At 44.5% G+C, this 58,267-nt stretch overlaps 2 protein-coding genes across 2 annotated transcripts; both read left to right on the forward strand.

Moving 5' to 3' along the window:
- Positions 1–13,095: 13,095 nt before the first annotated feature.
- dusp5 (dual specificity phosphatase 5) lies at positions 13,096–18,161 on the forward strand. Its single transcript, XM_048249098.1, has 4 exons — positions 13,096–13,580; positions 14,394–14,536; positions 15,052–15,271; positions 17,165–18,161. The coding sequence occupies exons 1-4, from the start codon at positions 13,223–13,225 to the stop codon at positions 17,749–17,751; spliced, it is 1,308 nt and encodes a 435-aa protein (XP_048105055.1). The 5' UTR covers positions 13,096–13,222; the 3' UTR covers positions 17,752–18,161.
- Positions 18,162–20,207: 2,046 nt separating this feature from the next.
- smc3 (structural maintenance of chromosomes 3) lies at positions 20,208–48,635 on the forward strand. The gene is made up of 29 exons (XM_048248281.1): positions 20,208–20,396; positions 21,543–21,618; positions 21,711–21,749; positions 21,906–21,973; positions 22,369–22,440; positions 22,536–22,615; positions 22,800–22,878; positions 23,009–23,126; positions 23,348–23,523; positions 23,876–23,956; positions 24,205–24,369; positions 26,351–26,472; positions 28,560–28,773; positions 29,077–29,180; positions 30,653–30,752; positions 31,003–31,163; positions 31,754–31,895; positions 32,503–32,653; positions 32,951–33,103; positions 35,704–35,855; positions 36,565–36,723; positions 39,351–39,458; positions 39,573–39,681; positions 39,857–40,104; positions 41,843–42,055; positions 43,240–43,431; positions 44,050–44,227; positions 44,578–44,684; positions 47,491–48,635. Exons 1-29 carry the CDS (start codon positions 20,382–20,384, stop codon positions 47,560–47,562), a joined length of 3,654 nt encoding a protein of 1,217 aa, XP_048104238.1. The 5' UTR covers positions 20,208–20,381; the 3' UTR covers positions 47,563–48,635.
- The last annotated feature ends 9,632 nt before the right edge of the window (positions 48,636–58,267 follow it).

Consider the following 58,267-nt stretch of genomic DNA (forward strand, 5'->3'; position numbering starts at 1 on the left):
AAGCTAATTCTACCTAACATTACGGAACTCGACCTAACCTAACTCTAACCTAACCTAACTCTACCTAACATTATGGAACTCGACCTAACCTAACTCTAACCTAACCTAACTCTACCTAACATTACGGAACTCGACCTAACCTAACTCTAACCTAACCTAACTCTACCTAACATTATGGAACTCGACCTAACCTAACCTAACTCTACCTAACATTACGGAATTCGACCTAACCTAACTCTAACCTAACCTAACTCTACCTAACATTATGGAACTCGACCTAACCTAACCTAACTCTACCTAACATTATGGAACTCGACCTAACCTAACCTAACTCTACCTAACATTACGGAGCTCGACCTAACCTAACTCTACCTAACATTACAGAGCTCGACCTAACCTAACCTAACTCTAATTAACATTACGGGGCTCGACCTAACGTAACCTAACTCTACCTAACATTACAGAACTCGACCTAACCTAACCTAACTCTACCTAACATTACAGAACTCGACCTTTGTTCCAAGGTTCAACTGTCCAGTCATCTGCTGCTCTGAGGGAGTTGTTTGGGCCTTGGTGGTGTGTTACTAAAATTAATTCCCACGGTGCCATCTGACATGGTCTTGACATCAGTGTACTCAAGTGCACCACTTTCTTCCTCTTTTAAAATTGTGGGTGTAGGTTGGGTCTGTTGAGGGGAAATGATGGTTGCTAGTTGCTAAGGTGTGTCATGTGTGTGTGTGTGTGTGTGTGTGTGTGTGTGTGTGTGTGTGAGTGTGTGTGTGTGTGTGTGTGTGTGTGTGTGTCCTCAGCAGGTGCTCACGACGAGAGGCAACAAGCGCTGGCTCGCTGGCATTTCCTCAAGTAGTCACTCACAAATGCTCACAACAACACACTCACAACCACACAAACACACACACACACACACACACACACACACACACACGGGTAGTTCCACTACGCACGCATTTACATGCTCTGCTTGCAATGTGAGATGATTTGCTCCCTCTCTCTCTCTCTCTCTCTCTCTCTACCACTCAAAGACATGCCTTTCCATGCGCATACCTCCCACACCACCACACCTTGCAGCAAGAATGTATCTCTGGGCTCTAGTATCATTGCGTCGTGACTGCTCGTTTCACTCTCGTGCTGGTTTGTCTTATTCCTGAAAAAGGTGTGACCAGGCATTCACAGATTAATGACCCATATTACAGTAACAGCCTCCAAGCCCACAAACACTGCAGAGGGCTGTCTTAATGATAGTGCACACAGTTGATTGGAGCCTCTGGAGGGTTTTCTGCTGTAAACTTTATGATTTGCAGATTGCGTGCCACCAAAAAATTCTCTATGCAAGGAACTGTTGTGTGACCTAAAATAACATTTACTTCAACTTCATTTTTGGAAGTTCTCCAAAACATACTTTTAGTCTAAAGAAAGAGAAATACAACAGTTCAGCATGAACAATGCGTTATATATTACATTAATAAACACTAGTGTTAGTTAAGTTCATGTTGTGTGAAGGTTCACATAAATGTCTCGTATAAGATTCCCAATCTACTATTCCTAAAGTGTTTTGTACATTGAAGACTGCAGATGTGTGGTATGTAGCGGTGAGCATTGTCTGGCGGTCCGTGGAGCGGAGAGGAAAATGCACTGACCAGCACTTTGCCCAGAGGCCCCCGCCGCACTCCGGTGTCTTCAGACTCAGCATCCTGCCCGGCCGAGCTGCTCCCGTTTCCTGTCCGACAGGAAGTCACCAGTTGCCAGTTGCGGCAGGAAACCCGGCGGGGTGGATGGGGTTGGGGGTTGGGGCATGTGACGGGAAGCTGTTCTCCAGATGAGAACACGCAGTCCAGGGGAACAGAACCGCCATCTCGTTTAGCCTTGCGCTTCACCTGGAGATTGTGTCTGCACTCATTAAGTGTCATTTGGTGATCTTCAGGGTCTCAATTAGTGAGAAGAACATTGTGAGAAGAAGGGGGTCGGGACAAAAATAAAAATGAGTATTTTTATATAATTTCACTGATCACACACAGTTGAAAATTGAAAATGTGTTTCCTGCTCAAATCTGTGGGTTCATATAGCACCAGTAATAACATGCTGCAGATGTAGCTATGAAGTGACCGAACAGTGAAGCCAAATCATGTCCCATGATAGAGTTCAAAGGATTTAAATGTTGAACTGTACAAGTGCAACAGTGCAAATATTGTGTTAATAAACTGTCAATACCAATGTCAGTACTTTACAATACAATTTACCAGTTACTTGCATTTCTTTATAAAAGAAAAGGACATTGATTCGGTACATTTGGTGGTCGATCTCTTTGTTCCTGCACCTTAACACAAGAGGTATTTGCGATATGGCCAGTCTTGTGCCAAGCCTCAAATGCTGACAGGACTTGAACACAACTGCTGCATGGGTAGTACTGCTGCTCCTGTTCTTAAGTGTGTCTGTTTGTGCTCATGTGTATCTTAGTGCGTGGGTTTTTCTGTGTGTATGTGTGAGTGTGTGTGTATGTGTCTTTCTGTGTGTGTGTCCTCTCTCTCTCTGCTTGTGCATGTGTGTGTGTGTGTGTGACTGTATATGTAGAGCTGAGGTCAGCACAACTGTCTTCCTGGTCCGACAGCTGATAACTGTCGACGAGGAACTGACTGTCTGAGATGTCCTGTGAGTCATTACAGCCATGGCAACTCAACGTTAATGTGATGTGATATGTGTATGTTTGTGTGTGTGTGTGTGTGTGTGTGCGTGTGTGTGCATGAGAGAGAGAGACAGGGTAAGGTGCCCTCTTCTTTATATGTACTGTATGTTAGTGGGATCACAGAGAAATATCACGAAAAGAACTGGAGCAGACATCCAATAACAGATAGCAATGGCATCCTGTTGGGTTTTCTGGTGATTTCCCAGGACACAACATACGCACACAACACATTTGCTAAACTTTAATCTATGTATGTGTACTGTATATGCGTGGTGTGTTTGTGTGTGTGTGTATGTGTATGTGTGTGTATGTGTGCACACATGTGTAAGCATGCATGAGTGTTTCCATGTGTGTGTGAGTGTGTGTGTGTCCATGTTTGAGATGTCAGAAGCCCTCCCACCCTAACAAAAGGTATTACCACACTTCCATTGAAAGCCTTGGACTCTCCAGTGAAAAGCACAGTGAATCAATCACCCAAGAGAACAACATGGAGATGGACTGAAAGGAGGTGGTGGGAAAATGGAGCCGTTATCATTCACACTGAATCATGCCGCCACTCGGCTGCGCTACGGGGGCACAAGTCGTGGAGTCGTGGACATCAGAGCCTCTCTGAAATTAGCAAATATTTATCTGTTTCAAGTGACTCGGTTTTGGTATTTGCTTTTAAGCGTCTGCCTGACTCACCAGGTTCAGTTTGCACAAAGCTCTGGATAGTCAATGTCTGTGCGTATGGGCTTCATAGTGGTGTCTCTGGATAGTCGATGTCTGTGTGGGCTACTTAGTAGTGTCTCGGCACATTACCACACAGCATTACCATGAGCCTTTCACCTTCACATTTATGTAACTTGTTATGATAAAACAGCACTACTGCTATGCGTAAGGATTCAATTTATTGTCATATTTGAAAAAGGCACAGAGTAGCAAGTACAATGAAATTCTTTGGGTCTTCTATGTGAATTAAAATAACTGTGAATAGAGGTGACTGATGCGCTGGCCTTATGTAAGATTGGACTGAGTTTGTGAATAGAGGCGACTGATGCTCTGGCCTTATGTAAGATTGGACTGAGTTTGTCAGTGGAACGCTGACTGCTCTGGCCTACATGTGTATGGACTCTGGACTGTGTTCTGATGCTGCTGATTTATCTTCCCCATCTCCCTCCCTCCCTCCTTTTCTCTCTCTCTCTGTCTATCTCTCTCCCTGCAGATGATTCTGGGTAGGATGAGTCACACTTATAGGACCTCTTATGTCTAGGGCCACAGGGAATTGGAGACAAGTTGCAAGTTGCCCCTGACACAAACACACACACACACACACACACACACACACACACACACACACACACACACACACACACACACACACACACACACACACACACACACACACACACATATCTCTCCCCAAATGTCTATTATGTATTATTTTTGTCTTTCCTTTAGTAGCTGTGAAAAGCTGTGATGACTCCACACTCTACACACGCTGTAAGATGTTATGAAATCTACCGTCGGATGGACCAGCTCACCCACAATGCAGTGTCTGAACTGGACCACGACTTCCTCAGCTAGCGCAGCGTCAGCCCCTAATGGAACCACCTCACCCCACCTCACCTCCACCCTGCTGCGGCGTTGTCATGTCGTGGGTGAGCCTTCTGTCCCAGAAACTGAACTGAAATGGAGGCAGTGGGCCAGTGCCTCACCAGTGTCACCACAAGAGGAGGAGGAGGAGGAGGAGGGAGGGGTGGAGAAAACCTCCAGCCACAGGATGTGCCTCCTCTGCTACAGTAGCTTTTACATCTCTAATACCTGGTAGGGAAAAGGGAAGTCATAAACCCACAGGATGAGACCCCCAAACCCCCAAACCCCCTGCGTCTGAAAAAAAAGCAGGCGAGAGATAAAGAATACCGACACATGAGTCATTCTCCTCGGATCACTGCTCTCTCTCTCTCTGCCTCTCTTTCTTTCTCTCTCTCTTTCTCACTGCTTAGCATTCTCTCTCTCTCTTTCTCACTGCTTAGCATTCTCTCTCTCTCTCTGTCTCTCTTTCTCACTGCTTAGAATTCTCTCTCTCTGCTTCTCTCTCTCTCTCTCTTTCTCACTGCTTAGCATTCTCTCTCTCTCTGCTTCTCTTTCTTTCTCACTGCTTAGCATTCTCTCTCTCTCTCGGTCTCTCTTTCTCACTGCTTCTCTCTCTCTCTCTGTCTCTCTTTCTCACTGCTTAGCATTCTCTCTCTCTCTGTCTCTCTTTCTCACTGCTTCTCTCTCTCTCTTTCTCACTGCTTAGCATTCTCTCTCTCTCTGCTTCTCTTTCTGCTTTTTTTGTCTCTTTTCTTCGTTCTCTCATGAGCTCATTAAGACTGCCATGCAGTGAAATGTCAGAAGCTCATCACTCACTACACCAACACGCTCAAATGGAAACCCTCTCATTTCCAACGCCCACAATGGCAGCTAAATTTAATTGTTTGTATTGTGTGTCTGTGTGTCTCTCCCTCTGCGTGCACAATGAAAACCTGACAAGCTGGCTATACTGTAATTACTGTATATGGTGTCAGTGTGTCATCTCCATGGCTGTGATCATATACAGGTATTAGTTAGGTCATTTCAAAAGCATGCAGAAGTACAGTATGTTGTAAATTGAGAGGAGGAGACAACATGTTATGTGGACTTTTTGGTCAGGTTTTTGGGCCTGTAGAAAAACATTACAATCATTGCAAGGAACCAAACGGACATAATCTTTCGCATTGTAAGCTTGTGGAAGTCAAATGTGATAATCTGCAAATCCCATAAGCCTATATTTAGTTTCAAAAGAAACATAGAAAACATATCAAATGTTAAAACAGACAAGTTGTACTATGTTATAAAAAAATGTACGCTCCATTTGAATTTGATGACATCAACACATCATAAAAAGTGTTGGGATGGGGGAACAGAAGGCTGGGAAAGTTGTGTAATGCACAATTAATTAGATCAACTGGAATTATGATTTGGTATAAAACAAACATCATAACAAACATGCCTCTGTTCCAACTTTTTTGAAATATGCTGACATCAAATGTGCTGCTCCATTGGTAAATGAATGTGTTGTAAGGCAAAGCATTTTGTTTTTATCTATATTTTACACAGTTTTCCACTTTTGGAAACGAGGTTGTAGGTAAATATATTTTGGCCAAAATAATATCAGTTCTACTTTGTCGAGGGTAACAAGAATTCCATACTGCAGTCCAGAAATGACTGTATGGCTGTTACCCTTCAGCTGATATGTCACATCGAATGTCAGCCCAACAGTTAAACTCCAAAACGACAACTTCCTCTTTTGTGCATTATAAAACAAACAAGGCCGTTTCCACTGTGTGTTGCATGTGTACTCAGCCAGAGCTATGGAGTCTTGTCATTCTGAGATGTGCCTTGCAGAATTCCCCAAGAGAAATAAATGTAATGCCACTGCTCATGTATAGCAAGTGTTTGTGACGCAGCGTTTGAAAACAAAATGTCATGTGATGCAGTTTAGCGGCTGTAAACAGACCCACTACAGGGGCAATGGTCAGTGGCAGCCCAAGGCCGTGGTGGACAAATCCAGGTGAGCGGATTTGTCTCCTCATCGGTAAGGTGAGCAGAGATTCTGGCTCGCAGGCGTGCTTGGCTTCATGATTATATGGGGTGATAACAGGTGACTCTAAGAAGATGACGACCACTTGTCTGTCTTAACATCAAGGGAAGGAGCTTAGCTCTCCCCTTCGCTGACGTCTCCTGGCCAAGCCTACATTCTTCACAGGCGTCTGTTGTTATGCCGTGGCCACTGCTGGGACAATGCTGGGATTGCGACAGCGAATAGCAATGTGTGGATTATCCGACCATAACAATACCAGTGTGTGGTGGCTGCGTTGGCCGTGGCTAAGGCTATTCGTGACAGCCCTTAGGAAGTCTGTTATCTAGGACTTTTCTGACTCATCCAGGCCATTAGTCTGAGGTAACAATGGCAAGAAAAACCTCAAGGTTCTTTTGCCCGAGGAAGGGAGTCGCTAATTACCTTTCACACAGAACAACAAACATGCGTCTCCCCACTGAGGTTCTGACCAGTAGTCTTCAAATCAGGGTGAAGTTGAACAGCAGCTGGGGCAGCTGGAGGTCATGCCAGCATTTCCAAACAAAAGGTTGAGATAAGGTTGAGAGCAAGTAGCTGCAATAAATGATTAGCTCTTCTTCTGGTCTAATCCACTTTTACAGCAAGCTCATTCTTTAGAGATGAGATGCGGTTTGACTCTAAACAAAAGGGACCAAACAACCCCCAACGAAGTGACCACAGAGGGGAAGTCCTCCACCTAAAGGATCTCTGGTATTTCCTGTTCGCCTGGGACAAATCCTGCATCTAAAGAACGGAAACTTCCTGTTTGAGAACTTCCTGCTTGGCGTCCATTTCCACATCCCTCTTATGTGTCTCTGGTATGTGTGTGTGGTGGCAATGGTATGTGGCTGTCTCTTTACCCACGGTCAAACACAAAGGCCAAAGGGCAGAAACTCATGGTGTGCCTTGCCCCTTATTAATGATGCTTTGTCAACACACTGAGCCTTATGAAAGGTTACTGGTGCAAAGTGGTCAGTTGTTTGCAGCTCATTGCACCAAGTACCGCTGAGCCAAGTGTGGACCACTCAGGTCCAGGCTGTCTGGGATTTATAATGGGCCTGCAGCTCTAAGTGCAGTCACATGACATTCAGTGGGACATTTTCCTGTGCATTGCAAAAAGATGTCCAAGCTGCACTGAGAATGCTGATGTGAGAAATATACTTAGAAATTGTTAGAAATGTATGAAATGTCATTTAGATGCCCCAAAAGGAAAATGAATAGATAATACACCAGAAAAGCCCAATTAAGAGTAAAGACCATGAGTAAAGACCAACAGTAAAGACCATCAGTAAAGACCATGAGTAAAGACCATGAGTAAAGACCACAAGACCATGAGTAAAGAGTAAAGACCATGTTATGTAAGCTAAATGGCTCCTTTTATATAATTACACCTGTTTGTGATGTAAGCTTTGTAATTACAGCCCATGAAGCTGCCGTAGTTTTCACCTTAGACATTTGTTCCGTAATTGTACTTAACCATATAAACATTACGGTTAACATTGTGCCTACGTACATTACTACGTACTATTGTGGTGTACAGTTTTTAAAGTCCAAATCAGAGCCTGTTCTGCAGCACAGGTGGATGTCTGAATCATAAACACACCCTGTTGTTTTGAAAGGGAGGGAAATCCCCCACCATGACATGTTTTCCTGGTTAAATATTTAAATCATTTCATAGTTACAGTCATCATTGTCCTATATCTGGGGGTGTTAGGTCAGCCCTAGGGCACACATGAACATGCAAACACACACATACACACACACACCATCTTCATGTTTTAAGAATGCTGCCTGTGCGCTTTTAAGAAGAGAGAGCACTTCCTTGACAAACAGAGTGTGTCCGTGGCGACACTCAGGAAGTGCTTGACTGAAATAGGCTTTAAATGAAGTTTCCTCTTGTTGTACAAGCTTCCTACACCCCAACCCCCACCCAACTGCACACCTCACCTGCAAGGCCATTAGTGAAGGAATCAAAACCCAGCAACCATTTGACCTGTGCTAGTGTTTAAACAGTCAACGAATAAGCTCTCTATCTGAGCACGTATCAGCTACAGAGGGTTTGCTCATTTCAGTCTTGCAGATAAGATGGCACAGGATTTTTTAATAGTGTGCTTCTCCTGCGTAACAGTTGCCACATCATGAGCGTACGTCATGAGCCATGGACTACAACTAACGGAGGAGATCAGAGTGCTTGGTGCAGGCAAAACATGGCAGCATCCTTGCAGTTAAGAATAGATTTATGATCCCCATCCCTGGAGTACTGCGTCCTCTATGCACACTTAATGTATCCTCATCCCTCCCTGATGGGCTATAATCTGCAATGCTATGAATCGTCACCAACAGCGAGCGCACATCCGCTCTGTCGCACTAGTTTAGTGCACGTCTGGGGAAAAGAAGCATGGACTCCACAGTAAGATGGCGATCTTACAGTAAGCCTGTGGCGAAGAGGATGATGGTGAAGAGGGTGATCGTCCTGCCAGCTGAGTCACAGTGAAGGGGCTTGGCCATCATATTTGTTTATGTGCTGCTCTATGCGGCCTGTTAAGCTGGGAAAATGTGGGGAAGAACAAATCGCTTTAGTGCTGATGCACACAGTGTCATGTTTGTGTGAGTGTGTGTGTGTGTGTGTGTGTGTGTGTGAGAGAGAGAGAGAGAGAGAAAGGAAGAGAAACAGAGGGAGAAAGACAGCATCTGCATATGTGTATGTGTGCATGCATGGGTATGCCTACATCCTTGTGAAGATTTCTGTGGGTGCCCTGTTACACATTGTTAACCAGTTTCACCCAATCGAGAGGGACTTCAGTTGGCCAGATGACTTCTGCTCAAAGCCGTGGTGGTGACACTGGCGCATGTGATCGTTACTCACTGTGACCTTCTACCGACAGAGAGGCAACACTTCCTCCCCGAGTTTCCTTTTGACTAAATACAGAACCACAGAGGACTAAATGAGCACCTGGAACTCATACACACACAAACACACATTCACACACACACACACATGCACACACACACACATAGAGAGAGATATTTTAGCGTGACTAGATATCATCTCCTCCTGCGTAAACCACCTCCAGTAGTGAGAACTGGTACTCCCCGTTCCCCTTTCTAGACAATGGAGAGAAGGGAAACACCCAGGTGTTTCTGCTGATAGACCACAGGCTTCTGTTTTGCACCGCTAAATCTGTCCGCCATTTAAATGGTAAGGGAGCTTATAAACAACTTATGCATATGTAGCACATGAGGTCTTTGTAGGCCATGCTGAAGGCAGAAGACAGATAGTAAGGTAAGGTAAGGCTATAAGATAAATATGTACACATGTACCTCCCTACAGAGAGAGAGAGAAAGAGAGATTGAGAGAGAGAGAGAGATAGAGAGAATAAGAGATGGAGGGAGGGAGAGAGAGAATGTACAAACATACAACAATCACACTCTAAGGAGAGACTGGTGGCACCTAAAAAAAAATATTATATGTATATTAAGTAGCACAGAAACCTGCAGGCTAAAAATAGCTCCCCGTGGTCTCCTTCATCATGCAGTGCTCCAGACAGACAGGTAGAGCAGGCTCGGCTCAGGGTTTAGGAGTCAGCCACCACCTGGGGCCTTTATGCTATTTATACAGCAGCAGCAGCAGCAGCAGCAACGGCAGGCTGACTGCTTTGTTCTCAAGCCCTCCAGCTGCAGAGGACTTGCGTGTGCTACTTTCTCTCTCCTTCCCTTTCTCTCTCTCTCTCTCTCTCTCTCTCTCTCTTCCTCCTTCAGTTTCTCTCTCTGGTCCTCCATCATTCACACTACTTCTCTCTGCGCTCCATACCTTGACTGTGTGCTTTGCCCTGCGGTGTTGTGACACCGGGATGAGCAAGGTGTGGAGTCAGCTACAGTGGGTGTCATGAGTCAGATGAGAGGAGTCTGTGTGTGTGTGTGTGTGTGTGTGTGTGTGTGTGTGTGTATCTGTCTGTCAGCAATAAGCCATGGAAAGTTCTAGAAAAAGACATCTGAGACATTTCAAAAAGATGGACCAGAAAGTCAGAGTGCAGGCTGGGGGATAGAGAGAGACGAAAGAGAGAGAAAGAAAGACAGACAGAGAGAGAGAGAGAGATAGAGAGAGTGTGCGTGTGGGCCAAACTTCTCAGAAGAGTTTGGAAATCTTTTCCTGTCAGTGACACTCTACACACCGGGTGGAATGTTCTTGCCACTCCAAACAGCCACATGTTCTGTGCCTGTGTGGACCCCCTCAATTCTGAAACAGTGTGTCACCTGTGACAAGGCCCCACGGATCGTTGTTTTCATTCCAAAAACACTCAGGGGAGGTATTGGCCAACTGTAGCAGCCTCTTCTGATTAAACTAACCCCCACCACCACTACTTCAGGTTATGAAAGAGCCTCGGAGAGTGAACTTGATTCTGTTGTGGACGGTCAGCTGAGTTGACTAATCTCTGTTCATTCTGGAAGCTTGTCGAGAGCTCTGGAATCTGGTCTGGCTCGGCTGACAGGAATCCAGGAAGCACCTGCTTTAGCCTAAAGGCCCCGCACTATTCCATTCGGCTGCCATTGTGTATGTTTGTGTTGTCTCACTGAAAAAAAATGCTTGTGCTTTTGAGGCAGGAAGTCACTAGAGGTCCACAGAGCACATGGTGCCAAGTAAAGACAATGTGAGCTCCACTGTAAACACAGTAGGGGTGTGATATTCGGAGGGTAGAAAAGCCCGTACGCCAAGGAGCTAATTTTGTTACACAAATAAGCACTCCTACATGTTTGTCTACGGCAACAGAACAACAAAGCGCTGACATTAGATGTAGCACTCTGACAAAACAAAACAAAACAAAAACAAGGCCCAAACTCATATTTGTGCCAATCAATCTTCCTCTTATTCTCACTGCACAGCTCATGGCACTAACGAAAACGGAAAATGAACAGTTGGAAAAACGTTACAATTGACACCCAGCCAAATTGGCTCCAAAACCTTTCTGCACACTTGGTCATTTTTTCCCGTTTTTTCTTTTTTCTTTGCTGCCCGAGGCAGTGTGCCTCATGGTATTCCATACTGCTGGCATGGGAGATGTGACCTCAGCTTACTGCAGTGGCACGTGACTGCAGACTTATGGCTTCCTGAAAGCCGGGGATTGTGTTTGTGTGCCTCCAGGGCAAGGTGAGCGGGCTGCATCTGGACAGGTAGATGGAGAGCTTAGAGTCACAGACCTCCTAAACACATTACCACTGCAGCGGGGGAGGGCATGAATGAAGGCAGCCAATCCCATTACGCGGAATGGCAACAGAGAGACAGACAGAGATAGAGAGAGAGAGAGAGAGAGAGAGAGAGAGAGATGGAGGGGGAGGGGAATCACAGAGTCTGACATGGATACAGACACACACAAACACACACTCATACTCACTCACACACACACAGAATTCGATATGCAGACACACATACCCCTGTCACCAGCTGCACACAATTGCCTTCTAACATCCAAAGTATGATTCAAGTGTGTCATGCCAGAACTGCTTGATGGGATAAGGCCTTATGTGTCAGCATGTCAACACCCTACTCCTTACACCTGGAGTCACACATAAACACACACACACACACACACACACAGGTTACCAGAAAGACAGCCACACAATCATCTCGTTAGATTCACAAAACTGTCATGGGGGACTGGCTCTGACATCACATCATCATTCACCTTGCGAGAAGAACTGAAGTGCATGTGAGTGTGTGTCTGTGTGGGGGTGACGCAGTGGAGTGTGCTGCTTACCCTCCTGTGAGTGATGTCACTCTCCCAGATTAAGCCTGGGCCATATGGCTTGTTGCCTGCTGCTTCTAATCCACCGGCAGCAGGCTCCTCTTCCTGTAACCAGCTCACTGATGATGCTCCAGGTTCCTCTCTCTCTCTCCCCCTCTCAACAATTTCCCTAACAATCTTTTGGATGGAATCCCACCTCTCTCTCTCCTCTCCAACTGCCAGGAATGTCTTACTAATCTTCTCATAAACCCCCTATACAATTGAAGTAAAAAAATAAATAAATACATATTCCATTCAGTTTAAGAAATACATATGTAGATTGAACTGTATTTAAGGATTCAATTCACATAAAGCCTCTCATCAAAGCTGACGCAGTGTTTGTCATGAATATCATTTGACTAATGTGACGTTTAAGCTTGTTAGGATTTACAGGATTATGAAAAACGGATATAGGCCATGGTGGCTATACGCGGGACAATCGGAAGTTTATCCTGGTCCAGTCACCTTTCCTCAAACTGCGGTGTCAGACAGGTGCATCTGCTACTGTTAGGCCACCTCGGAGAGACTATTTTGTCTCTTGTGACAACAAATAGCATATACCCATTAAACGCGTTTTCCACAACACAGGGGCAAAAGAGCACTGTTGGGAATAACTAGGCTATTGTAAAACACAAATAGGCTATACAGTAGGCTACCTTTATCATTTTAGTTAACATCACCTGTCAGGACAAAAGATATTAGATATATAACTAATCTGTCCATGAAGTTAATTAATTGGAAGATACATTTGTTTAAATAGCCAAAGAGAAAGACACGGTGTTTAATAACGAAACGTTTGGACAACCATGACTAATGGCTGATTCAAAGGCGGTAATATTCATCCTCAGAGAAGGCGTGTTCAATGTAGCCTACAGGCAATATCGCTGTGGGCAGAAGAACTCTAATCATACCTCATCGGAGTCCATATATGGTTCGTGACGTCACAAGCCGGAGGTTTCATTCATATAAAACTCCTCAGACGGAATCCCCTTAGAGGCAATGTAGGCAAAGACGCACGAACGGGTGTAGCAAACTGTTGTAGCTCCTACGCCCTAGACACAAGAAGTGTAGCCTTGTCATTTCAACCCACACTAATAGAAATATTTCAACATTCAACCAGCCATCATGAGGGTTTCAAGCATAGATTGCCGCCGTTTGAAGAAAATTATCAGAAAGGAATGTGGAAGCTGTCTTATTGTGGATTGTCGACCATACTTTTCTTTTTCGAACTCTAATATTAAAGGTTCGGTCAACGTGAACCTGAATTCCGTTGTCGTCAGGAGATCCCGAGGCGGCCCGGTGCCGCTTCAGTTTGTCATTCCGGATGAGAAAGCTTTGTATCGGCTCCGGGAAGGCAGCATCTCGGCTGTCGTGGCTCTGGACGACCGGACACCTCATTTCCAAAAGCTCAGAAAGGACAGTGTCGCTCAAATAGTGATTAATACACTCTCAGCGAGTGGTGCTAACATCTACTTTCTGAAAGGTGAGAAACGTACCATTTTATTTTAAACTGTATGGCTATAATCTCACATTGTCAATATGTGCATGTCTCCATAACGAATATAGATTAATCATGGAAAGGAACATAGCCTACATTTATTTGACTAGGCTAAAATGTAAATAGGTATGTTATTAATGTTAATGTCTAATACTGGGCAACCAGTACATGAAATTAGTAATTAGAGGGAATCCATCTTTCACTTCTTGGAACTGTAGCCTTATGTCACGTATCATTCCCACTCATGGATGAAATGTAAACTCGCACTTTCATGGTTTCCGTGAAATGACTCGTTTTAAGTCTAAGTCATTTATTTGATCACTCGCTGTTGTAGCAACCAACCCCACAAGCAATGTATTTTCTGTACACTTGGAGAGATAAATTCTCAGCGTGCGTCAAAGGACTGGGATGAGTCACGGCTCGGGAAGCTTGAGAGCGCGCGGCGCAGCGCACTCCTTTCAATGATTTTTTTTCTCGCCATTCAAAATCTATTAATAATAGCCCACGTATGCTATTTTGTGTGGAGAATTGCCATTCTGATCACTTTGCTTTAGACAATGTGGCCTTCATCAAAACGGGCTACTTAAATACTGTAACCGCTTAATTAATTTATCACTGTTGGCGGATACTTTACGTGCCATGACTACACCTATATTTCACTGAGAATGATACCTTACAAAAATGAAGTGATACAGGAGGATATTTCGAGGACTGAATGGGAACAAGCCGATACACATTATTTTTATATCATCATTCTAGTGGTTAGTTGGCTAACTTGATGCATGTTGTCTTTTACAGGGGGCTATGAGAACTTCCACGCCCAATACCCTGAACTTTGCACTGAGATGAAAGCCGTCGAACCTACCGGAACCGAAACCGAGAGAATCATCGGCAGCCACTGTGAGAAACTGGGCTCCTACCTCAAGCCAGATTACGATCAGGTATGGAAGAGAGAAAACCCGCCGCTTCCCCCTCTGGCCCACTGCCACAGCAGCCGCTTCCCCTATGGTAGCTGATTATTGTCATGGTTGCCATCAGCAGGCTCTGTAGGAAAACAGATAAGGCTGACAAGAAGAACTATTTTAGTTCTTAGTCTTTTTCAGTTGAGCAGTGGCACCTTAATGGCAGCTCTGAAACAGTGAAAGAAATGTCTAAATTAAAACAGCAACGTTGGTTAAAGTGAAACAGTAATTTCTGCCAACCTGACCCTACTCACTCAGCTGAAGTCTCACATTAAATGTTAAAGGCATGGTCCAGTCAAAGCCACTGGTTATCAAAGCTATCCAGCTGACATCTGAAATAGCCAGCCCCACAGTTTATCTTTCATCCATGACCTTTCTCAAGCTTTTGATGTTTTTTTTAAAGGAAGTAGCCTTTTAAACACCCCCATCCACTAAATTCGAATGATTCTGAAAGACTTGGCACTGACGTTCTTTTCTCTTTTGTGTTGACACAGGGTCCGCCGGTGGAGCTCACCCCTTTCCTCTACCTCGGCAGTGCCTACCACGCCTCCCGACACGACTACCTGGCTGACCGCCGCATCTCAGCCTTGCTCAACGTCTCCAGGCGGGACACACACCCGGCAAAAGGCCAGTATGACTACAAGTGGATCCCAGTGGAGGACAGCCACACGGCCGACATCAGCTCCCACTTCCAGGAAGCGTTCGACTTCATCGGTGAGTGGGCACATGAATCATGTCACCTCACCCCCACTCAATAAACCTTAGCCTGTGGACTGGGCAAGACACTCCAGCGGTCCTGTTGGTAGGGAGATAGAGGAGAGGATTCAACCATGGTCATCAAAACATTCAAATGTTACCACTGGATTGGAAAGACCTGCACATTATAGTATTTTGTGTCAACCACAGGCGATGGATTTCCCTTTCTTTGTGTATATAAGTGCCTTGCAATGGCACAGGATATGGCATCGGGGTCAAAATCAAAGGCAGTGTGTTATTTTAAAGCACACGCAAGGCTATTGTCCTTACACTGCATTTGCTAATTCTGGACACAGCATGCAATCCTTCTCAAAGAGGAGAGGAAAGACACATATTTCCATCCTTTGTTAGCTCACTGCAAGCTTGCGTGGCTCTGGTTGTTTTTAAGTCTGTTTATTTTCTTCTGCGGTATTCGTAGTGACAGAGTGGGTGTTAAGGTTTCTAATAACATCCCTGCTTCCCAGATGTAGAGCTTTTCACACGACTCGTTCACACATTCCTTGGAGCTCAGGCGGTGTTACATGGCAAGGCTATAGATAGGTGCAGAACCTGTTTATTTCGGTGGCGCATCTTACAGTTTTTAAATTAAGACTTCCTCTGCTGGCAGGGTGCTGCAGAGGAACCCAGAAATAAACTAAACTCTCACGACCAATCCTACTTCTCCCCCCCTCTGACTCTGCCCTCCCCACACACACAAATCCTTGGTGATTCAAGGAATAGCCTCTGACACCTCCCCTGGCAGTTTAACAAGGTGCAGTTGTCACCGGATGTGTGCTCACTAATCTCTCCTCCGGTGTCTCATGACCGGGCGTGGCCGCTGTGCCCCGGCGTGAGGGAGCCGTTAATGACAGGCGGGGTGGGGATGCTCAGCTCGGAGGAATGTGAGCGAGGATCTCGCAGATTGGTCCGGTTCCAGGTGGCCGGGCGGCCAGGGAGGACATCAAGGGGGCAGGTATTCTTAAAGGCCATAAAACCCTCACAAAGGGAGGAGGAAAGTGCTCTGGAGGCTATTTATAGACATCCGAGACCAGGGCAGAGATCTTTGCCCGCAGGCCAAACAGAGCCAAATGTCGTCCAAGCAAATAGCCATGTGAACCGTGCGTCCAGTCAACCCCAGTAAACGGGAGTGGGGATGTTCTTTGGGATTATTTATTTATTTATAAGGGCAGGATACAGCTGCCAGGCCGGAACTCTGCTGGCGTCAGTGACTGGCTTTGGTTACGCAGGGACACGGATGTGTCAATCGCCCCCACGCCAGAAGCTGCCGCGGCATGCGGATGAGTGCGTGGCTATAACCCGCCAGCCTGCAACCGACAAACGTTGCGTCGTCGTGTGTGTTTGCGTGTGTGTGTCATTGTCCTCGTCTGAGGCTTGTGAGTGAAATCAAAGCAGTGAGGTGATGCAGAGAAGGGCCCGCTGCCACCCCAGATGGGCTGGACCGTGTGGTATGACTCAGTTGGTGTTAGAAGGAGTCAATACGCCCAGGCAGGCTGTGTGGAGTTTGGCTGCAGATGTGTAGGAGAGGAATGTTGAGGGCGATGATACAGATAATGATGATAATGATGATGATGATGATGATGACGAAGAGGATGCAGCTTTGAGACGAACAGAGAAAGTTGAGGGCGTGCAGCACCCGGAGCTGTCAAAACAACAGTCCACGCTTCACTTGCGTCTCTTCTGTCCTCCTACCACCCACTCACTTACCTATTTATGCCATTCTCCGTAGCATTTGCGTCATAAGTACTGTTTTGGTTCTCCACCTCTGCAAGATCATTTTTCTTCATTGTTATTGTTGTTGATATGAGCCTCAACAGTTTATTGACCCTCTCCCTCTCTTCCTGTCTCCCTCAGATCGTGTGAAACAGGCCGGTGGGAAAGTGCTGGTGCACTGTGAAGCTGGCATCTCTCGCTCCCCGACCATCTGCATGGCGTACCTGATGCGGAGCCGGCGGCTGCGGCTGGAGGAGGCCTTCGACATCATCCGCCAGCAGCGCGCCATCATCTCGCCCAACTTCAGCTTCATGGGCCAGCTGCTGCAGTTCGAGGCTGAGGTGCTCTCTACGCCGCCTCCTGCTTCCCCTTCCTCCTCTGTCCCAGGGGCCTCCATGGACTCTGCCACCTCGTTGGAATTCACAGGAAATGGCACCAGGCCCGTTCCTGCGCTCCGAGATCCAGCCTCCTTGCCGAGGCTGTCCATGGACTCTGCCACCCTGGCGGGAATCGCGGAAGTGTCTGGAGCTGGAACTAAGCCCCCACCCACGCCCGGACCCCGAGGGCTAGCGGCCCCCTCCCCGTTCTTCTCCGATGACTTTGAGCTGGGCAAGAGCTGGGAAGAGCCGTCTTCCGTCTTCTCGTTCCCTACCTCCTTCCTGACGCCCTTGCCCCTCCAGTCGCCGGTCCACCAGTTCAAGCTCAGCCCAATAACTGCACTGCCTTAAACAAGTGCTTGGCATTTCCTTTGTAGATTACTTGAAAAAAATAAAGCATATTATTACTAAATAATAAACCAACAGTTGAAAAGAAATAAGCCTCTTGGCAAACATTGTTAAGCAATGTAATATTAGCTAAGGTGGAGAAAGAGAAAACAGGAAAAGAATTGTCACTGGAGTACTGCCTAAAGCTCATTTTCTGTGTGTGGTTTTAGGGATATTCACTGATACTATTTGCCTTTGATTTGTGGATTTAATGAAACTCAGCACGGTATACTGCAATACATGCCTTAGCAACGTGTTTTTATGTTGTTGTATTACTGTTTTTGTCTTAAAATCTGAACAGTCTTTCTTAATTAATTTATTGTTTTTTAAACAGTGTGTGTTTTTATAAAAACAATAAATGATGATAAAGTTTCTATAGGCAAACGAGTTTTCATTTAGACTATTCAATTTAGTCTATTTCATAACAGACTGGTAAACTTCATAACCTGGTCTGGTAAATTGGTGAACTGAGAGCATATGATGAATAATACTCTTAAGCATTTCAATTTTAGATAGATTCTAGCGATTAGATAAATACTTTATTAACCCCATGAGAAATGACACAAGAAAACACTCAGAATGGTCTAGCCTATCTAATCCCACAGTGAACCATCACTGTCACAAGTGGAGTAAGTAGCTTAAATACAGTGATATGATATGACAGATGAGTAGGACTGTGTGTCAATGGAGGTGGCCTACTGGAAATGGTGATTACCATAAAATGTGAACGGTGCAAAGTAAAATAGTCTAGTGCATACTAGGCCTAGATTAGCCTAATATAAAATACAAATAATTAATTTAGGCCTACTTATATGGACAAATAGGCTAGCCTACTAAACCTTTTAAGAACTCCACTACTTCATACTAGCTCGGATGTTGTCCCGTGCACATCGACAAACTGGGTGATAGGCTGTCATAGTTAATCCTGGTTGTCACTCCCCGATGTGAGTCGCTACCGGATGTGAGTCGCGCATGCGTCACTTTGCTACTTTGCGACTACCAGTGCTGTTAGCCACAGAATAATGACATTAGCCTACACAGCAGTAATGTATTATTTAGCGTCTCATCACGGCATGATCTCTAATGTCAGTTCTAGATTAGAGGCTGAAGTAGCCTGCTAGCGAGAGACTTCTGTAATATCAATAAAAATTGACCTATAACGAAGTTCGTTCACTGCTGGCAAGTAAGTAAGCAATCAAGCACAACAAAGGGTGTCACTTGAATGGCGTTTGTTAACGTTAGCAATCAAACAATCTTAGATAGCTAAAACGTTTTTGAAACAGAAAAAGTTAATTATTTTATGGATTTCAGTCGGATCCCTTGGCGTTATGCCGTAAAACCTATCAATCTGAGCATGCGTGACTCACATCGGGTAGCGACTCACATCGGGGAGTGACACTGGTCCTATCACTGAGCAAGTAGAAGAACGTTGAGTCCGCACACCAGAAGTTGCTCTAGAGTTTTTTTTTATTTTTAGGCTATATCACCACATGTGACGTTTCGGGCACCAGCCCTTCATCAGACAAGTTCTTCTACTTGCTTGTGCCTTCCTGTCCAGCACCCAGTACTCAACTACTTGGATGTGCGTGCTGCACTCTTGAACTCTCATGCACTGGTCCTATCACTCTCATCCGTTTCGTGGTTTAGGCACAGGTCACGCGCAACTGTGCAATGGTGACCCCTACAGAGATAATGTGGGAACGTCTCAAATAAATCTAAGAGGGAGGGGACACCCAGAAGAGTCGACTCTAGGGACCCTGATCAACCAACCAAATCCAAATCAGTGCTCGAATTCAACCAAAAAAAAGTCAGCCAACGTTTCCACGAACAAGCAGAACACATGTGCTTCAATGGCACACAATTGTAAAGGCATGATGGAGTTGTTGGAGCGAACCATGTTGCCTTTCCAGTGTAAGGTTTCCATTTGATAGACATTTTGTCAGACTAAGGAATGGTTGGCGGGATAAATTGAGTATTTGGTCGTCATACCTTTCAAGTTTTGATAGATCTCACGCGCATAACCGCAAAGTCTGATGTTTTACAAAACATAAGATGCTCCTCTAAGGAGACAGACATTAAACAAATTGATACAGATTCAGATACAGTAGGCTAACTGTAACAACTTACTCACGAAGTCTCTCAAGTCAAATCTCTCTTTGGCGCTCAACTTCGCCCTCATCAGGAATATACCAATTCAAACAAATAGGGAGAGGCGTTGAAACACATCATAATTTAGAAACATTATCTCGTGAGAAAATATGTAATTATTTGGAATGATTCAAAACAATTTGTTATGTCTATATAGACATCAATTAAATCTACAAATGTATAAGTTATAAGAATATATATATATTTTTGTAACACCAACATCACCTAAAATGCACAGTGAACTCTTCTATTTGTCCCGCCCCTGTCGCCATTTTCGTTGTTATTTCTGTTTTGTCTGGATATTTCGCAAATCTCCGACGTAGCAGAATAGCAAAAAAGGCTTAAGTTACAAATAAACTTTGCCTTGCCCTTCTTCTCAGCTTTTGGAGGAGGAGGAGGGTGATTTTCGAATTTTATTCCTGAGGAAAGTCCCTGCATAGACGATCATGTACATTAAACAGGTAGGCGGAGAACTTGCATGTTGTGGAGACGTGTTTCTAGAAATAATTTGTGCTGCTTGTCAAATGCTGCAAAATCGTTTAGTAATATCACAACTGACTGAGAGCTAAATGTCAAATGCTGGTCAAAATCGTGACCAAAAGCAGGCGAATATATACTTATTAACATTTGAGGCGCAGTTATTATATTAGCAAACATGCTAATGTTCATTCAGCCGGCTAGCAGGAAAATGGCTCGAGCTAACTAGCTCGTGCGTCTGCTAAGTACAAACATGGCTGCTTCAGGCATTTGGTGACCCAATACCCGAGCAACACCTCTTGTTATTCATTTGTAGACAGCCTAGTAGGTAATTTTTGTCATATATGGAATACATAGGGTGTTATTAGCAACAACATCCATCATACATCTTTTTAAATTTCTGGCCAGTGTTTTCTTTTAACGAAGCAAGCTGATTAGTTATCTAGCTATCCTGCTGCAAATAGCTATAACGTTAGCCTTCTGAGGAGCTTGTTGCACACTAGCTAGCTACTGAGCTCACATTGTCATATCTGACAGTTCCAAAGCACACCCAGCGTTTTGATTGGATTCATCAATCATGCAATCTTAGTTATCTCAGGTCTATTCTAACTATTGTGAGTGGAGAGTTAGTAGACTTATTAAGTTAGGGTAACATTAGTGTCTCTGTTATGACATTAGCATAGCTAGCGATAGCAATGTAACTAGGTAGCTACTTTAACGTTAACATGACAGATTGATGGACGTATGATTTAACAGAGAGGGTTGAGGCAGGTCAGTAAACAAGCCTCTTTGGTTAAGATATCACTTCACCTCAAGACGTTTTTCTAACATTAGACGTCGATTTATTTGGAATGCCATTGCATAATATCTATGGTAGGAAAACAGTGACGGTACAGGTGTCCAATAACTTCTCTAGTCCTAAGAGCATGGAGACGTTACCACTCATCCCAAACAATACCACACAAGTTTGAGTTCATGTCATAGTATGTCAGACATGTAAACTCAACCCATACTTCTCCTGCCCACATTAGCACCAGTGTAATATTCTAATCCTCCTTAGTGCGGATTATGGATTATTGTTGTGGTGGTGAAGTTCCTGATTCTTGTTAAGTGGACATGTTCATCTGCAGGTCATTATCCAGGGGTTCCGAAGTTACAGGGATCAGACTGTGGTTGACCCTTTCAGCCCAAAGCATAATGTCATCGGTGAGTTGGTCTGTCATTATTTGTCTGTCCATTTGAATGAACAGTCGGGAAAGTACTGCGGATTTATGTCTAACATCTCTCTTTGTTAACAGTTGGCAGAAATGGATCTGGCAAAAGTAACTTCTTCTATGGTAAGTCTATCAGCATCTTGTGGTGTTTTGTATGATGTTTGTGTGGTGTGTTGATGGCACTGTGTGTGTTGTGTTCTATGCCTACTAGGTGTAGGTGTGTGTATATAGTCCTGTATACATAGTCATTAATGTGTATTATGCTTATCTTCCTCACAGCCATTCAGTTTGTGCTCAGTGATGAGTTCAGCCATCTCCGTCCCGAGCAGCGTCTGGCCCTGCTACACGTAAGAAACTCTCTCTTCTTCCCCTTACGATACGGCCCCTCAGCCTGACCATACACTGAGCTCTGTAAAAAGCCATTTCTGATATAAACCTGATTACCTGGTTAAACCTTTTCATGCAGGCTACTAAATATGCTCAGTGCATGTTTTAGTTTTCTGTCCTCCAATGTAATAGTAATGTATATTATAAAAGACATTGTGTTAAGAACAGTGTATACATCTGAATGTTTAAATTATAAATATATGATGTATATGCATGAGTACCTATTACCATGAGTACCTGTGCATAATCCTACCTATTATAAATTGTCAGATTAATCTGTGATGTTAGAATGTTGTATGGTTAAGCACAGTTCTATGGAATGTTTGAAATAACAGCAGCATTTCTTCCCCAATAGGAAGGGACTGGCCCTCGTGTTATCTCGGCTTTTGTGGAGATTATATTTGACAATTCTGACAACAGGCTGCCGGTAAGACTCGTCACAACTTAATCTTTTGGGAAGCGTTCAACCCCTCACTCTCACATAGTTAATTTGAGCGTCTTTCTCATGTTCTTCCTCCAAAGATCGACAAAGAAGAGGTGTCCCTCCGACGTGTCATTGGGGCCAAGAAGGACCAGTATTTCTTAGACAAAAAAATGGTGACGTAAGTAAAGCATTTTTGAAAGATTTTTACTGTCCTCTAATTTGGTCCTTACTGAAATGTAACTGTTTTGGGCTTAGACTTGGGTGTACCATTACCAGTTTTGTGCAGCGTTTGGCTGAGAGTAAGTTGTGTTTTTGAGCTGGGGGGTTGGCTGTATTGACCATTGGCTTTTGTTGTGTTGCAGTAAGAACGATGTGATGAACCTGCTGGAGAGTGCTGGCTTCTCCCGTAGCAACCCCTACTACATCGTCAAGCAGGGCAAGGCAAGTCGGGCCACTGAGTTGCATTAACATACATTAGTAGTAATGACTAATCCTGACAACAGACTTTTATATTCATGAGATAAAAGAGAAATGTTTGTCAATAAGATTTTGTTTTGTCTTCTGGCCACAGATCAACCAGATGGCTACTGCCCCTGACTCCCAGCGCCTGAAACTGCTCCGAGAGGTGGCCGGTACCAGGGTCTACGATGAGCGCAAGGAGGAGAGTATCTCGCTCATGAAGGAGACAGGTGACTCACCAGTCCGCAGAACCACATTCACATGCAGAGCCCTATAGAAGCCTTGTAGACTTAGTGTAGAGTCCTGATCTATAACATGACAGCATGCCCTATTGCAGTCCGTTGTTCATGATTGGGAAGTTAAAGAAAGTGATGTCCTGAACAGATAATCTGCATGGCCAGTGTGCCACAGCCCTAACTGTTGTTTTTGTTGTTATTTTCCTCTCTATCAGAGGGCAAGAGGGAGAAGATCAACGAGCTGCTGAAGTATATCGAGGAGCGTCTGCACACTCTGGAGGATGAGAAGGAGGAGCTGGCCCAGTACCAGAAGTGGGACAAGCTGCGCCGGGCGCTCGAGTACACCATCTACAACCAGGAGCTCAACGAGACGCGCGCCAAGCTGGACGAGGTGACCCGTCATCCACAGGGCTTAAAGTGTTCAGGCACTGTGCCTGAATTCAGGCATGGGCTGGGTTGTTTTAGAATTGAAAACGGCCAATACGCAGGCTTATATGACATCTTGATAACTTCAGGCACAGACATTTTCTTTACTTTAAGCCCTCAGGGTTTGGAACTGAGGTTTATGTTGCCACTCTTGGTGATACATCTGTCTCTGGGAAATTGATGGGAAAGCAGATGTTCTTGTTTGAAATCATCTGATGTTCACTTGTAGAAAGTCCTATTTTGTCCTGCGTAACAGCGAATCCTCAATAGTGCACAGCAGGTCACTGTGTCTGACTGGTGAACGTTCTGTCCTGCAGTTGTCCACCAAGAGGGAGACCTGCGGAGACAAGTCCAGGCAGCTGCGAGACGCCCAGCAGGATGCCAGAGACAAAGTCGAGGTGAGTGCGTCAACAATCCCCCGTACTCCAGCACACGGCACGATTATGGGGTATGAGGGGGGGTTCTGGGGTATGAGTTCTAAAGGGGTTCTAAAGTTTGTTTTTATCAGTGAGCACATTCATCTTCTGCATCTGTGTTCATGTACCCGCACACAGGAAATGTGTGTCTAGTGTGTTTGGCTCCTAACTGAATTGGAAGGCAAAGTTGACCTGGAGTAACCCCTGTGATGCCCCTCCTCCTCCCGTAGGAGACGGAGCGTGTGGTGCGCGAGCTGAAGGCCAAGGTGGCCGCCATGAAGGAGGAGAAGGAGCAGCTGAGCTCGGAGCGGCAGGAGCAGATCAAGCAGCGCACCAAGCTGGAGCTCAAAGCCAAGGACCTGCAGGACGAGCTGGCCGGCAACAGCGAGCAGAGGGTGAGTCGGGGGCACACACACAGACCACACACACACACACACAAACAAACAAACAAACACACATACACACACCATGTTCAACACACAGACTGAATAATCAGCTGAAATGGTTTATCCCGAACATCTGCATGTACAGCTGTGTGTAATTAATTTGTTATACATTTTGTGTGTGTGTAAGACAGAGTGTAAAGTATGCTGGTTTTCAAGGAGCCTTATCTTCTGAATATTCTAGTCTTATTAATTATACTTGTGTATTTTTTTCAAAAATACAGTATACATAGCCTACACATAGTTATTCAAATAGTAGTGTTTTTGTTTTACACATATTTTGTTGCTTACAACTCCTTTGGTTGTCCATAAACACATATGGGTGAAGGCGTTTGCAACCCCCACACACACATGTGTTCCTCAGCAGGTTTCCCACCTGCGTTCTGTTTACGCGTCTAAACACACCCCCTCCTACTATCAAACCCCCAAAACAAACCATGGGACTGCCCATCCTGCTGTGAGGCCTGGTCCACCCACATGCTTCCCACACATACATAGACACAAACAAATTGTGCATCTACTCCTGCAAACACATACATAAGTAGACATGTACATGTTCACCCTCTCTTGGGCAAACACAATCACACACCCCCTCTCTCTCTCTTTCTTTCCTTCTGTCTCCTTTTCTCTCTCCCTCTCTCTCCTGTGACGTGGACTTTGCTCAAGATCTGTAGTGTGTGTGTGAGTGTCGTGTGTGTGTGTGTGTGAGACAGAGATGCCAGCAGGCATGCCATGATCTGTAGTGTGTGTTTTGTGTGTGTGTGTGTGTGTGTGTGTGTGTGTGTGTGTGTGAGAGACAGAGATGCCAGCAGGCATGCCATGGCAGAGAGTTGGCAGGGGGAGCGAGCAGGTGCACCTGGCCCCGTTATTGCCGCGGCGGTGCTGTGGGATGCTGGGATAGGACGCGGGACCTCCGGTGCGTCATTTGCCCTTTGACTCTGCCGAACGTGACGTCTCTTCCAAACGTGAACCCGCCACGTGCCTTGCTCCATGGGCGTGTGTGTGTGTGTGTGTGTGTGTGTGTGTGTGTGTGTATGAAAGAGGGTGGACAATTATCTTCATCTCTTCTTGCGTATGTGTGATGTGAGCACAGGGGCTGCGCTCAAGACCCGTATCCCAAAATACTGCCAGGGTTGGGTCCTTCAAGCGGCGCCAGCACGTCAGTGCCAGGACAGTGTCGAGCGGGGCGGGCATATGTGGCATTACCGATCCAGAAAAGGCTGGATGTGACGTCTTTAACGTAATCACTCAGTGCACGATGTTTGGATCTCTTCATTTGAGCGAAATTGCAAGTGAACATAACCCTCTTGAGTGTCGCCTGGTTGATAACGTTATTGTTACACAACCTGTATTGTGGGTAATTGGGTTTGAAATGGCCTGCAACCTAGTTTTATAAGCAGACATCCGGACAGATGCGTCATCAAAATGTCATAACCCTCTCTGTCACTGTGCTCGTCTCCATTCACATTTTTGCAGCGAAGGCTTTGGCTGGAATGTTGAATTGAATTGAAATGTTGAAGTAAGACCAGACATTGACAGTTTGTTCCCGGAGTTAAAAGCTAGCTGATGAAATGGTGTCAAATTTTGATTGGCTCTTTTGTGGAATGCAAATTTGTATGTAGAGGGCCTGCCTTGTAGTATTCATTTCGTGGTTGTGTAATCCGCCATGGTGTATTGTTTTTCTTCAGACTCTCCGTGTTGCATCTAGTGTTCTAATTTGGCAAACTCGCCTGGAGTCACTACCGCTTTGTGAATCTCACACACACAAGGCCGCCTGCACACCACTTAACACTTTTTTTTTTTCTTTTCTTTTAATCTATCTTTACCAAAACAATTCAGACATAAGTGTGAATCCTGATTTCCCATGTGTGACGGTTGTGTGTGTCCCTCCCCCATCTGACGGTTGTGTGTGTCTCCTTGTGTGCTGGTGTAGAAACGTCTGCTGAAGGAGCGTCAGAAGCTGCTGGAAAAGATTGAGGAGAAGCAGAAGGAGCTGCAGGAGACTGAGCCCAAGTTCAACACCGTCAAGGAGCGCGAGGAGAAGGGCATCGCCAGGTCAGTGCCACACCTGGACGCCACATGATGCCCCTCAAACGACCACTGGCCGTAGTTGTTCACTGCTGTTGGTCATTTAACCCTCTAGGCGCCATAGTCGACTATAAGCGACAAGATGCAGTACTGAATAAAACGGCCGATTTAGTCAAATAGGGTGTCATATTTCGTTCGACCTCCACTCCACTAGATGGCAGACATGTCATACGTCATCCCCAAGTCGAAAAAAGGGCACTCTTTAAACAAAACTTTCGCGCTACAGCTGCATTGAATCAGTGCGTACAATACCGGAGCTAGTGCGCGTGTGAGCCACTTTGTCAGAGCGATATTGTCAACGTCAGTAGTATTTGCATTAGATTATCGTCTAATGGCATCAAAAAGTTTACCTGAAATGAAGTGTTGGGTCTTCTATTCAGCGGACCCTGATTCTGAAGGGGAATATCTGCCCTTCAGAAAATTTACGGTGATTCGTTTAGTGAGGCTTCAGATCGTCCCTGCCTTGCAATGATGCAGCTGGACAAAGTGAGAGTTTACTCCATAGTTTAGCTTACACCAAGCACAAGCGTTGAATCGTTTGCCCAATGTCACTGGTGGGAATAATGTTTCCACGGGTTGGTGTTCATCGGGGAAGTTAGCAGGGTGTTAGTGGTGTGGCTTAACGAGGCTGGAGGTAGCATAATGTCCATAGCACTAGCTTCTGTCTTGTGCCTCTCCACAATGTGGCGGGCGACAGTAGCGTGGGTGGAGCCTTTGTCTAATGCCACTGGGTATGTTAGGCGAGGTCGAAGTGCTCATAGGACAGTTAGGGGGGAACGTAGTGGCAGTGTGGGGAGTCGCAATGAGAATGACAGTAGGCCTAGTCCGAGAAGCTAAAATTCTCTCCACTTCGCCGGTGAGGCAGATCTGGCCATGCTGCTCGCATGGTGGAGGTGGTGACGCTCTCTCCCTCTCCCACACATTAGGTCATGCATAGTCTATCACAAGATGATGGGAATGCCGGCCCTGTATGGATAGGGATAGGGAGTCATTATCTCTACAGCAAAAGGCCTGCTACATAAAAAAAAAAAAAAAAGTCAGCCATTTATTAGTAATGATTTACACTGTTGATTTGCTATCTATTTCCCTGATCATTTAGGACATACACTATGTGTTCCTTTTTGTGTGTTCATGTCCTTGTGATGTGTGTCTTTGTCAGCTAAGAAAACACAACATCAACAAAAACAACAAAAAGAAAAAAATACTAACATTGTCTCTTGTCTTGTCTCATCTCACTCCTGATCTGTGCCTTGCCGTGGCAAATGAGCTTTTGAACTAAACAGGTCTTGTCTACTTGTGTTTGTGTGTCATCTGAATAATATATATGTGCCCCATACATGGAATCAGAGTGCCTACTGTATGTAGTAAATGGAAAATCTCTACAGCAAAAGGCCAGTCTACCGCTACATGCATTTGGTTTGTTTCTGCCATTTATTAGTAATGATTTACACAGTTTGTTCACTACTTACTATTTACCTGAGCATTCAGTATTGTGCAATATAGCACACAGAAGGTGAGGGACATTTTGGGGGGAAAGAAGTGGTGCATTTTATCATTCAAACATGCGACTTTTCATGAAAATTCTATAATCCAAGATGGCCGCCACCATATGATGTCATAATATGCAAATTAGATATAAACATTTAATCCCTACATAAACTTTGGGTCATCCTTAATATTTCTCTAATTTACAGAAAGTCTGTATCTCTTATCACTTTTAAGATATAGCCTTTTGAAATGAAGATGTCAAAATCGAACGTTTCGAAAAAAAACCTCTGGCGCCAAAAGGGTTAAGTGATGGTGTGCAAATTGCCTGTAGCTCAGCAGAGAGAATAAGGTCAGAGGTCTATGATTCCATACGGTAACATGTGTGGCCTTTTTTTATGCTAGAAATAAATGGATTAAATGGATTAAAACAGCAGGATTGTAAAAATAGTGCCTTGGTGATTGTCATGTCATTACCAGATGTGTCCTTAAAAAAACGTAATTAAGTGTTGTCTTATACAGTTTGACTTCTGTCCGTTACTCATGATCCCCTCTCTGCCCTTGGTCAGGTTGGCCCAGGCCACCCAGGAGCGGACGGATCTGTATGCCAAGCAGGGCCGTGGTAGCCAGTTCACCTCCAAGGAGGAGAGGGACAAGTGGATCAAGAAGGAGCTCAAGTCCCTGGACCAGGCCATCAACGACAAGAAGCGCCAGATCGCCGCCATCCACAAAGACCTGGAGGACACCGAGGCCAACAAGGAGAAGAACGTGGAGCAGTACAACGTACGTACAACAGACAGACACCATCTGCACTGTGCTACTGATGTCCACTTAGAGTAGAGGTTGAGGACACAATGATTCAGATCATCAAAAGAAAATAGTTCATAATAAAAAATAAAATATTTGCACAATAATGCAAAAGCTTTATTCCGCACTTTGAGGTAGCAGTCAGTATGTATGGAGGGACACGTCTGTATTTCATACTGTTGACACAAACTCAACATGGCCAGACATGTTTGTCAGTCTGTTAGAAATTCTGTAGTATATGTTTATTGATCAATTTTATTCGTCTTTGCTGGGGAGCAGAAGTTGGATCAGGATCTGAACGAGGTGAAGACCCGTGTGGAAGAGTTGGACAAGAAGTACTACGAGGTGAAGAACCGCAAGGATGAACTGCAGAGTGAAAGAAAGTAAGTCTGCCTGTGACTCAGCCCCCCACCCCCCCAATCTGTCAGCTTGTCTGTCTGAACATGGGCAGCCAGGGAGATGAGTCATGTGCTCATCTCTCTCCCATCGATCGCTTTTTCGTTTACGTGGTTATGCTCCTCTAAATAAAAAAAAACAACACAAACAAGTCTCAGGTCTCATGTCTCAAGTCTCAGAATACATCAAACACGTTATCAAAGGTCGATCTGAAGCAGCACACTGTTTTCCACTCCCCCTGCTGTTTTAACCCTGGGCACCAGTGCTTCGTGCGTCTCTGCATGTGTGAGCAGAAGCGATTCAAACAAAGTTGTTACCGATGAAGACTTTCTGATAAGATAAGGGGATGTACAGTACTACGAACAGTTGTAGGCATTTCTATGAACTATTTTTCTGTCTTCTGCCTAAAGCAGGGTTCCCGCGGATCCTTAAAAAGTCCTAAAAAGTCTTAAGTACAACTTTCGGTTTTTAAGGCCTTAAATTGTCTGGGATGTCTTGAATTTTTGAAAGGGAGGTATTAAATTTGCGTATGGGACCGTCAGCGAGTGCAAGAGAGCGAGTGAAATATCTCCATTCAGTTTTTCGTGTATTTAAAACGCAATTGTATAAGTGACTATACGGATACTGGAGGAAGTGTAGTGGTTGCAGAGTGAAGATGTTTTTCACGGGTGTGGTTAAAGGTGTGAAAACGGTAATAATATGTACAAATATGCCTGACGTTTTCGTGGTGTAGCCGAGGCCTGAGACATACGCAAGTAGCCTACGTGAGTGGTAGAGAAAGAGTTGGTAAGCCAGTTAGCGATAGGGTGGCCATGAGTTCGAATCATTTGTCCTTTTTGGAGTTGATTAACTTTAATTTGCTGTGTTGCATGTGGGACAATAGATGCACATACATGTAGTAAATTATATAAAGTAGGCCTATTAAAATATTTAAATAGCTTAGTCTAACTTTGAAAAAAATATTGAAGGGAATCCAGTCCAGTGGACATGTCTTTGGCAAGTACAGACACAGGTGAAAAACAGTCAGCCTCAGCCAGTAAGCACAACCAGATATGTACAGCCAGCTTCAAAAGCAAGCAGCCCAGACCCTAACATTGGGCATTTATAGCTGTGAAGGTAATTCACACACAATTATTTTTCTTTCGCCAAAATATATGTGGTAACTTCTGTAGACGTCCAAAATGGGGTGGGGGTTAAAATTAGTAGGGGGAAAAAAAAAACTATTGCATAAAACGGTTTTAAGTTGTCGTATGTATATTTTTGCCGTGGTATAGTCTTAATTTTTCCAAATTTGCACTTGGAAAATGTGCAGATACCCTGATAAAGGTGTCATCATTTGAGTAATATATATATATATATATATTCATTCTTTTGTTAAGTTGATAAAGGTATATTTTGGCCTGTGTTTAATGTATTTCTGTGTGTGTGTGTGTGTGTGTGTGTGTGTGTGTTCTCACAGCTACCTGTGGAGAGAGGAGAATGCTGAGCAGCAGGCCCTGGCTGCCAAAAGGGAGGACCTGGAGAAGAAACAACAGCTGCTCCGTGCTGCCACCGGCAAGGTCAGGAGAGACGTGTAACACACACACACACACACACACACACTTCCATCAGTCAGGTTCAATGTCGACAATGTGTGAAACATATTGACCTACTACCACTGTCACATGTCTGCTAAAGCATTCACGTTCACCTCCAAACACTCTAAAGTGATGTTATCTCTTGGGCCTCTCTGGTTCCTGTTTGGTTTGTCACTGTTGAGGGAGGGCCAGTGAATGACCGTGAGGGTGGTGCTCTGCTCTCACCCCACAGGCCATCCTCAACGGCATCGACAGCATCAACAAGGTGCTGGAGCACTTCCGCCGCAAAGGCATCAACCAGCACGTCATCAACGGTTACCACGGCATCGTCATGAACAACTTTGAGTGTGAGCCAGCATTCTACACCTGTGTGGAGGTTACAGCGGGAACCAGGTGAGCAGGGTTACGTGTCCCTTGGGGTATTATGGGCTGTTGGGTGGATGCAGGTGTTTTTTTATGTGCCAGCATTGAAGAAAAAGTTCAGTTTTGGTCACACCAGTCAAGATTGGATGATTTGCAGCAGACTGTCATCAGCTCGTCCCACCCACCCACACACTGTAAATCTGAATATGAAAGGTTATCAGTCTGGGTATGAAGGTTACATGAAGAGTTTCAAAAAACCCATTGCGGAGAAATCTAATTCTACACAAAAGATGCCCTAAAATACTGTATACTCCCTGTAAAATGAGCCTTCCTCAAACTCATGCCCAGTTTGCTATTTTTCACACTGTTGAGTAGCCCTGTGTTGAGTGTATTGATTAAACTGACCAACTCACTGGATGTGCAGCCGTTGTTGCTTTCCCCGTAGATGTGTCATCACCTGACTCCTGTGTCCCAGGAGAGGCGATGAGGCTTCAGCATCGACTTATTTTTTTCTTTCTTTCCTTTTCTTATTTTCTTTTCTTCCACCCTCATTCTTTCATTATTGTCTTTCACACTTTCGTTTTCGATGTTTCTCTCCTCCCGCTCTGTGCCCTGCTCAGGCTGTTCTACCACATCGTGGAGACAGACGAGGTGAGTACCAAGATCCTCATGGAGTTCAACAAGATGAATCTGCCGGGAGAGGTCACCTTCCTGCCCCTCAGCAAGCTGGACGTGCGCGACACTGCCTACCCAGAGACCAACGTAAGATGCCATGCCAACACATACACAAACACACACACACACCTACCTTTAACCTAAAATACCATGCACACACGTATACAAACACACACACCTACCTTTAACCTAAGATACCATGCCCATACATACACAAACACACACACACATACCTACTTTTAACCTAAGATACCATGCCCATACACAAACACACACACCTACCTTTAATCTAAAATACCATTCCCACATGTATGCAAACACACACACTGACCTTTAATCCAAGCTGGTTTATAACAAATACCCTTTTGCTCTGGTAAAAAGCAGTATTAATGATTTCCAAACCAGAGCTGGCCCAAACCAGATCTTCTCTCTGTTCCCCCAAACTTGCATTAATCTTACTTTGCAGTGTAAAGGCTGCCGTTTTCGATTGGTGTGGACACCACAGAATATATACCCTAATTGAGCCTGTCTGCTATCTCATGAAGTATAACAACATAAATTAAAAAAAAAAAAAAATATATATATATATATGTAGATTACCTGTTTGTTGACTTGATGCTGTAAAAATAAAGAAATGTGTTGATTCGTGTGCGCTAGATGGAAGACTGCATTTCTTTCTCTCCTCTCTCTGCAGGATGCCATCCCGATGATCAGCAAGCTGCGCTACAGCACCAACTTTGACAAGGCCTTCAAGCACGTGTTCGGCAAGACCCTCATCTGCCGCAGCATGGAGGTGTCCACTCAGCTGGCCAGAGCCTTCACCATGGACTGCATCACTCTGGAGGGTACGGCCAGATACGCTGTGATGCCAATGATCGAATTCTGCTCAAACTCATGGGCCTGAAGGTGTTCAGTAGGTTTAGGGTTGCATCTCCAGTTTACCCAAGGAATGACATAACCAGGATGGAGAAAGATTCTGTTTTGCTGTATGCAACAATGGAGAAACGTCAAATTCACTATGTTGTCTATGATGAGGGTAATCGTAGAAAGTGTTGGGGCCCAATATGTGCTACATGGATGCATTCAAGATTGAAATACTTGTGTATACAGTGCTCATATCGCTTGTGTGTGTGCGTACGCAGGTGACCAGGTGAGCAGCAGAGGTGCGCTGACAGGCGGTTACTACGACACGAGGAAGTCGCGTCTGGAGCTGCAGAAGGACATGAGGAGAGCTGAGGAGGAGCTGAGCGAGCTGGAGGCCAAACTCAACGAGAACCTGCGCCGCAACATCGAACATATCCTTCAGCACATTTCACACACACACACACACACACACACACACACACACACACAATTTGTAGTTATGTATGTATGCCTGTGGATGTTCAGGTACATGTGTACACGCAGTGTGATCACATAATGCTTGTGCAGACCAGATGCATGCATGCTCAAACAGTCTTTTCATTTATTTAGTCTGTTACACACACAGTATGCAGCAATGACTGAAAGTTGGAGTGGCTCTCATGTCAGTTAGGTCTTTCTGCCTGGGTAAATCTGAATGATTGATTTGGCTGTTGACTGCCTCACAACAGTTGGACCAGTTTGTCACAGCCAGTGAGCATCATTGTGCAGTGATGCCAAACCGTTTGCCCACCCACTGTGGTCAAAAGTAAATCTGGCTGCCCAGATGACCTTCGGTGTTCCTGGTCTCTGCACAGCGCTTGCACTTGCCCGTGTGCGTTGACTAAACCAGCAGGTGTGATGGTAACCTGCCTCAGAAACCGAGGGGTGATTCATCTGCTTTGTGAGTCAGATTGACGCCCTCTGCCCCCTCACCACATGCACGCTCTCTCTCTCTCTCTCTCTCTCTCTCTATTCCCCTCATCCACCCCTCCCTCCTTCTCCTCTATCCAGCCCTTCCCCCATCCAGTCTTATTTTCTCTCTTCCTCTCGTCAATCCATTTCTTCCTTCTCTCTTCCGTTCATCCCTCTCTCCAGCCCTTCCTTCATCCACCCCCCCTCTCTTCCTCCATTCATCCTCCCTTCCTCCCTCCCTTGACATGGCTGACCTTGGCCCTAATGAACGAGTGGGAGTGGAGTGGAGGGGTTGGGGTTGTTGCCAGCGTTCGGTCTGCGCTGCTCCTGCTCTGAGGCTGATGACATCAGGGCGTTTGGGCGCTAAAGAGCAAAGTGCAGGTGCCCTGCTGGAGGTGGACAGCCTCGTAGAGTATGAGTCATCTGGGGGGGGGGAGCGGGGCTGTGTGCTGGAGTGGAAGCATGTGTGGATGTGGTTTGGATTGTGTGGGTGTGTACACATGTGTAGAGCATGTACGTGTGTGTGTGTGTGTGTGTGTGTGTGTGTGTGTGTGTGTGTGTGTGTGCCGTCTGCTAGTGTGTGGATAGCGTGTCTATTCTGAGCAGGTGGGTCGTTAACTGTGTGTGTGTGGGTGGGTGGACGAGCTGATGACACGCCGCCATATGTGGATCGCAGCGGTGACTCACTGGAGCAATCAATTATTTAAAAGCTTCTCCCTGTGTGTGTGTGTGAGGTGGTGGTGTGCTTATTCTTTCACACCTGTGCTCTTGAGATCGGCAGTGCCCCCCTGGGGGATCAGCCTCGTCAGGGGCTATTTTCTGCTCTTCTTCCTGTGCTCCCCCCCCCAAGCGAGCGCTTCATGATGGCAGTCGTCTTTTCGCACTCAGGAAACTGCCGTTAATTGGGTTGTCAGCGGCGAGCGGTTGTTGGGCCATCACGGCAGCGCCGTCACCAGAACCAGCGCCCTTTGATCTGGAAAAGTGATTCACTCCCTCCCCCTCGCTTTCGTGCTGTCTTAGTCTCGGTCACATTCTCACGTCATTCCTTGCCTGGAGTTGATTTTTGGAATGGTGTGCAGTAGATTTCCCATTCCAGATGGATTATGGGTAGCCTGGTACAACCAGACCTAAATCCATCCAGTGAATATGGTCTGACCGTGCTCCACTGAAGATCTCTCCAGTCATTGCTTCCTAATGGCCATAGACTTCATGTTCATTTTGAAACTATTGGACCAGCCTTTTAATAGGATTGCTATACGTGCTACTTCACCACTGACAATGGATGTTGTCATCTTGGGCTTTTCCTATTGCCTGTAAGACAGTAATGCCTTTGCCCTTAATTAATTACATTTTTTAGGTTGTGATTGTGCAGTGAATCGTTCAGACAGGACTTATGCGACACTGCATTTAGTGCCTCTGCATTTCTTTATTGTCAGCAGTAAGCAAAGTCTTCCATTTCTGTCTTAATTTACCCCATGAATAAAATATTGCAAATGTGCTAATTACCAACCATTTCGTTCGAAAATTCTATTAACATTTGATAAATGAACCTTACATTTTTCAGTAGCCATAGGTGTGTAGATTTGAACAAAATCTAGTTTGGTTCTTACCGGGGCTTTTACTGCCTGAAATATCCAATTTTGTTTACCACGCTTGGAGTTTGGTGCTGGGCTGGTGGGTGCTTATTCCCAACCTTTCTCACGGCACATCAACGGTTAGCCCGAGAATTCTCGCCGCAATTCAAAATTCCACTGGAGCTCCAAGTGGATTTGTACACGCAGCCTTACAACACTGTTTACAACTCTTCGAGTCATAGTAAAATGTAGTTTTTGGTACATAGCTAATTTAGATACACTTATGGTGTGGGTGCTTGCGTTTCTTTAGGAATCTGCCGTCTTGGTTTGTATAGAAATTAATATTAAGTGACACATACACGTAAGAGGTTGGACATACAGGACGGTTGGTAGTATGTGACGTTCCAATAAAGATGTTGCCCATCTGTGTGCACACACCTCACACAACTCACATTTGTACAGTTGGCTGATGGGACGTGTAATTTTCTCCCTTAACCCCAACACACGCATCAACAACGAGATCGACCAGCTGATGAACCAGATGCAGCAGATTGAGACCCAGCAGAGGAAGTTCAAGGCGTCACGTGACAGCATCCTGTCCGAGATGAAGATGCTGAAGGAGAAGCGCCAGCAGTCCGAAAAGACCTTCATGCCAAAGGTAGGCCAGACGTGATTGGCCGACGGAGTCTGAGGCGCTCTAGGTTACGTTTACATCTGATCATTTAGATGCGTAGCTCCATGATCTAGGGTGTCATTTGCACTTCGCTTTTCTGCCAGTGGAATCTCAAACCACAACAGCAAGGGTTTTCACAACTAAAGTCATCTTGTCAACATGCCTTAAACAGGCATCACACACAGAAATAGACAGATCATGGCAGCATTACAGTAGGGGATGTTAAGAGATTTGCAGATGCAGTGACATGACCCCCCATTTAGCAGTTCCGTGTGAGTCAGTCGTAAGCTAAATTATCAAGGGAACATTAAGTGGATTAAGATGCTGGCTTCCACATACGGGCAGATTAAAGGCGGATTAAAGGCAGGTTAAGGGAGTTTTATCAGGGACCCTGTAATTATGTTGATGCCATTGCACTATTAATACTTTAGCCATGGTGAGACACACGGAGCCCCTGTAGACCTGTGAGTGCACTAACAAGGCTTTTGAGACATGCTGCTGAGCTGTCAGGCCTCTGCTTATGTGCCCTACGTGGAGAGTCAACCCCATGGTCAGACACACACAGCTGACATCGAGCCGTGCCCAGCTCTCTACGTCTTCTCTTCACCTCTGCCTCCCCTCATCACTCTCTCCTTCTCTCTTCTCGTCACCTCTCCTCATATCTCATCTCCCTCCCTCCTCACCCCTCTCACAGCAACGCAGTCTGCAGAGTCTGGAGGCCAGCCTGCACGCCATGGAGTCCACGCGGGAGTCACTGAAGGCCGAGCTGGGCACTGACCTGCTGGCCCAGCTCAGTCTGGAGGACCAGCGTCGCGTCGACGACCTCAACGACGAGATCCGCCAGCTGCAGCAGGTGGGTCCAGCAGGGAACAAGTGTCTGTCTGAGGGCCTTTTTCCACAAGTCACAAGTGAGCCAAGTCAGCCAAGACATGTTGCGGTTTACACATGTATTCAAAAGATATGTGGTCAAATGCGTCACAAACAACCTTGGCAAGTGGGTTTGAGTGATCGGATCACAATGCCTCTTAGTGATTGTTTACACTTGTATTTAGAACTGACTATTTGTGGTCAGATCATCCAAGACCCATTTGAAAAACAAATTTAGTTTTTTTTTTTTTATTTAATTTTAAAGTGTTCAGGCACTGTGCCCGAATTCAGGCACGGGCTTGGGCTTGGTTGTTTTAGAATTGAAAACAGGCTATATGCCTACAGGCTTATGACATCTTGATATCTTCAGGCACAGACATTTTCTTTACTTTAAGCCCTGCAAATGTAAATGGGGTCTGAGAGAACATACTCTCACACAGAACCATACCAACACATACAGTACACATAATAGGTCACAGAGAAGCAGTATTGAAATAGATTTATTTATTTATTTTCTAGAAAAGGTCACAGTGCTGGAAAGTGCAAATGCAATGCACGATAGTCATTCATAATGATACATTTCTGTAAAGTGAGTGTTTAGAGTTGTGATGGCTGTGGGGGAAAAGCTGTCTCTCCCCTCAGGAAGGTGTTACATGTCTGTCAGAACCTGCACATCCAGAGTCAGTAACTGAAAGTGGCCTATTTCTGTAAGTGAGTGTTTAGAGTTGTGATGGCTGTGTGTGTAACTGAAAGTGTTCGTGGCCTGGGTGAGACTGTCCTTCATTATGTTTTCTGCTCTGCTGAGGTAACGGGATGAGGCAATGGTGTCCAGTGTGGGCAGAGAGCAGCCAATGATGTTTTCTGCAGAGCGGATGACCCTCTGCAGGGATTTTTTCTGTGCCACAGTGCAGCTTGCACACCACACTGTGATGCAGTACATCTGTATGCTCTCTATGGCAGAGCGGTAAAAGGCCACTAGCAGTGTCTCCCTTAGGTTGTTTCTCTTTAGCAGTCTCAGGAAGTAGAGGCGCTGCTGTGCCCTTTTGATGATGGTGGAGGTGTTAACAGTCCAGAATAGGTCGTTGGCGATGTGGACCCCCAGGAATTTGAAGGTGTGGACCCTCTTGACACTAAGTCGAGGATCAGCTCTTTGGTCTTTGATGTGTTGAGCTCGAGGTTGTTGCACCATGCTGCCAGCCTCTCGATCTCCCGATGGAGTGTGTGTGTGTCTCATTACCCTCTACTATATGACCGACGACTGTGGTGTCGTCTGCGAATTTGATGATGGTGTTGGTTGGATGAGCTGGGGAACAGTCGCTGGTGTACAGGGAGTATAGCAGAGGGCTGGTTGTTTCTCTTTAGCAGTCTCAGGAAGTAGAGACGCTGCCCTTTTGTGAGCGGTTGGTGAGGAAACCCAAGAGCGGATGGGGGTGGAGAGGCCCCGGTGGAGCAGCTTGTTGATGAGGATGTCTGGGATGATGGTGTTGAATGCAGAGCTGTAATCCACAAAGAGCATCCTCACGTAGGCTGGGTGTTCAGCTTGTTGGGTTGTTCAGCTTGATGGACGTTATTGAAGACATTTTACTTAAGAGATCCTGGATCCTGGGACGCACAGAATCATCTAAAATAATCTACTACTCTAATCTCTCTAGTTAAACCAAATGCATAAATATTTGCTTTTGAGCAAGTTACACACTTTTGCAGGTAATTCACTGTGCAGTGCACTTTGGACTAGTTTTGAGAAATGCAGTTTCTATTCTGCAACACATCAACATTAATAATGATTCAAGAAATCGAAGCGAAAAAACTAAACAAAGCGACTGAGGGAAAAACTGTGTATTTAAAACAAGTTTTTCTGAAATAATACTTCAGTGAGAGCCAGTTTTGTACATGTATAGTTTTCCACTACAAAGGGGAGTGACACATTTTCTGTTCTTATTCTTGGCCTGGCCGTCTTTGAAGCTCTCCGCTGCGTGGGGGAAGCCCTTGTGTTGCTTTGATTTGCGTTTGAGTGGAGAGGCCTCTGCAGCCGAGAGCTTTCGCTAGCCCACTGCTCTTTGAGCCTCACTCCCCGTGCTTACCACCAACCACCAAACACCGTGTGTGTGTGTGTGCGTGCGTGTGTGTGTGCGTGCGTGTGTCCACGCGCACACAGCTGTGCCCCATTATCACCTAAAGCGCCTTACCCGCTCGGCCCGGCTCATTGTTGCAGACGCGTGTGGGAGGCAAGAGGTCGCGGCCCGCTCTCATCTCCCTCACACTCTCTCCCTTTGTCTCCTTATGGCCTGTGGAGGGAGGCTACGGAATATGATCAGTTGCATAACTGCAGGCCTTTTTTGTAGTCTGACTGTGTGTGTCTGTGTTTAGTTCATCTGTGTGTGTGTGTGTGTGTGGTGGCCCTGCGGGTTCCCTTTTATGGCTCTAATGAAAGGTGCTAATTAAGCAGGTCGTGCTCATGTGTCAGTAGGCCATCAGGGTGATAGACAGATGAACCTGACTCACTCACTGCCTTGTGGAGGAGGGCTTTGTCTGGCAGTGAGCTCTGGCGCTCTACATGAATTTCATGATGGATTATGTAATGCTTGTTTGTGTGTGTGTTGTGAATCATGACAGGATAACAGACAGCTGCTGAATGAGAGGATTAAGCTGGAGGGCATCATGACCAGGGTGGAGACGTACCTGAATGAGAACCTGCGGAAACGTCTGGACCAAGTGGAGCAGGTGAGTCGGACCGCCATCTTGGCCATCATCAGCTATGCGTCCTGTGTGTGTTGACTATGTGTGTGCGTTTGTGACTCTTTGTTTGTTTGTTTGTGTGTGTGTGTGTGCACCCAGGAGCTGAATGAGCTGCGTGAGACTGAGGGAGGCACTGTGCTCACAGCCACCACCTCTGAGCTGGACGGCATCAACAAGCGCATCAAGGACACCTTAGCCCGCTCGGACGGTACGGTACCTGCCTCAGCCTTTTATCACAAGACCTCCTACTAACTCCATATTACCCTTTAATAACAGAATCAAAAATGATATGCAACATGCATACAGGCCCCTCTCTGTGGGAAAACACATTCTAAATGTCTTGGTTTGTGAGTGTCTGTACTTTCACGATCCACCCATCCCAGACTTGGACGGCCTGATTGACAAGACGGAGGTGGAGATCAAGGATCACATCAAGAGCATGGACCGCTGGAAGAACATTGAGAAGGAGCAGAACGACGCCATCAACCACGACACCAAGGAGCTGGAGAAGATGACCAACCGGCAGGGCATGCTGCTGAAGAAGAAGGAGGAGTGCATGAAGAAGATCCGCGAGCTGGGCTCCCTGCCACAGGAGGCCTTCGAGAAGTACCAAACGCTCACGCTCAAACAGGTGGGGTTCACTCAGTCAGTGCATTGAGACAGACATATTTATACTAGTCAGTGCATTTGGACTGACATATTTGCACTAATCAGTGCATTCGGACTGACATATTTGCACTAATGGCACCCTCATCTTCATGCGTTCAAATTTATTGAAATTTTTTCCCATTTTCTTGAGCTTGAGTCCTAGTTTCATTCCAGTCCTTGTTTCTGTATTCCTGCACCTGTCTCATCGGGTGATGCTTACAGATTCCATCCACATCTTTGCATTTTTTTGTTTATTTTAGTCGTCCTTGCATTTTTGAACCGGTCTCTTGTTTTAGCCGGTACCAGGATGCTACCTTTCTTACTTTATTTCCTCTTTCTCAGTGTTGGAGGACCACTTCCTCTTCTCATTCTAATAGACTTTTCTAGTCTTGACTCTTTCCCCTTTAAGCCTCCAACACAGCGTTTTTTTTTTTCAATGACTCCATTCTAAGATCCCTCATTAGCCTCCTCTGCTCTAATGTCCTCCTCCTTATCTGTTTCTAATGGTTTCATCCTCTCTACTCCCAACTAATTCTAGTTGAGTTTCTTTGCCAGCTCTTCTTCACTATTTCATCTTGTCCTCCCTCCTCTCTCCTCCTCTGACTCACCTCCTCCTCTCCTCTGCTGTCCTCCACACCCCACGCCTCTGTTTTCCTTCTACTCCAGCATCTCTCTTCTCCGTCTCCTCTGGTGTACTTTTCTTCTCCTCCCCCTCTCCTGCCTGTAGTCATCATCTGTGCTGCACTGCTGCAGTGTCACATCCCTCCCACACGAGGGTGACTCAGACCCCCACTGCCCCTCACTCTGGGCTCCTAAGTGTGTGTGTGTGTGTGTTGAGGAGAGAAAGGCAGTGTGTGAGTTAGAGAGATACAAAAGTGTGTGTGTGACAGTGCATGTGACCTTGAGCATCTCTTTGACCAAGATACAGATAGTGATCGAGAGCCGTGTGTGTGACCCGAGAGAAAGAGGGAGAGAGAAAAAGCTTGTGTGTGTGTGTGTGTGTGCGCGCGCCAGTGAAAATGTGGGTGAGAAAGAGAGACGAGTGGGATGTTCACATCTCCAGCGAGCGAGGGAGGGAGGGAGCGAGGGAGCCTGACCTTCTCTCTTGGATGCTAGAAATATCTCCAGGCCTTATGCAACATCAAGTAGCCCGTGGGGCGGGGCAGATTCGGTCCACTCCGCTCTGTGGGCAGCAGCCTGCTGAGGGTCTGACCAGCGCATCACCGTCAGTGCTGTGTGATCTGACACACACACACATACGGCGCGTCAATAACAAAACACTAAGTGCTCTGATCACAGCGATTGTGTGTATGGCCAAGGGGCATGACTGACTTGTTTTGAAAAAAAGTTTCCATCCAACTGATGGAGACCATATCGGTGATCATGACAACTGATCATGACAACATCAGTGACACAACACCCAAACAATCCTCATTTGTAAGATGATTGTCATCTTGAATTTCCCCTGGGGATCAATAAAGTATCTATCTATCTATCTATCTATCTATCTATCTATCTAAAAATATGAAAACATGAAAAATATTGTGCTTTATGTGGATACAGCTGGTTTGTTTGTTTACATCACTTTGTTTCTAGCAGCATGTTATGGTCACGTGGGTGATTAGTTGTTTACATTAATATAAATATGGATGTATTATATATTATATGCATGTGTTCTGTATTGTGTGTTCACCTGCATGTGTGCTGTTTCTGGGCTGCAGCTCTTCCGTAAGCTGGAGCAGTGCAACACAGAGCTGAAGAAGTACAGCCACGTCAACAAGAAGGCCCTGGACCAGTTTGTGAACTTCTCCGAGCAGAAGGAAAAGCTGATCAAGCGACAAGAAGAGCTCGACCGCGGCTACAAGTCCATCATGGAGCTCATGAACGTGCTGGAGCTGCGCAAATACGAGGCCATCCAGCTCACCTTCAAACAGGTACGAGCTCTCGATTTGCCTTTAGACACGTCTGACCTCTCGACTCGCCTTCAAACTGGTACGAGCTCTCAACTCGCCTTTAGACAGGTACGAGCTCTCGACTCGCGCTTAGACTGGTACAGTCTCTTGACTCTCTCCTTATTGTATAAGTTCTACACGCAGATGTTTACTTGTAAGGGGTACAAACTCTCCATGAGTTTTTGGTCGAACATTTGTTTAGGCTACACCGTTCAAATGTAACTGTTCAGAGAAAACAACATGTTTGCCAAATTTGAATGTTCCTCTGGTTTGAGCATTCTGTTCCCCAGCCCTCCAGCAGCTCTGTGTTTAGCAGGTAGAATACATAAGTCTCTCAAAATAAACCAGCACATCTCTGTTGACTTAGCAGGTAGAATACTTAAGTCTCCCAAAATAAACCAGCACATCTCTGTTGACTACAGCTGTTCGCAGTATCACTTTAATTACAGACTCACCAAGTTAATCATCTTAATGCAGTTGAACAAAGGAACACCACATTCTGTTCTCAAAAGGAAGCGGGCTGTTGGCCAGTCATAGACACGTAGGTAGAGCCAAATTCGCCAGCCAAAACAGTGACCTGTTTTTGTAATGGAGATCAGTGGGTGTTGAACAAGCGTTCCATGCTGTTCCCTGCTTGAAATTACCTCTCTGGCCAAAAAAGAGTGTTAATGGAAATCATGTTTATGTTAATGTTTTTTAGCGACTTGCATCAATAAACATTACATTAAAATGAACAATTTTAGTCAAGTCAAATAGCTTAATAAAAAATAACAAACCACAACTCCTGCAAACTTCAGAGTGCTGAGATGTTATGATGTTACAAAGGGGTATTTTATTTCTTCGTTCCAACTTCCAAGTGGCCTAGCCTACGTTAGTCATGAATAAATGATGTTAAAAAATGTATACAGTAAATGACTCATTCTTGACAAAAGGCAAAAGAGGACATTTGAATTATGTCACAGAAGAGTCAGAGTCTTGATTGTGACCTGTTAGTGTTGATGGAGGGCCGACAGAGCAGACGCTCATCAGAGGACAATAGTGGACAAGAGGAGAGGGAGAGCTAAATGAATAAACAGTGAATAAACAGAATGGTCCTTTGTCACTGTTCCTAGAAAGGTCTGAACACTCACTGAGCTGAGCTGGTTTGTCTGCCGTGTTCACACCAGGTGTCTAAGAACTTCAGCGAGGTGTTCCAGAAGCTGGTGCCCGGCGGCAAAGCCACGTTGGTGATGAAGAAGGGCGACGCTGAGGGCAGCCAGTCGCAGGATGAGGGCGAGGGCGGCACCGACAGCGAGAGGGGCACCACCTCCCAGAGCAGCGTGCCCTCAGTCGACCAGTTCACTGGAGTGGGCATCAGGGTAGGTGGACAAAACACTCACTCAGTACGCAGAGTAGTCAAACTTGTCTTATTTATTGATTGTTTTTATTAGTCTTTTCATTCAGTGGATACGAGTCACAAGTGATTCATCTGAATCAAGAGTTTTTGTCATTGTTGCCTAAAGTTTTCAGCATTGGGGGTTCAGGCTCTGTACAGAGCCTTATATAATACAATATAAATCGTTAGTGGCGCTATATAAAGAAATGAAAGTGAATCATGTAAAGTAGTTATGAGTGTTTCAAGAGACATTTGTACTCTCTTGTAGGATAATTGTCTTAGATCTTAGACAATATGAGTAGGAGGAAGATAGACTAAAAGCACACTTATCATCTCTCTCCCACTCATGTTCTCTCTCCTCCCGCCCTCCCTCCTTCTCTCTTTTTCTCTTTCCTCCTCTCTTTCTCTCCTCCCGCCCTCCCTCCTTCTCTCTTTTTCTTTCCTCCTCTCTCTCTCTCCTCCTGCTCTCCCTCCCCTCCCTCTCTCTCTCCTCTTCTCTGTCTGTCCCCTTCCCTCTCCTCCTCTCTCTGTCTCTCTCCCCTTCTTTCCTCCTCTCTCTCCTCCACCTCTCTCTCTGTCTCTCTCCCATTCTCTCCCCCAGGTGTCGTTCACAGGGAAGCAGGGTGAGATGAGGGAGATGCAGCAGCTGTCTGGAGGCCAGAAGTCTCTGGTGGCTCTGGCTCTCATCTTTGCCATCCAGAAGTGCGACCCGGCACCTTTCTACCTGTTTGATGAGATCGACCAGGCGCTGGACGCCCAGCACAGAAAGGCTGTGTCAGGTACTCCACACCTTCACACTGACGCACTGTCTGATACCAGGGTGGCTGATCTCAGTCATATGATTCATTTGTACTTGATGGAAGCTTGCAAAGTACATAGGGGGCGGTTTTACACTTACCTGTATTCATTAATGATTTACAATACATGTTCAATACTATAATGTATTAATGAGTGAACTGGTAATTAAATGGCATAAAAAAAAATACTCTTCCACTTACAATTAGCAAAGCATTGTCTGGAGTATATGGAATGTTGCCTGCTGATTGGTGCATGGTTGAATGGTCATGTTGGATGTCCTAGTTTTCCCGATAGCTTCATCATGGTTTCTCTTTCTCTGTCGTGTCCTCAGACATGATTGTGGAGCTGGCCGGCCATGCCCAGTTCATCACCACCACCTTCAGGCCCGAGCTGCTGGAGTCGGCCGACAAGTTCTACGGCGTCAAGTTTAGAAACAAGGTAACTAATGGGCTGAAATGAGGTCACCAGAATCGTATGCACCTCACTAGAAAACAGTTATTGCAGATTGATATGTAGCTGTTACCCATATAATTAACCATTAAGAATCTGTAACAGTCTATTCAGAAAAAGTCCATTGTAGGCACGTTTTTCGACAGACTTTGTATCATTGGTCAGTGTTATCGTAAGCTTGCATGCTTACTAATTATAAATGCCCAGACTTCGTATCATTGGTCAGTGTTATCATACGCTTGCATGCTTACTAGTTATAAATGGCCAGACGTTGTATCATTGGTCAGTGTTGTCATACGCTTGCATGCTTACTAGTTATAAATGGCCAGACTTTGTATCATTGGTCAGTGTTGTCATACGCTTGCATGCTTACTAGTAGGGCTGGGACAACGCGTCGACGTAATCGATGACGTCGACGCAAAATATGACCGTCGATTCGTCAAGCATAACGTGTGCTGCTAAATATTTTTAATTTTACACCTTCAGTGTTTTCCATACGTTGACTAATCTGTGGCTGGGCACCACGAAATCAAAACCGGCCACCACACATTGATGTTCTATGTTGTAGGCCTAGGCATACTATTTAAATTAAAGATAAGATAAAATAATTTCATTGAGCTGCACTCACACAGCCTTTCCTCGCCCCGCTTGCTCTCTCTCGTAACGAGCCCGCTGCTCCTCCTCTGCATGTGCATTTAACAAAATATTCACGATTGTTGAAGGATTGTTGTTGCCACATGTTGCACTGCATAGAACAGTGGGCTAAATTGCTATTAAATCCGCTTAGCATCGTGACCATGCTGCGCAAATTTGTTCAAAACTGCTGCATTAAAGTTAAAGTAAACTCTGCTAAGGTCTTATCACAACATAGTACATTGAGGAGACTAAACTAAGTTAAGTTACAGTGTGCAATCAAGCAGTATCTCAAAGCTAACGTTAGAATACTGTTTGGATGTCAAGTTTAGCATGCTTACTTGCAGCTGCTTGTATTCGTTACTCATGCAGGGCTCATTTTGTTGACTCTGAATGTTTGCAAAATCCCGATGTAAATGGAAAAGTGTTTTCCAAGACTCAAAAGTGCTTGTCCAAAGGAGAAGTACGAACCGTTATTTGAACTAACTACGTTATGAATTGCATCCACACATCAGCAGCCTTTTAACTGTGTTAATGTTAATTACAAGGATTCCCACACGAACGTCTTAGAATTACAGGCACTCAATTAGACATACACTACTGAACTTTATTGAATGCTACCTCTGACTAAGAATGCATTACTTTGCACTTGTATAGTCTTTTATTTTGGAATCTTAAGAGCAATAAACATATATTGCAATGTTAAAGAATTCATGTTTATTCATTCAGATATGTAAATAAACATGTATAAGTTAGGGCTGGGCGATATGGACCAAAACTGATATCCCAATATATTTTGGAGCTGATTGGCGATATATACGATATATATCGATATTTTAAACAGAAAGAGCTAAGTGTTTCGTATTCACTCAACCAGCTTTAATTAGAATTATTTCAGACTGCTCTAACACAGCTGTGCAAAAAAGTGTAAACAATAACATAGGCCTACAATAGGCATAGGCTACAGTTGCTCTGATAAAGCTGTGCAAATAACAAAAGACCAAAAGTTGACCCTGACTGACAACGCAGGCCTACATTGTACTGCACAATGCAATATTTTGGGCACAAAAATATTGAAAAAAACTGCAGTTTTGTCACACAATGCAGTTTTTTTACCCGTAAGGGTTTGATAGGGCCTAGATGACAAGCAAATGTAGCCTATGATGGCCTAGACATGTTGCTATCAATAACAAAAATAGTTTTTAACAATTAGGCTACTTAAACAACGTAACTGAGTCACTCATCAAGAGTGTGATAGACGCTACCGTCGTTTTGTATGCGTTCATTTTTGCATGTTCCGGTTCATCAGTGTATTTAAATTAGCTAGGCTATATACCAAAAATGACATTTTACCGTGAGTCGAAGAGCTGTAAACAGTGTTGTAACTTAAATCTGCGTGCACAAAACCGCTTGGAGCTTCAGTGGAATTTTGATTTCACAACGAGAATTCTCGGTCTAGCCGTTGATGTGCCGACGGAATAGGCATCAGCACCCTCTGATCAAGGTAAACAAAATCTGACTCTGTGTCCGTCATGTTTGAAAGTTTGTAGTGCTGCGAGGGAGAACGTGCCCACGCAAGGGGCGCAGTTGAGCAGAGCTGCGGCTATCTGAATGGTCTGAACACAGAAGAGCAAGTGGCTTTGATAAAATGGCCCATTATTTGACATAATACCGGTATTACGATATTGTCTCAACTACATATCGTTTTCAAAAATATATCGGTCGTAGTCGTAATACCGATATATCGCCCAGCCCTAGTATAAGTTGCTATTAGTGAATTAATGGGAAGATAATCGAATCGAAATCAAATCAGACTGAAAAAATGAATCGTTAGATTAATCGATGCATCGAAAAAATAATCGCTAGATTAATCGTTTAAAAAATAATCGTTTATCCCAGCCCTACTTACTAGTTATAAATGCCCAGACTTTGTATCATTGGTCAGTGTTATCATACGCTTGCATGCTTACTAGTTATAAATGCCCAGTTTTGCACCAAGGCTGTGGAGTGGTGAATGAAGCGAATGTTTATCAATAATTCAAATGTCATAAGTGGTGCAGCACCTGTGGATATGCTTGTCAACTGAAATGTCACGGAATGACACTCAAGGCTGTGTGTGTGTGTGTGTGTGTGTGTGTGTGTGTTTGCTCTCGCCCCACAGGTGAGTCACATTGACGTGATCTCGGCAGAGCAGGCCAAGGACTTTGTGGAGGACGACACCACTCACGGTTGAGAGGCCACCCTCGCTTTCTTGTGCCCTCTTCGCCCCCCTCTCTCTTTCTCAAACCCAAACCCACACCAACACTCATCAGCTCTTGCAGGTTGTGTAGGAGCCCATGGTTCCATCTACAGATCAGCATGGAAAGGTATTTTGGAGTTGGAGTGGGTACATGTTCCGCAGCCCTAAATCTGTTCTAGGATCACAGGCCGCCACAGGGTTTGCCTGCAGAATTGCAGAACTGTGTATTTAGATGTGGGTTTTTGGTAAGATGACGGGAGAGGTTTGGGGAGTAGTCCTGTAAAGAGTTGCTTTTTTTATTACAAAAGAAAAAAAACATTTTAGCTTTTTTTTTGTCTGTCATATTGTTAGAGATTTGTTTTTTGTTTCTTTTTTTTTTAAGAAAAATAAAATAAATAAAAAGGCTGAGTGGCATGATTTTTCCAAGTTAGAAACTTGCTGTTGGCCTTGTGCTTCTGTCCAGTGGAGATTGTTTCTTAATCTGAGGTTATCCACAGTTACATTGGCCATTTTTTAAAAAAATGCTTCCAAGAGATCTTTTTTTAATCCCATTTAAAAAGTGTTACATTTCAATGAGAGTATCTGGGGGGTGAACAGACAGGTGAAATGTGAATAGAGCAGCACACCATGCCTCCATGTACATACAACAGCTTTGTGTTACCCACATTTAGGTTTCTGTTGGTAGTTGGTGACAGAAGTGTCTGTGAGATCTGAAAACATTCACTTAACCTTGTTTAAAAAGCCATGATTATAATATCAGAAAAAAAAATACCCCATTATACCCCAATTTAAGCTACAAGTCAAACATTGCCTTTTATACTTCCGATATAATACATCTATTGATTTTTTTTTGTCTAGTACTTCTCTTGATATGTTTTTTAAAGATATATATTTACATATATTGGTTGGTGTTTGTTCTTTTGAATCATTGTTATGTTTACAATGTCTTTGCATTCCCTGTCCTAGGCCACTGCTGTATAATGAAGCTAGTTTAAATCCTGTATTTGTTTGAATTTGTGTTATTCTCTGTTATTAATTGGAAACAATAAACAAACTTTTAAAAACTACACTTCTCGAAGCTCATTCAGCCTTCCCCATGACTCGTCTGTTCCATGTCAACTGTACTAGAGCTACCACTAAGTGGCACTGTTCTCTTCGAATGCAGGGGTCTTCAACCATTTTTCCTTCAAGAGCTACTTTGACAAAATGAACATGGCCGAGAGCTATCCCTGTTTTATATTAGTAGTAGCATAGCTGATGACCGCTCAAAGCAGCTGAATGAGCTTGGTATGTGTTTTAAGGCTCCTTTCACTTCCTTTGCCTTCTCTGTAGACTGGGAATTTGATTTGATAGGAATTTGAACAGGTTTTACCAAGTGACTGTTTATTAACATCCTTATCCCTTTGCTAGTCAGAAACAGGAGGTGAGCTACTGGAGGCATACACGCTACCTGTTGTAGACCCCTGTTCTAATGTATAACAAGATATAAGAGGCTTTGTGTTTGAGGTATCGTGAAACAGTGATGACTCAGTTCTATGAACGTGGCTAGTTGGGCTCCACGTTTTCAGCACACAATGGCCCCTGATATGTCAAACAGGTTGGGCGTCCACTTTTCTGCTGTCTCTTACCCCTGCTCTCCCAATGTATTACCTAAAAGCTGACCCCACACTGAGTCATAGGTCACACAGAGATCATAAGAGCTCACTCACCAGCGGCAATCTTGTTCTCTCTCCCAGCTCCAGCATTCTCCGGGGCGTGACATCGCCGCGCCAGTTAGGAGGTCACAGGTCCTGGTCATCCCCCCCCTGAGAGGTGAGTCACTCTCCCTTCTTCCCGCCTCACATGTCATCTGGCTCTCCTGCCAGGTTGACCCGTCAGCTGATCCAGCCGGCTCCGCGTCCCAAGAGACCCTGCCTCCCAACGGCATGGCACTGTCTAACCCCACCCCCAACACCACCACTCTCTATCTGAATGTCAGCTCAGCTGACCTTCCCACAAAACGCCAGCCCTCTGTCCACAGACCGCTCCTGATCCAAGGGTTGGCAGAGCCCTCACCTGTCTTGTTTGGCGAAGCTCCTGTCTGGATGGACAGCCACAGTGCCTCTGCCAGCTGATCCCATGCTCACGCACACTGATGACTTATACTTCAATAACAGGCCACACTTTATTTGGACCGTCTGCCCACACACTACAAATGGTCAGATTATCAACAAACTATTAGTAACTATTATACTAATAACTATTAATACTATACTGTATTTGTTATATTTGATAGGGACAGTGCTCATTGACTGACAGACAAAAAGCTGTAAATAAGAAAAATAAGTTAGCTGTTAGAGTGCTAATTCCCACCTGTTGTCCCAAGCCAGTTCTTAAAAAGGCAGCCTAGAATAAAAGAGCACTCAAAAACAAAACAAAAGATAATTATAAAAATAAAAAGAATACATGCGAGTAGGCAAGCTGACCAGAGAGGTGTATACCCGTCAGACAAGACAGTACAGTACAGCTATGGCTACACAACACACGCAACACAAACAACATTACACACACATTACAAACAGGTAAACAAAGAAAGAAAATAATAATAAAAATAAAAAAAACAGTGAAACACATTGATAAGACCAGCACAATGCAGACATCGTACATACTGAGGGTTTGAGAAAGGAATACGAGTGTGAGGATACCCATGATTACAGATTTGGTTTGCCTTAATCCAATGATTTGAGTTTATGTTTAAAAGTTGAAAGAGCAACATTTTCTATCTTAACTCATTAAGTAAACTATTCCAGTATTTGGTGGCTCTGATTGAAAAGGCCGTTTGCCCACACTTGCTCTGTCTGAACTGCACTACACTATACTGCATCATCTTTATGAACTGTCTCAGTGGGGAGTAGCTAGCCCATGTAAAACCTTGTAGATGAGGCAAAATGCTCTCTGTTACACTGTTAACTACAACTACATTCCCAACTATTAGCCGCGGCTTATACATTGATTTTGCAAAATTTCTTCAGCTCTGAGGTTAATACACAGGGGCAGTTTAATATGGTATTAATATGGTTTTGTTTCTTTTAACTTGCATAAAACACTGTCCTGCGGCTCATACACAATGCGGCTAATACACAGGAAATTACTGCATAACTTAGTCTCTGGGCAGTTTTAAGATTTTGCTTTGGAGAAAAATATTTGTCATGGCAATACAGCTCATTTGAATTTAATTGAATTGTACTTATACTGTATGTATGTACATACAGGTGCAGCTAAAAAAAAATAGAATATCGTGGAAAAGTCCATTGCCTTGCCCAGACTGAGAAATTGAAGGCTCAAGAAACCATTGCTGGTGTTTTGACTTAATTAGCTGAGTAGAGCTCTTCTTAGGTCATCTATTATAAATGACTTCTTCATATCCAGTATTTTGAAATACTAGATTTTTTTATTTCAATGAGCTGTAAACTGAAATATTTCACTTTGTGTAATTTCACTTTTTAAAATAAATTACGGAAAACAATGAACTTTTCCATTATATTTTTCAGATGCATCTGTACATGGATATTTGGCTAAGCTATCTTTTTCTAATGTTTGAGGATTTCAAAATTATAAGTCATTGAATGAAATTATTTAAGAGTGCTTTGAGCTTAAAAGACAGGTTGCAGGAGTAAGGTCTTTAGCCCAATCTGTGACGTGAAGTTCTTCGTTCTTTTATATTGCACGCCAAACATTTTAAAACTACATTTACTGTGACTAAACTGAATCTGGGCTAAATGAAATTGTGCTCTTGACACCTACCTTTGTGAGTTTTTTTTTATTTTGTGTTTATGCCTGTCCCACCCAGGAAGAAGTTTCAAAATATCATCTCAGAGTTAAACCATGTATGTAAGTAAATGTGATACACTTAATTTCTGCCTTAGTCTAGCTATAGATTTCTAAATCTGAATGAATGGTACCTGATCTCACAGAAAACTTGGTAAGAACACAGCACAGCCAGGCCACTTGGTGCACTAGATGATTATCAATTCCTTGGTTGGTTGCATTTTTTTTTTGTAACAAAATCAATTAATCAGACTTATAAAACGACAATCACAATTGATGAATAAGGCAGATCGCCAACAGAGATTAATTCATTTTGCACAGTCTCATCACAAATACTGCAAACACTGGCCAAAGCATGTTACTTATGGCTTTTGTGAGTGTAGGCTAATATCTCTTCTTGAGGCATTCGCTGGTGAGCTAGTGACTCAGCGGGTAATCAGCAGTTTATACCAGACCGTAATCAGGCCGGGTGCGCCTCGATAAAACCACGCATAAATCTGTCCGCCTCTTAGCGGTCGTTACGCATACAAGTTAATTTGCCGTCCAACAGGTGCCGGCGTCGTCAAATCCGCGAACATAGGGCCACTCTGTCCTTGTCTCTGCTGTGGTGGTCTCGCTGTGTGTATGTATGCTTGCATACATATGCACACACATGCACACGCTCTCTTTTGCCTTTTTCCACCGTTCTCCCTCCTCACTGTCGAACTCCAGGCCATGGCAGGCCTCCCCAATAAACTTGTCATTTTCATGAGGAGCTGTCGGTTGAGGCAACAGTTGCTTACCCATCAACCCTCTACTGGGGTCACCTTCCTCGGGGTAGGCATTGGGGTGAGAGTGTGAGTGGGGTCATTCTCAAGCCGCAAGTTCAGAATGCAGGCCAGTAAAGGAAGCAGTGTGGAAACGTGCTTATAGAACTAAGAACATGTTCTGGACGCTATGTCCTCTTGGATGTGTTGTGGTTAGCGGTGGGAATTAGATGAGTTGGAAAGGGTGGAAATGCTATTCAAATTGGTGAAGAAATGCATCTCTGATAGGTCCTTGTGAGTGAGGATGGTTTAAGATGGCCGAACATTTCTTTGCACGTTGAAACATTCAGCTAGTTGCATATAATCTGAATGGATTGAGTATGTAACAAAGATACACCACACTCACAAACCTTAAACATCCATCACATGATATGTGACATTCTTATTAAATCCCTTCTCCTGTAGTGATAAAATGGCTTTTACATGCAGAACGGGATCCCCTTATTTGGCAAAATGTTGGTCACATGTCAATGATAAAATCCAAGTCACACACATAGAGAAACATTATGGTTGTCATATATCTATTCATGGCGATTTATTTGACATCACATTCATCATATGAGAAATACTCTAGTGGGCTGCATGCGTTCTATGCACAGAAACAGCTGTTGCTGACGCAGGCTGTCTAACTGTGTTTATAGATTAAACGGGATGAACCGTTATCTCACCAGGTAATGACTCTGTATTGATAAGTAATATTGTGCATTAAAAGGTGAATAAAATACAAGATCTCCTTTCTCATTGTAGAAAAAAATGTTTGCTTTTTCTGTCATTAGCTGTGATCTAAAACTAAACTTCCTAAACTAACTAGCTGAAATGAAACCCAGCAGATTATAAAATGTAATATATAAATATCAGACATAGCAACAAAAAAAAAAAAACATAACACATAACAAATGTAAGAAACACAGCATAAACTAGCATGTTTGTTTTCCTTCAACACCTTATCAATAAATATCACTGGTTAAGTCTGGTCTGTAATCTGTATGTCTGTAAAACTCACAGTTAATTCCTTAGATGCCATCCTTGTCCTTCTATATAACTGAACCAAAAGAGAGGGAATTTATTTGTGTGCGCTCATTGTATAATTTTAGGTTTGACTTTTTTTAAAGCCCTAACTGCAACTGTTGGCCCTGTGAGAAGGAGAGGGAGGCATTGGGGGGCGGGGGTATTAAAAAAAAAAATTTACAACCTGTTGTTGTGAGTGGCGACTCGTTGCCCATTCCTTTTTTAAGCCCGCTTTATGGGGTCACACATGTTCTAAATCCCAGCCCAGGCAGCGGCAGCCACACAGCCAACGGCTCAGGCCAGCGGCCCCCCTCCACCACAGTCACGGCCACGTAGCCCCCGGCACCATCATCAGGATGGGGTCACGGCTCCATCAACTCCCAGTCGTGTCTTTGTCACCCCCCAACACCCCATACACACACACACACACACACACACACAAACACACAGATGATCACGCTTACTGTACCATCACTACAAACTCAGGGTCAGGGTCACGCAACTGTCATCATCGAGAAACAAACTCATTTATTTTACTGAGTCATGGTTTTGTCATTGCATTTGTGCAAGACGGTCAACATTCGATCAGTCTCTCTCTGAAGTCCATGTTGTCTCACCCTAGACTCGACCACCCTTGTTATCTCTGTTGAAAGCTCGCTAGCCTATGCATCACTCCCGACTAAACGTGGAGGCAGTGCAATTTACTAAAGTTATTCACAAGTGAAACTTAATTAAATGGATCTCCTCTTTGCATTGCTTTTTTTTCTTTTTGTATTTTTTTGGTGTCTGAATGAATACTTGCAGCTTTACAAAGAACCTTTTATTAGTCAATTACATAATGTGGAACCTTCAGAGGTTCTTTTGTGTGGACAAAGCAAAGCAAAATGTTAAGGGTTCTTCTACTGAGTCAAACCTATCACTGAGAATCCAGTTTTAGTTTCGATCCTCAGTGTGCAGTGGCAGATTATACTTCGAGCAGGGGCGGAGCTCGGGTATTGTGTGAGGGGGGGCGGGAGATGTTGCCCCCCCTCACTGATTGTTGCAGTAACCCGCACTGTTGCGTTGGCTTGCGCTAGCGTAATTTCACCAACCTTTCCATTCATACATGTAATATGCAGTAGCCAACCAACCAAAATATTTAATATATGTTTATTCCAGGAAAAATAAAAAATAAAGCCTTTGATCATAGCTCCCTATTCCGGTCAAACAAACAACAACTTTGCTCAACAACTTCAACTCATTTAGCATGTTAAAGGGACAACAACTATCCCATCCTTTTTAAAGAAAAGCGTAAATGAAAACAATATCCCATAGCCCTTGCCTAACAGAAAATGGCGACTGTGAACTCAAGAGCGTTAAAAAGTTGGCCCACTTTTAAGAATTTCTCAACAAAGGAAAAAAACAGACGCGTGGCTTTACATGCCTAAAAGGACATGCACACTGCAAAAACATTTAATCTATTTTGAGTTTCAGCATTCTCTCCTTCATGTTTGCAAATCTGTCAATAACTTTATCCTTATTGACCTCAATGTCTCTCGATACAGAGGAGTGCTAAGTCTGACAGCCGCTGACTCACCCATGGTGGGCGCAAGATGAGTTTCAGTCGGCTAAAACTTCTCTCTGCCTTCGCACTGCTAATTGGAATCGTCAAGTAAAAACGATAAAGAATGGCAAGATTAGGAAAAAAGCCCGATCCATGTCGTTTTGCGATGAGAAATGGGAGGATTCTGTGGGTGTTTAAATGCATGCACAGCTCACTGTACATTGCACAAAATGTAACAAATTCATTAACCACTTCAATTAGGCATTGGATAGATCCTGTGAATAAAAGTCAAAGCGCTCTAACTTTTTCAGGCATCAGAGTAAAATGTTTTGGGTTCAGAGCAGCAAATTTTCCAGCCATTCTCTTGAAATCTGCAAATCGATGTTCAAACTGAGAAACAAAGACGTCAAGTATGTAGTAAAACACATCGACTCTGAATCTGTCCCTGCTGTCTTCTAAAATCTCATCTGCGTGTTCATCTGAACACAAACGCTTTTTCTTACGAACTCTTCCCCTATCAAAATCGGTAGTTCCCTCACACAGTATAGCCAGCTCTCTGGCTGTGTTAAACAGACAAAAACTATGCCTAACCCAGCCTACATATATTTTTATTGAACATTTAAGTAGTAAACAATTCCGAATGGATATGTGGTCAATAAACTGTATTAAAAAAAAAAAAAATCCTACCAGTGGGGGGCCCCCCCTAGCGGCGAGGCCCCGGGTTGTTCGCGCCGCAGCCCCCCCCAAATCTCCGCTACTGACTTCGAGTAAAAACTGTACTTTATTGCCCACATCGCTAGGCGGCAACCAATCCCTTCCTTGACACATCACTTTTTCTTCATGATTAGTTTTTCCCTCTGTCTTACTTCTAGGCAGCATTTCTAACCCAAGTGTGTGGTGTGTGGATTGTAGAGAACACCCCTCGCCCTCCTCTGAATACTGCCTATGTATTGCACCTATTCAAACTCTCAGTGTCCACTCACTTTATCGAACATCGTCCATCTGTTTTCACCAATTTTTCAAAATGTTATTGTTTGGAAGACCAAATGAGCTTTGGCCTCAGTGCTCTCCAGCGGGCTCCGTGCTCCCTGAGCGCTCAGCAGTGGTAGGTGAGTTAGCGAGTGTAATAATGAACTCTGCCTCTGCGGTGAGTTAGCGAGTGCGATAAACTCTGCCTCTGCGTACTCTCTGGCCGTCGCCCAGCGCGCTCGCGCTCACTCTCACAGCTGACACGCTGTCCCATGCTGCATGGCAACAGCCGGCCACAGGAGAGATATTCATACTCGCAAAACAAGACTAGGTGGGTTTTTCTAATCATTATTCCCGGCCTGGCGGATGACTTAGCACATGCCCGCCTCAAATCCTGTTTGGAGTAAACACTCCGCCATCTAAGGAAGACCTCCCTCTCAGCAGCACTTGAGGGATGGCATTCCCAGCTGTTGCCGTTCTAGCGGCATTTTCTGGGGGGGAAATTGGGAAATCTGCCCAAAGAGACATGCCTCTTGGTTTTTTTCGATCAGATGTGCCGTGAATATGAAGTGGGAAAGAGTTGGTTGGAGGGGCACGTGTCAAACAAATTTTTCGGATGCTTCACCTAATGGGAGACATTTTGTTCTATTGTTAGAAGCTGTTAAGAGTTCAGACACGTAAAGTTGAGTTGCGGTCACAATTTATCCAATCACAGACCTGTTGTTATCTGAGGGATAGATAGATAGATATTTATAAGATTCATTACAATAATATTCAAACCTAGGATGTTGCCTGTTTTCATATAGTTGACTTGATATTGTGTGTGTGGGGGGGTTGGTATAGAGAGAGAGAGTGCTTTGTCCAGGCATATGACTTTAGGTGTATCTCCTTTCTCAGGGACCAAAAATACATGGAGATTGTTGAGCTGGGGCTCACCCACGTCTTTTGAAGTGGGGGATGGTAACTATGTTGTCTGTACGTCAGTGACTGAGTCAGTAGTGTATATGTCTTTGTGTGTTAAGAGGTGGGAGGTCAGTTGTGCTTGTCAACAAGAAATCTGTTTTGCCGAAAACTGCCATTCATCATCTACGTAGACGATGTGTAGATGTTTTGAATTTTGGCCCCCTGTCCGATTACTGGAAAACTGGCAGTGACACCTGTGCCACTACTTTGCATTTTGACAATTCATTGGTGCATGGCGACTGAGATATATTTTCCCGAGTGAGCTACGCCACGCACTTTGCCATTGTCATACATCAACCAGAAGACATGCTGCTAAAATCCCTGATTAAAATAGATAGCATCAGTTTCCCGGGTTAGACACTGATGCTTATGTTTTGTAATGAGCCGCAGCTCTCCTCTCATTCTGTTAGGCATGAACTGGGAAAGACATTATAGGACTCACGTGATCATATAACATTCATCTGTTACAGGAAGCAATTCAGACACTATACCAATATTTCTTACAACTGTGAATAACCAAACTGCTACCTCATATACAAGTGATTAAAAAAAATAAAAATATTTCAGATCGTAGTTTGGATTTTATTATTTCTCTTGGCTAGAGACCATATGGGAAAGAACTTACAACAAGCCACACAGTGGATGTTTCTGTTCAGGGTTGTCTCTATAAAACTGCCACCATGAGGGATTAGGAATATTTATAAATGGTGCTGTGGTAAACATTTGGCTGGTCTTTAAATCAACTTCACTGGCAGTGGTTTTCATGCTGTTAAAACAACACAGAGACCAACCGTCACAGTAAAACTGAATAGAACAACACAGACCTTTCCTGAATCACCTCCTCATTTATATGAGACTTTTTGGATGACTGAGCTCACGGTTGCTTGTCATTTAACTCTCACACTTTCACTGATGCATGCAGTCAAACACACACAAACACACACACACACACAAAACACTCACACTGCTTTGTTCTATTTCAGCAGTGACTTATGGTAAAGGGCTTTTGGCTTTTGGTTCACAGGTGTGTCGTAACCACAGACAAACAGCCACCACAAAATATGAACAATCTCGCGCTGAGGACTTGCCCCTCCAGTCTTCCAGCTACTAAATGGATTCAGCACCTAAGCAAGTGACTAATGACATTCTTAACACTCTGTTCCACTCTATCCTTGGCCCGCAGAATAGACGGGGGTGGGGGAGCTAAACAGGAAACAGATTCATCAACAGACAGTGAGACTTTGGCGAGAGGGAGAAGGTAGCCATGGAGAAAGTTGGGGGAGAGTACCATAATTTCCCAACTATTAGCTGTGGCTTATACATTGATTTTGCTAAATTTCTTCAGCTATGAGGTTAATACATGGGGGCAGTTGATATGGTATTAATATGGTTTTGTTTCTTTTAACTTGCAAAAAACACTGTCCTGCGGCTTATACACAATGAGGCTCATACACAGGAAATTACTGCATGAGAAATTGTAAGAGGGAGGACTGATGAATACATTTATTGGGGGAGGGGGAGGAGAGTAAGTGGTTGAGGTGTGAAGGGGAGCAGTCACCCTTGGGTTTCCCCTTTGAACCTTCCTCCCATTTGTGTGCACTCT

This window comes from Alosa alosa, chromosome 7, assembly GCF_017589495.1.
Source record: "Alosa alosa isolate M-15738 ecotype Scorff River chromosome 7, AALO_Geno_1.1, whole genome shotgun sequence".
NCBI classification, from domain to species: Eukaryota; Metazoa; Chordata; class Actinopteri; order Clupeiformes; family Clupeidae; genus Alosa; species Alosa alosa.

Excerpts from the sequence above, each read along its gene's own strand:
- dusp5 (XM_048249098.1), top strand. The coding sequence starts at position 13,223 with ATGAGGGTTTCAAGCATAGATTGCCGCCGTTTGAAGAAAATTATCAGA. Across the intron at positions 13,581-14,393 it reads TAACATCTACTTTCTGAAAG|GGGGCTATGAGAACTTCCAC; the intron begins GTGAGAAACGTA and ends TGTCTTTTACAG. Across the intron at positions 15,272-17,164 it reads GGAAGCGTTCGACTTCATCG|ATCGTGTGAAACAGGCCGGT; the intron begins GTGAGTGGGCAC and ends TGTCTCCCTCAG.
- smc3 (XM_048248281.1), top strand. Across the intron at positions 24,370-26,350 it reads CCGGCAACAGCGAGCAGAGG|AAACGTCTGCTGAAGGAGCG; the intron begins GTGAGTCGGGGG and ends GTGCTGGTGTAG. Across the intron at positions 43,432-44,049 it reads TCACTGGAGTGGGCATCAGG|GTGTCGTTCACAGGGAAGCA; the intron begins GTAGGTGGACAA and ends TCTCTCCCCCAG.